The sequence below is a fragment of the Limanda limanda genome, chromosome 11 (assembly GCF_963576545.1).
Source record: "Limanda limanda chromosome 11, fLimLim1.1, whole genome shotgun sequence".
NCBI classification, from domain to species: Eukaryota; Metazoa; Chordata; class Actinopteri; order Pleuronectiformes; family Pleuronectidae; genus Limanda; species Limanda limanda.
The window spans coordinates 3539808-3611896 of NC_083646.1; positions in this window are offsets into that span (position 1 = coordinate 3539808).

Here is a 72089-nt window from a genome sequence, read left to right on the forward strand (position 1 = left end):
CTCATATATTAATGCAACTCAGCTTGTTTCATGATGATGATGTTTTGTTGAATTCGGCTTCTCTGTGGAAAAATGACAAAATAATAAAACAGCAGGAGGAATATAAAGTTTCCCAACAGAAATACAGTACGAGTGTGTTTGTGTGTGTGTCTGTCTGTGTGTATGTGTGTGTGTAACTTGCTCCTCTGCTGCCACACCATAAGTGACAGAGGCCACAACCCAGAGTTCCAGATCTCTACCAACAGCTGATGCAGTGTCGGGGGGGATGGAGGCTCCAGCTGGAGGAGGGAGAGGATGCAAGAGATACCCTTCAAAGCCGGAGCGATGAAACAGCCACGACGCCCCTCAACACTTTGTCTCCGCTCGTCTCATTATGTGCCGACTCTCCGCCGTGCAGATGGGAGGATCTGCAATGACCATCAGTCACTCCGGAGGCGAACAAGTGTGAATTTCCATGCTGCCCATCCGACGGTTTGTCTCTAAGTGTTCTTTGAAAGTCTTTGATTTTCTGCAGCCACTTTTCACCATCGAGCCGCTCTCTGTGAGGGCTGCGTTTTGAGAAAGCACACGGCTTTATCGCAGAGCTCCAGGGCGAGCGGCTCGGCAGCAGCCGGGTAAAAGACAGAGTAGGCGTCTTTGAGTGAAGAAGTTTAGCATAAGAAAAGCAAGGTTCCATAAAACAGGTTCCACACGGAGCCAAGCACCTCTCGTATGGGACCAAAAGAAACGTACATTTTAAATAAATGTTCTCTCAAAGATGCTTCCTGCTACGTTGGGTTGTCCAGGTTTGATTTGAATGAATCCTTATAAACAGATTCTACATTCTATCGCTGTTTGTCTTTTGTGTTTGTTTATTTGTTTATTTAGAAGGATCCCAATTAGCTCTACCCTAAGACAGAGCTACTTTTAGTGGGGTCCACATTTAAGACATACATACCAATATCAAACATTTAAAACATACGTTAAATTACAAATATCAAAAGTTAAAATACATTAAAATAATGATCATACAATTTTATATTACAGATATCAAAAATTAACTTAGTGGTTATGCAATGTTACCTTTGTCATGACATAAAACACTGATATATCCAATTCCATAGAAGCGAAAACTGCAAACGTGTAGTATGTAAGAGAATACTACACATTTATGTACAGTACATCACCATCTAGTGTCACAAGTATGAGAAATGTGTGGAGAAACATTCGACTCAAGTGATAAAGGAAACGATGAACAGAAAACAGACTTGGCCCAGATATCTTCACTGGAGGCCCCTGGATAGTGGTTGTTTCCCTCAGAGGCTAAATCATCATTAAACAATATCCAACTGGGTTGAATTAGTCATTTCAATACACTTAAATGGAGAAACATCATAAATGACCTTGATGCTGCCGCTCCATCCCCAGATCCCACAGACTCTGGCCCCTCATGACATCATCAGCACAAGATGGCAGCGTTTAGAAACGGCATATTTTAGTTTCTGGCACGCGGTAAGAGATGCAGACACAACGTCCATCTTCATCTGCAGCCGTTTGACCTTGAGAACTCAAATGTCCGACTTCAACAAATGAGAACTTTGGAGAGAAATCGGTCGGAGCAGGAGGTCGCTCCGAAAAGCGGAGATGCATTCTTGTCTTTGTCAGTCGTGTGAACCCCCGAGAGGCCGAGGGGGAACGTTCAGCGCCTGGAGCAAGTCTCACAAAGTCAAACAGAAGGACTGTGCAGGAAGATTCTCATTAAACTTCCAGGCTGAAGAGGGAGAAGCAGCTTGTGAGAGAGGGAAGCAGATCGGGAGGACGTGTCCATCTGATCACTCGATGGCCTCGATGCCTAGAAAGCGTTTGACTGAGTCGCACGGTAACAATCGATTAGCCGGCGCCGACCTGGAGAGCAGCGGCTGACAAAGGTCGACGCACGTATTCTTCCCCTGCTGAGAAAATTGGATTTGCATTTTGGGAAGACGATGGTTTCCTGTGTGTGTCTGTGTGTGTGTTATATCAGACCCTGAGCTCCGTTGCCTGAGTAACCGCCCGGTTGCACGGCAGCGTCTCGGTGGAATGTCACAGGATGACACCTCCTGTCTTTGCATTCACTCTTCACCGGACTGTAAAAGCACTTTAAAGTCATTCCATTAAACGGATCCTGAGCCAACAGAGTGTCACACAGACCTGCATTATCTCTATGATAATTCAAAACTGGTGGAGCAACGCAACGTGTCACTTTGAAAATCACAGAGTCTGCTCAGGAATACAGGAGTGAGGATTCATTTCCTTAAGACAATGATTTTTCTATTTTTTCTTTCGTTCCTCGGTGCAGGAAAAGTACGATGAAGTGATGCAAAGTAAAAAAAGTCCTGAATCCGAGCTGTGGAATGAGATCACGGCCGAGATAAGAAGATTCGTGCAATTACACACGAGGATTCGCCGTCTTTTTTAGGCTGTTGACCAAATCCCTCGGTGGTTTCTCAGTGAACATAATCCATGATTACCGCTCACCTAGGAGGCGGCGTCGGATTTATTTCTGTGGATTATAAAAACGAGAATCACGGAAACACAAGACACACAGTGGAAGAGCTTCTCATTAGCAGCCCCGGCTGTTTGCACGTGTGCATGGAGAATACGAATGAGGCGTGACGGTCTTAAGGTGAACGCAGCTCAGAGCGTTTGCAGCAGCTCAGAAGAGTTTAGTGGGGAAATGGAAAATGTGTATTGTCTTTGCGTTAGAGGCCATTTTTATTTTGGGTGGATAATTGCTGAGATTTGATGCTGAGACTCATCTCTGCAGAGACAGGAACGAAGAACCCGAGCAGCCTCAGCAGTCATGTTATCGCAGATGTGGACGACGAAAGACAAATTCATGAGGTCAAACTGCTTAATTTCCATTTCCCTCTCGAAGGAAAATGTACGAACAGAACAGAAGTAGAGACAATTGCTGTATTCTCGTGTTTTGCAGAACCACCTGGGAAGGTGATCGGATGAACTTCATCTATCACGATGTACTGAAGTCCGACAGTTACATCTCCTCCACCACCAAAAGGCTTCCGGGTCGTTCCTTCCTCTTCTTGCAGCGGAGAAACTCCAGGTCTGATATAACTGCTGCTTCCACGCTGACCTCTTCAGGAGCTGCAGCTGTTAAACCAGCTTTATGGATGTTTTAACAGGCTGCAGCAGATCGGTGTGTTTTAAAGACAGACACCGCGGAGAGCAGTTCTTCCATCGTGTCGCCTTCAGTGTCCACCAGTAGAACTGTAGCAAACAGGCTGAATCCACAGTGTCTCATTTAGTCAAAGTTTCTCTTCAGATTTTGAGTTCTCTCGTTCAGAAGTTAGAAACGACTCGGATCGTAAAAGTCTCTCCGACGATCTCCTGGGATCAGACTTATTTTTCTCGCGCACACAGTCTGATGGCGGCAGCGAGCGATAGCCATCTGGGTATTTATGTGTCTTCACCACACATTCATCTCCATCTTCCTTTCTTTATTCCATTATTTTTTCTCTGGGAGTTGCTGCAGACAGCAAACAGAGAATAGAGCTGTGGATAAACAGAGCAGAGAGAAAGAGCAAAAAACTGGAACTCTAAAGAGCCTGAGGCCGGCGGAGGAGCTGCTCAGCTGCCGACTGAAACCCGATGAACAGAGACGTTTTCTGAACCTGCACCCTAACTCAGGGTGAAGTTGAGTAGATGAGTATATCGATATTTGATTCTTTTCTCATTTCAGATGTCAGATGTGATGCCTTCAAGGTAAAAGCTTTGGTTTGTGGGCTGCTTCGGCTGCAGGAGTCGATCTAAGGAGAACTAAACTCAACAAATAGTCCAAATCATTGATTTTCAGTTGTATTTCATTCTACAAGTTGGATAAATAAACACAGAATTGCATTGAACGTAATTCAACATCGCAGGAAAATGTTTGAACAAAATCAGCTATTAAACAATTAGATCACATCCATCAACATTCATGTGCATCCGTTCACGAAAGACATTTTTCAGATGATTTATATTTCATGCACAAACCCAAACACTTAAGTTTAAAATATCGCACATTTCTTTCCTTTCCATTCTTAAATTTTCGTATTTGAGGTAAATTAAAGGTAATTGTGCTTTCGATGGAGCTGAAACATATTTTACCAGAGTTAATAACACAGCAGCTCCAGTGTGGAACCACGAGTCCGTCACCGACGGCCTCAAGCCCCAAAAACCCAATTTCCATGAGAAACTCTGCTTCCACCACTAATAGGAGACGGGATTGTGCACTTCCCACAGCCTCATCCTCACACTGATGCAGTCTGGGTAATTGCAGAAATTATATCAAGATGATGAAGGCGAGTGTTAATAAAAAAAGGTTATGGTGACATTGTGGTTGACTGGATTTATACACTAAACTGTGGAGATCACTTCCAGCTGGTGCTGAGGCCTCTCGTGAAGCTGCAGAACTCGAGCTGTCGAGCTGAGAGATGAAACCAGGACACGGGAGGTCGACTCCAGTCCAACGTCACAGACTCAGAAATAATAACCAAAGATTATACAGTAGGTTGAAATGTGCATGAAGCTGAACTCTACAGGTTTGGATGATAGTCCACGAAGCTCTTTTGTGATATAATGATATAACATTTCAGTTTCAAGCACCTGCTCTGATGAGATGGAAAACTTTAAATCACCAGATGAAAGAGACTTTACGTGTGAATATTTAAAAAATACTTGAAACTGACAAATGAGAAGATGAGGAAGTTGACAGAACGCTGGGAGACGGTTTGATCTCATGTCTTCACGCAGTTCTCCGTCATCCCAGAGTTCACAGAGGCCTCCAGCTGAATGAAGAGAGGCTGTGACCCGATGACGACCTGCTTCTTTATCAACGATGCCACGATGTTGCTCGTCTGCCGTTAACTTTACAGACATTGAGCCACCGAGCAGCCGAGGACAGAGATCAGCTGCTGCCACTTCGGAGCCGGATGCTCGACTGAAGGATCGGAAGAAATGTTTAAGTACGTTTGTCCAGTGAGCAACTTCCACTGGAATGACAGGAAGAACATTTTCATCTGGGAAAACAGGGTTTGGAGACAAATATGCTTCCCTCATCGGCTAAAACCTTTTGTTAATATTTAGCTCTGGAAGTTCTGATTTGTTATGAAACTTCAAATTCAGGCTGTTTCAAATCTTATCAATATTTAGCTCGGTTACGTAACGTGATTGATATGGTTCCAGTTTGCTAGTAAACATGCATTCATGCTTTTGATTGGCCTTCCTCTCTGAGCTGGACCTGTCTGTGCGTGTCTGTCTGTGTGTGTCTGTGTGTTCCTCAGTGTTTGTGTTCCTGTCTGTGTGTTCCTGTCTGTGTGTGTGTTCCTGTCTGTGTCTGTGTGTTCCTGCCTGTGTGTTCCTGTGTGTGTCTGTGTGTGTTCCTCAGTGTGTGTGTTCCTGTCTGTGTGTGTGTGTGTGTGTGTTCCTCAGTGTGTGTGTTCCTGTAACTCTCAGTTACTGCAGTACTCCCCCCCCCCCCTCCTCTGCACACCTGCTCTGAATCAGTCCACCAGCTCCTGGAGACACTTCAGCAGATAAAGAGCTCGACCACGACGTCTCTGCCTGTTAGTCGTTACGCTTCGGCTGAACTCAACCATCATTCTGGATTTGTCTTTGTTTCCCGTTTGTTTTACTCGATCATATCGTGTTGTTACTCAGCCCGGACGCAGCCATCATTACTCCTCAGTACTCCAGACCGAGTAAAGGCCGGCGCATGCTTCTGCGTTTTCACGGGCCCGGAAGCCTAAGAGCCCTTCCGGGCCCCTTAAGTACTAACGTTACCCTTCTTACGTGCTTACATGCGTCGCCCAATTTTTCGAACTAGACGGCAAAGCTCCGCAAGCGTCATGTAGCCGGCAAGGCTGTGATTGGTTCTGCTAACTACATAATTTCCGGAGTCGCATTTCCGGTTCATGCCCGATAATACCGGCAGAAACCACGGTAGATTTAGAAGAACGAATATGGACCAAATAGAAGAGCACTTGGCAGAAGAGATCCGAAACTATGACCACTAGTATAACCCGTCACTGACTGGTGGATTTGTCCGCCAGAAAAAGGCTCTGAGGAGCCGCCGTGGCGATGTAAATAAACGGCTCTTCTTCGTGCCACACACGAAGAAGAGCCGACTTCGACAAAAACATTACTCCCCCTAGTGGTCTGGCGGGGAATTGCATGGCAACACGCGCAACGCTTGGAAAACCATGAATGACAACGAGTCCTGCGTCACAACTGCGTGAAAAGCCGCAGACGCCGTTGCAGAAGCATGCGCCGGCCTTCACACTCAGTACTCTGCCACGCTCTCTCCCTGGATCCACCTGAATATCTCAGCCTGCTTACACTCTCTGTAATTAGCTTTAATTATAACGTCACTCTATTATAAATAAATTATGTTGTGTTGCACGACTTGTGTCCCAGTCTCTCCAGTATCTGTGATGTCACCGGTCTCTGCTGAGTTGATTTGTTAACGTCTTTAACCGTGGACGTCATGTGGAGACACCGTCTGTGCAGGTGAGTGAACCAGGCACAGTCATGGAGGAGAAGTGAACCAGGAACTGAGATTCAGATTCTTTCATGACAAAACAAAACTACTGATTTAAAGTTGATCAGAGGATTCACACTGTCCTTTAATGCCAGTGGGTGTAAACAATTATTCAATGAAATGAAACACGCAGCCTCGGTGTAGCGGCGCTGCTAATGAGCTAGCTGTACTCTAACTGATGGGAGCCGTGGGGAGGCCCAGCGGGGGGGCGGCGGCTGTCAAAGAGACGCGCAGTGCGGCGCCTCCACTGTGACCTCACACCGCACGGATGAAGTGGCTCCATCCATCTTGTTGGCTCCCAGTAAAGAAACAGGCTCATTTGGCCGCTGAGCCGGTGACAGATGGGAGCCGCCGCTAGCTAGAGGCCGAGGACCCCCGGACCCCTGGCTCTCGGATCTGTGGACGGAGCTCTGAGGGTTGGTGTGGGGGGGGCAGCGGCGTGGAGTCATGCGAGGAGAGGATGATGTCATCCGCTCTGGTCTGCTTCTCTCTGCTTGTGTTTAACAGAGATGTTAGATTCCTGGATTGTGAATGTGATAAACACAAATAGTGTGTCAACGTGTCAGAGAGATGAAACAGATTCTCTTCTCAATAGTAACAACTTCAAGTTATGTTGAATCTCAATACATAATGTCTCTTTGAATTAGGAACAAATAATGAATTCTGAATATTTAACCAAGCTTTGGTCCTTTTAGTCAATCTCTTTTTCAGTGTTCATCAAATAAAAACAAGATCAATGAACTATTCTTTGAGAAATCAATGAAAATTTTGAAAAACATTGTATCTCACCATGTTGAATGGCGTCATGTTCGAGCCCTGCATTAAACTTTTTATGGAAATCTCTTGTTTTTGCGTAAATCTGCAAACTAACAAGTAAACACAAAGAAAAGCAAAACAGTTTCTTGCCTGGTGGAGGAAATACATGAAGGAACAGAAGACTCTGGGTTCCATCAGACACCAAAGTGACGTCTTGTTGATGTAGCTGCAAATCCACGTTGATATTAAAAACGTGATGTGATCATCGATATCTTGACAGAGTGGAAAGTGATTGACCAACAAAAACCTGGTCTAGAAAGTGATTGACCAACAAAAACCTGGTCTATTTCACAATATCTAGGTTCTAATACCTTTTAACACAGGCAGGTGAACAACACACTGAGGATCTGCAGCTTCACAACGTCAAATCCGTCCTTTGCAGAGAAGCTTTCTCTCTAATCCGCCTTTATTATAGCAACCTGCCATCGTACCAGCACACTAGGAGACCAGCTGCCATCTTTTCCATCTTTATATTCAGCCTATGGATAAAACATGATATTAGCATGCTAACCCTGCTATTACATTTCAAGCCTGTGAGTCAATAGAGATAATGTTTTCCATTAAAAATAAAAGCATTTGAAAAGTGACTCACTGGAAGAGTTAAATCTATTTCATGTGTTTTAACAATGAACTTCAGCAACAGCCCCCCCCCCCACCCACCCATGATGCATTGTGTTGTTTGGACTCAACCTTTCGACGCTTCATGCTACATTAAGTGACAGTGGAGCCGCTGTGTGTGATGTATGAAAACCTTGCAAACCGTGTCTCCACCCCCGCCTGGCTCCCCGCAACATTACCCACAATGCTGCTGCGGAGGGGGGGTAAAAGAGAAGTGAGCGAATGCACTAATTAAAAAAACACAACGATGGGTAACGGCGTCGTCTCATACCCGACACATTGAAAAGTGTCACAAACTTCATCTGTGTAATTACAGCCCTCAGTTACACAACACAGGGAGTGTGTAACTAACCGCTCTGTGTGTGATTGTGTCGCCTTCCCTTCGCCGGAACAGATAATGAAAGGTTAGCGCTGACCAGCCGTGACCAAGCAGGCGAACCACAATCAGCCGACACTCCTCTGATTACACAGGTAGAATACGACCCGCTGCCATTTAACACCTCTGAGCATCTGGAGGAATGGCTGGAAACTAGTGATGACAAGCTGTCGGGTGAGAAATGGCTTTTAAATGCACTGCGCCACGGGTGCATTACAGCGAGCATCATTTTTTACTCTTGAAATTACATTATAGCTCCGTGGTGGATGTGGAGGACTTGATGAATGTCATCACAGGCGCTTGAAAAGCCTCCTTCTGCCAACACACACACACACACACACACACACACACACACACACACACCAGCGTGGGCGCGTCTAATAATGAGGTGTAATTCATCTTCTGATGAATATTGATCATTTACATTCATTTGTGGTCGAGCTCATGCAGAAAATATGTAAATGTGTTGACGGGAAACGGGAGAAGCTGTTAGGAACTCACACCGAGCGCACACAATGGCACGGAGAGGGGATCGACCCACCGGAACCGGATGTCTTATACGTCCAATCCGTCCAAAACACCAATATCTAAATTCATTATCACATAAAACAGAGAACAGAAGAAATCAGTCACATCGGAGAAGCTGGATTTATCACTTTTTCTTATTAAGTGACAGGAAAGAACATTTCAATATTTTTTGGGGATCCGGTCTATTCTTCTTCTGGTTTAATTTCAGATGAGAAGAAAGATCACCTCTATGGTATAAGACCAGAGCCAGAGGCCAATTAGGTTAGCTTAGCATAAAGAGTAGAAACAGCTGGTCAACCAAAATCTTTGCACCGCTAAATATAATAAACATGTTTTAAACTAAATAGATCATAGTCAAGAAGACAGTAAACTGTAAATAAAGACGAACGACATGTTTCCACTTCCTTCTACTATTCAGAAATACAAGCCAAACTATCCAGGATACAAACGCCTCCATCTTGCACATTTGAAGCCTGAGTCCAACCCTTTTCTTTTAAAATACAGAAACCTACTTTTAGAAATATGTATTTGACGTCTACTTTGACTTTTTATTGTTAACACGGACGAGGACAGTGTGATATGGTTGAAAGCAGCTTTTACAGTTAATAAACCATTGAGTTGTTTTGTCAATAAAATAAAAAGCCTTTAGCTTCAGTGGGAGGTGACGACCTCGAAACATGTTTTTCTGTTAAAGGATTTGAAAAGTAAAACTTCCACTGACCGTTGAAATGGATTTGTCTCAGTTTCCCCATATTTCCCTCCTCGGTGAGATTAGGAGTTAATAGCAGTGAACTACTTCAAAGTTATTCTTTAATATAATTCTTAGGGGCCGAGCACAGAAGACGTGTCAGTGTCTTGCATCCAGACATAGAGAGAATAAGCCGACAGATCGTGAAAGGAGCAGGATTTAAACATTTTTGGCCAAATTCAGCTTTGGGATTAAGACGAATAAATAAAGTTCGAGGAAGAGTTTCTCCTTCCTCTTCCTCCTTCCTGCCTTTTGTTGCTCTGCCTGCACACAACTAATGATAATCCACTTTTGAATCCTAGGTTCATGTTTTGGCACGGACCGCTGTCTCAACAAAAAGTTCACGCTGAGCCCAAGTGCATCATGGGCCGGGAGAGCGGCTGCGACTTAGTGTGTCATGCAGCTTATGAAAGTAAACTCTGACACCTGCCACAACAGCAGCTGTCGGCTCCGGCAGCGTCGGAGCTGAGGCAGCACACGACCACATCCAGAGGTTTCATCATCCCAGCAAGAAGTCACTGTCAGAGGAGACGGATCTGGAAACCAAAATACAGGATATACAGGATATATACTGGATATATACAATATATCCACAATGTACATGAAATACACAATATACAAAATATGCATAGTATACAGAAGATACATCACGTCAGCTGTACTACAAACTACTACTGCCTACAAACTGTATAGTACTGTAAATATCTGATTGTGTACAGAGAGATATACATCCCAGAGGTGAAGCCAACGCGTCTTGATCGCCTCCTGGTGGCCGACTGCAGCATTGATCATGAACCCCACCTTCTCCATGTTAGTGGATTGAAAAAATCAAGATGCACGGTATGGATTTTTAATAACCAATAACTACCTGCTTCTCTTGGCCTATAAAAATCCTCTCACATTTGTTTTAATTGAATAAGAACAAGAGTTATTTGGGGATTTCTTCACGACTTAACTGATCATTTGACAGGAAATATATATATATTCTGAAAATGTGTTTCAGGCCATATTTTTGTTGACCTTGAACTTCAACCGATCAAACCAAGATGGCGCTGGACTGAATGAACTCAAGGCTAAAACACTTCAGTCCACAAACCGGCACTTGACACATTGATTAGAATCCAATGCAGCCGCTGCAGGTTTCCTCTCATTCACAGATAATTTCCCTCTGGAGGTCAGAGTAAGCGGATGCTCGATTAAATCAAGTTCACTGTGAAAATACTCGCCTCAGATATTGAAAACATGGCAGCGCTCCATCATTAGCTGCCATTATTCCTGCTGCAGCTTCTCACTTCGGAGGATAGATCTCATTTAGGACGATGCTCCGTGTACCTTGTTGCTGGTTTAATGATCCTCTGCGTTCTATCGCACACACCACTAAGCTCCCAATGGCCAGTCTGTGCCACATTCTCCTGAAGGTCGCACAATGTGAATATAAATAGACACTCAGTCGGGGAATTACTGCTGACAACACGTTTCACGTCCACACACTATGCACACATTTGTTTCAGGAAGCCGAGGAGTGACCGTACAGGTGCGTGAACGTGTTGCTCACAGTATAGAGCAGAGGATGTTTTATATCCATCTCTTCACGGGCCACTAAACTACAATTGCTCAAATGCACCATGATTTAAAGCTTTATGGTGAAAAGGGTGCGGGTAGGCAGAGGTGTGTGCTACCTTTCATAAAAAGTAATTTGTGCAAACCAGAAAGCAGCCGTGGGGTCGACCACACGGAGTAACTAGGCCGGTGGAGAACCGAGCGATGAGGAAAAACACAATCTATCACAAAATATGCACATTCCACACGTTTCCAGAGGAGAAAAATGTAATTGAGTTTTGGATTTTTCAGACGAATTTACCCACAAACGAAGCCCATTGTCGAGCTGTGATCAGATCTGTGAACAACGACTGGATCCACCGGGCTGATAAACCAGAAGGTCGCCATGGAAACCACCTGCACGACAGCCAAGACCAGATCCAGGATCAGAACCACAATGCCTCTGGCTCCGTTAACGCGCCAACACCGAGATGAACTCCTCATGACAACATGATAATAAAGTCAGAAATCATTTAGAGCACACGGTTTGCTCGAGCACTGTTTTCGTTTTTCCGGTTGTGTGCGAGTTGTGTTGCTGCAGCAGAAGCGTCAACACACCATCTCACTGCGGATTAGCCATTTTAATTACTTCCACCTCTCTGCTATCACCATCTGCTTCGGGTCTGGACGGGCCTCCTCAAGCAACATGCTATTCAAAATCAGCTGCAGCCACGTTAGCATGATAAGCCACGCGGAGGTATTTCCCGGCCCCTGTAATCCAGTTTGCATTCAACAGATAAGAATATCACATCCCGCAGTAATCTCCCCATGTTCGGCAATGCTCCGACTAACGGTATTCAAACGGGGGTGTTGTTACAGAAAGGACCCAGCGAAATAAGAACAAAAGGTTTGGGAAATAATTACTTGTTGTCAGATTGTTGCTAATGCTTCTCGGATTTAATGAGATAACCCTAAATTCCAGCTTAAGTCGTTACGCTTTCATCTTCCTCGCTGCTGACGCTGCTGTTCCTGGAACCAGGCGCAGAAAAAAATGAGCTCTTTCTGGCCCGAGCTCTTATGCTCTTATGTTTGAGTCATATTTGTGCTATTGATCGTACAAGCAGTGCATACTCAACAAGATCAATCCGGTTTCTTGCTTAACACAGCAAATAGGCCGACAAACATGCCTGTTGATGAAATGATACTCGATACAAGGCGTTGCCACAGGCGATCAATGGGCCGCGTGGAGTGAATTTGCTTGATGATTTGCAGTTTCACCTTCCTGACAATAATTAGCTGAGGATATACCTTGTGTTTCATACAGTAGTTTGCCTCCTGGCGAGGATCCGCTCAATCCGCTGTAGCTTCCACTCTGAAGTGAATCAATAGTCCTGAAACTCAGTAATTGCCACTAGAATAGGGTCCTGAAAATCCATCATACAAACTGTTTACCTAATTAGATTGAATCAACTTGAATGGGTATTATGGCTGAAAGTCAGACAGTCTCTTTAGAACAAAGACAGATGACCTCTGACCTGGGAAGGAGCCCCGGCCCCCCCGACAGACAGGATTCTGGTCCGTGTGTGAGCAGAATGAGGACGGACGGCTCATTATTGGCTTTTCACTGTCAGTCTCTGCGGCTTCAATGACACCGAGGACTCTGTAATTCCCTTTCACTCGCTCCCTCAGCCTTTCTCGCTAAATCCAAGACGGACAAAAATAGAGAGCGAGGATTAGGGAGAGAGCGGCGGTGGCGGAGGGAAGAAAAAAGAAACGGCAGCGGGGGAACGGAGCCGAGATAAGGGACCCGACGGACGGAAATAACGACAAAAGAGGAAGCAGCACTTCGCCCGGAGTCGACGTGCTGAGGAGACGGGCCGGAGGAGCGACAAGAAAACTCTGTACACGACGTCGGAGTGAGAGGAACAAGCTCGTCGGTGTTGGAAGGGGGGGTGTTAATGAGGGTGGGCGAGCCTGGTGGTGGGAGAGAGAGATTAAAATCTGCACCTTCAATGACAGCGGGTGCATCGGTCCAGAGACGGCCTAATTTAAACTGTAGCCTCCTAATCCAGCAGGAGGAGAACGGGTCGAGCCCTCAGCTCCGGTGCAGCCAGCAAAGCTTAATGTGACTTAATAATGCAGCTCGGACTTCAGAGAGATGTCTCGTATGCAGCATCAATGGATAGAAACCAATTTGTCTCGAGAGCTGATGGCTATTTCCCTCCCTCTCCTCCTCCTTTCCTCCACAGTGGATGAGTGCAACTTGCCTGTTGTTATGAAGGTCGGCAGCAGGCAACAGGAAACCGACTTCCAGGCAGCGAGTCGGTCACGTTGCTTTGTTTCCAGAGGAGAGAGGAAGATGCAACAGTAGAATGAGCTTCGTCTGTTTTTTATCAGGATGCACTTTGCTGCTCGACGCTCGATATTTGATTCATTCCCGATGAATCGAGTGAACACATGCGATGTGAAATGAGCCGCTCATCGCTCATATTGATTAATCTACACAACGGAGCAGATTTTTTCCTCGTGCATTTGCATTTATGACACATTGCTGTTTTGGTTCAGTCTCAGTGCTCCCATCAAGCCTCACTTCCAGCAGCTGGTTCCTGCAAACAAGCTCAGATAAACCTGCTGAACGCTCCCTGCCCGGCAACAAGCGCTGGACGACCAGCGCACCAACAGCTGCTGGGGAAATACTCCGATATTTCTCTCAGGAGTTGGTGGAGGGTCTGGACTGCACATGAAGATGCACGATGCTTCTCCACCTCCTCCCTTCCTCCACAATAATCCATAAATGGTTGTTTACAGAGTATTAAACCGACCAGTTGCAAATTAGTCTCAGCTGTCAATCAATATGTTTCACCCTGTTTTTATATCATCAAATAACTAATTAAAACCAAATTTTTGGAACAATTAAGAACTGTCATATTCACTATTTTTATATAGAGTCTATGGTGGAGACCAAAGAAGAACTAAAGAAGAACAAATATAGAATTGAGTTGTATTATATCTGCCTGATGGACAAAGAGGCAACTGCTCACTAACGCATTAATAAGGGTTATTACGACACTTTAAAGATATAATATGTAACAATTCTTCATTAAAATGTCAAAAAACAACTAGACCTATGTTATATATATTGTTAACTTGTGAACTTACATTTTCATCCAATTAAATATGCTAATTAGCCAGGATGATGGGACTTGACCCAAGAAATTACATTTATTTTGGGACCTTAAACATCTTCAGGACTGAGAGTTTCTGCCTTAACTGTTAATGCAACACAATAAAAACAAATATCTATAGTGGACAGGTTATAACGTAATGCTGAACACATTTTTAAACAATTATTTACATCTTAAAGTTTTGAGTCCGGTGTGGTGGCTACTGAACATAGCAGGATTAGCTCTATTAAATGCTAACATCACGATTAACAGATCTATATTGTTTAACTCTCTCGTAAGGATCCAATCAATGTCCAGTGTCTTGCAGCTTTTCCACTGGTCTCCATCTGTCTGCTGCTGCAAACACAGAGGATCTGGTTTGCATGAAGAACCACAGTCACCATAATAACAGAACTAGAAGAAAACATGGGAACTGACTTCAACAGCAACACGGAGGGAACAGCCCAGCACCCCCCCCCCCCACCCACACTGTGTGAGTGACACATCACTGGGGAGCAGGATGAAAACTCCACCAGCACAATAAACACTTTGCTTATTAAGACGAAGACTAAACAGAACGTGTTGGCGTGTTTGTGGTGGGAAGCTCTGACAGCAGCGTGTTATTCCACTGCCATCTCGCCTCTAATATGGTGTCATGTTCTTGTTCTTTATGCATGAAGAGCAGAAGGTTTCTCATTTGTTTCCTCTCCGCCTGCTCCGTGCACCAGTGATGACACTAATGAACCCGAACACCGTCGACTGGTAAACACACTGATCCTGCGCTCGGAACACTGAGCTTTGCTGTAACTAGCTGCTGTTTGAGGAGCTCCGGGTTCGGGAGGAACCAGAGATCTGAGGGAATCAGAGAAGGAAGGATTCAAAGTCACACACGCGTTATGAAATAAAGAAATCAATGGTTACATCACTTCCTGGCTCGGTGTTTCATGCACAGGCCAAAGGGTGAACTGAAGAAAGAAACCGCCACGGTTCACTTTGACTTCTCAGAATAACCAATTAATGATTCTTGTTATGTAAAGAAATGACTGGTTATTATGCTTTTACATAATCATTAATTGTACTGTGGCATAAAAGAGCAGATTTAGGATTCTTCTTGTTTCATTTCACAAGTCAAAACATCTTGATCACCCTTGTATTTTCCATACTAAATGAATTTCAGTTGTGGTTTCAGTTGTGTAATCTTCAAACAATGTCCTGCCCTCACACGTGCTGCAGTGGAAATGCATGTTTGATTACAGACCATAAGAACAAGAGGAATAAGAAGAAATCATAAACCAATCCTTCTTCCGAACTCGGTGCCAGAGGAGTTGTGTTGTTGGTTTGAGTCGGACATTCGTTGCTATAGCAACCCCTACTGGCTCGTCTCCACGGACGTGTAACTGACGTGTTTATATCCAGGTTTTATTTCTCAGATCCGAGACCAAACAAATATTCACAGGCGTGACGGCCGGATCATGATTTCACGCCGGAGACCAGACATGACACCGCTGGTCCCGTGTGTATCTGACACGACTTAGTGAGTAAACGTTTGTCTGAACTCAGTAAAACCCAGTTTGCCTTTGTGTTTGCTTTACAGCATTAATTACTGAGTTGTGCTTTTAATATGGGCATGATGAATGTTTGTGCTATTTCACATCATCTCTGGTATGATATGACTCTCGTTTCTATCTAATTTGAAATAACTCTCGTGGAGTGTGTTGTTTTATCCAATGCTGTTGCTACAGTAACACAACTGCTTCCAGTACAAACTTCGCAAAGGTCAATTGCTTCCTTTAACCTTTATTCAAAGTGTGTTTAGCCGCGCACCTTCTCACAACGAGGGCAGAATAATTAGACAAAGGTTCCAGAAGATTTTATAACTCTGTGTTGGGTTTAGCTCTGAATACAGAGAGCTCTGTGGGAGCTTAACTTTCTAAAAGTTAATCTATTCCTGATATATACTCTTATAATGGCTGAGGTTGTTAGTAATGGATGCCGGCTTCACTCAGTATTAATTAATAGATGTCTCCACTTGTGACATTAGGATCTCGATGGCAAAATGAGCCGTTGAGTTATCAATCAGTGTTTAATGATGACAAAATAAATGTCATTGAAATGCCAAGAGATTTAATTGTTGCTGCTAATGTGGATAAATCTGAAATAATTCACACATTAACTGAAGCTTTTCATCTATTCTGCTGATGTTTTGCTCTGCTGCTGGTTTTATGTCGTTTTTTTTTCTTCCTATTCAAAGCTTCAAATGGAGCCTTTAAAAAGGAGCGCCGAGGAAATTACAACATTTGGCAGAACGCCCAAAGTCTTCAGAACGTGACAGACGCCAAACGTGGTTCTGCCGTTATGAACGAGTCGCTGGCGGATCCAGAATCCATCGCTGTTGTGTGTGAGCTCTGAAGAGATTGAGAAACACGTTCGGGTCGGAGCAGAACGGAAACACGGCCGAGGAAACCACTCAGGGTTACACACTTCAATCCAAACCCCTGTTCAGTGATGACAACAGCAGCCAATCAATGGATGTTTTTGAAACTTACACTTTGGTAGCACTAAAATGGCACTTACTTATAGCACTTTGTAGTTTTGCTTTATTTCGAAGAAATTGTACTGTCTTGATTCTTGTTGTTCTTGGTTTGTGCCCTCGGGGTTGAATGCACTTATTGTAAGTCGCTTTGGATAAAAGCATCAGCTAAATGAAATGTAATGTAATGTAATGTAATGATGTGTCGTGTAAAACGTACTTCAGATCTGCAGCCTATCATACGAGAGGCGAGGTAGGACCTGGACAAGTCGCTGGCCAATCACAGAGCTCACATTCACACTCACATTCACACTCACATTCACACCTAATTACTGGTGATATAAGTTTTATTAATGAACCTGAACTGAATGTCTTTGGACTGTTGGGGTTAATAACCCATTTTCGCCAAATTTCGCGACAACAACTGGATGGATTGCAATGAAATGCATAACTATGGTTATCACGTAACCTTTCTCTATCACCGTATCATAAACACTGAACATTTTACGAATGAGTTCACTATTATAATTGGCCAAACATGTAAATGAACAATATATCTTCCTGGTTGTAATTTTTTGGAATACAAAACACATTTGTGAGTTCAGTTGTATATAAATTTAATTATTCAGAATGAACACTAACTAATGATGTATCCGACGTCAGCTGCACTTTGCATTTACTGCTAATTAGACCATGAACATGTGAGCTTGTCTTCTACTGAACTTACTGTAGAGGTAACAGAGCCGTTAGCATGATAACAACATCTTTTTATACATTATTAATAATAAGGGAGTCAATATTTATCATTAGAGCCAAATCCCAAATGTCGGCTTCAACCACCAGTAGAAATATAAGAGGAACATGGGGGAGGGATTTTTCTTGTGATTTATAAGAACAAAAATACTTTTTCATAAAGTTTAACTGTGCTGAAGCTTTTAATTTGAACGCCCAACCAGACCTGAGTTTCTATAACCTTCAAAAAATAAATCTTAAGGACTTGATCTTGACCCTGAGCTGGTGCAGTAAACAAGGTGAACTCAGGTAGAAGCTGTTGTCCTTTAATTCTCTCATCAGATCGATACCAATCACAGGAGATGTAGATAACAGACGCTGGGAGAGAAGCGGCTTCTGGCTGAGTCAGTAACTGTGAACCAGGACCTGGTGCTCTCTTTCTACTGTTCCTCACCCTTGATTGGAAGATGTGAAAAGTTTGTTTGCAGTTTAACTTTTAGACTTTTCCTCTGTGACTCAGGCAGCAATCAGCTTCCTGGATTGAACCATTGGAGAAAAATGGCTGCAAGAAAATCTGGGTTTTACATCACAACCTTTGAGGATCAATCAAAAAAAATTCTTATGTAGAATTTGGGACGTGTCCATGACATATATACTGTATATATATACATATATATACATATTCATACATATATTAAACATGTTAGATTTATTTAACACCCTCTAATCCTCTAATCCTTCTTCAGTTGAGCAGAAGTTCAAACTCCTCATTTAATTAATCACTTTGCATTTGTTTTTATCAATAATCAAACAACACCGAGACAGAAGGAACTTATTATTGCAAGATTACATTTTTTTTTTACGGTGGGGAAATGCATGATTATTCTGATGTACGAGGTTCTCACTTCACTTAAGGTCTTCCCTCCTCCTCATAACCAGTCTCCACAGTGACAGCTCAATACATTCTCTAAGTAGAAGAGTCAATTATACATTATACATGAACAAAAATATCACATATTTTACAGACTCTCACTGGGTCTTTGTTTGGTTTTGACTTTTTCCAAACCAAAATGTGTATTTTGTGAGGAAGTGATTTTCTTTTCCTCCACTATCACAACACAAACTCTGTCTACAATTACAAAAACACCTGCACGCAATCACACACACCTTATTCCTGACATGCACAAGTTAGACAGAAAGAAAACACACAAACACACACGCTCACCGGCCCCCCCCACCCTGCAGTCCATTAAAAAACAATTAGGCCTCTCTGATTTGTCTGTTTACTTGCTGCCCTGCAGAGTCCAGCTGTTTCCCTCCAGCCTCGGCCGAGCGGCAGGAGAACCACACGCTGCTCCAGAGACACACAACACTCCTCCAGAGACACACAACAGAGACCAGGACAGAGAGGTGACTTCTCCGCAGCAGCTGAAGAGGAGGAGGACGGGATGAACCGAAGGTGGCATCTTGAGTGTGTAATGGCAGTGGAGCAGGCATTCATGTGTGCTGAGTCCCGTCGGGCGGATACTGTTGTTGTAAGCTCTCTAATTATGTTGCCAGGGCGTCTGACGGACAGGCGGCGAGGACGTGCAGCCTCCGGAGGAGCGGGGGGGAAGACACACACACAGAAGAAGGAAGAGCTACACAATCAGTGAATCATAGCAAAGCAACACATGCTTTGATTTTGGTTTGCAGCAATAGGGAGAACAGAAATGCAAAACACTCTTCAACAGGTGAACTTTACATTTATTTGTTGTATTTTCATGTTTCTATCTGGTATTTCTTGGCCCATCTGTGTTTCTGTTGAGGTTCTAACCTCCTAATTTCCCCTGTCAATCAAACGCAGTGAGGAGGATGTGATGTCGACGCTTCACTTGATTCAGACGCTTCGAGGCTGGAATCACAAAAGTAGGACATTATGCTAAAATACAGGGTTAGGGTAAGACCAGGATAGATTCCATTAAAAAGGGATTTTACCGTGTTAGGTGTAATTCAAGATTCAATACTTAACATTCATCCCAGTGTAGTTTACAGGATTTTCTGAGCTCTTGCACATTTAAATCAGTCGTCAGGACAACACACAGCCACACACACATCAAACGAGAGGTAACACAAAATCATCACAGTCAATTAAAACACTAATTATAGCCCCAACTGCCGCCGAGGCCCAACAGACCCGTTACATTCCATCAAGCTGCACCAACTTGTACACTCTAATTATCATGGTCCTGTTTTTTGTTTGTCTCGATCCATGATTTATTCCCTGGGAAATTGGTGTAAATATATTTTTAAAATGCGCATCGCAATGTTTGAGAAAGTAAAAGATTCTGGAACTCGCACCAAAATGTTCTCCGACCCACAATGCACCATTCCACCGGGTTTGATAGAAATATGTCTGATTGTATTTAATCCTATTCTGCTGACAAACAATGAAACGCCAATAAAACCTAATGTCAACTTTATTATCAATTCTGCTTTTTGAACAGGACTCAGACAGGATTGAAAAACCTCTGATCAAGAAACAGAGACACAAAGACAAGTAGACAAATAAACACACAACATATAAGCAACACAACAAACCCAACTCTCTCTCTGCTCGTCCCGACCACTGTAGGAAGATGATTCTGCTTCTGAAAGGTTTCCTCCAGTTAACGAGGAGTTCTGACCTCGTGTGTGAGGAGCCGGGAGATAATGAACCTTCTGATTTGGTGCTTTTCAATTTAAATTGGAATGAATTGAACTGGAGGAACGTGATGGATCGGATATGAGCCGTGCAAATACTTAAAAAGCAGCATTTACAGTAACAATGACAGCAGATGAAGTAACAACATAATGTGACCGCTGCATTTTTGCATGAAAAGGAGCTGAGTAAGAGGTCTTGTTGTTTGGAGGTGGGGGGCTGGGTTGGTTGGATATATATATATATAAATGTATTTATATGACTCAGACGTTAACGTTCTCAGGAAAAGGTCCCGGCCTCAGTCCAGGTCTGAACTGTAGAGGCTCTTTGCACCGTCAGCAGACAACACATTACTCCACCTTCTCCTCCATATATACAAATTTAAATGCATAGAAAAACTGAGCCAAATAAGAAAATCTATGTTATATCCTTTACGAAAAATACCACCTCCTGACTCCTGAAGTCTTCTTTGTGAGGAGGTCAACAGCTGGTGAAGGAACACGGACAACGACTGGAATGCAGCTATCGATTCATTTGACTTTTCCTTTTCTCACAGTGACATATCAAAGTGTCTGCTGAGTGAAAGGCCGTCTGTCTGGACCGTCTCAAAGCTTTAATGAATCCCTTTCATCTGTCCCGTCTTATATCCAAATTTAGCACAAATTCAAATTTAATTTAATTGGATTCCCAGGACATCTGCTGTGAATTCTGTGTTTCCATTAACTATTTTTATCCAAATGTCAGCAGTTTTATGAGCTGTAAACTAAATTATATGACTCTTCTCTGATGAAACACATTGATATTGGTTTTAAAATCACATTTGTGAATAAATGAACAGGGCTCATTATGCAACCTTGTGTTTCATACTGTCCTGGACCTTTAAGGATCAATCAATCAATGCTTATATAGAGTTCGGGACGTGTCTATGCCATATATACTGTATATATATACACAAAAATACATATATTAAACATGTTAGATTTATTTAACACCCTCTAATCCTTCTTCGTCTCTTCAGTTGAGCAGAAGTTCTAAATCCTCATTTAATAAATCACTTTGCATTTGTTTTTATCAATAATCAAACAACACCGAGAGAGAAAGAACTTATTATTGCAAGAATACATTTTTTTTACAGTGGTGAAATGCATGATTATTCTGATGTACGAGGTTCTCACTTCCCTTCAGGTCTTCACCCCTCCTCATAACCAGTCAGACAGACATCCATTCAATATTTAAAACCGCATCATGTAGAGTACAGTATTCTTTCAGGGAGCGACAGACAGAAAAGCTCTGGTGAACAGTGCAGAAGCTGTGTTATCATTAATATTATATCTGTTGGCATTTGGGAGCGAGAGGAAAGTGTTTTTAATGAATATTTTGTGAGCTCGTATTCGTAAAGTCTTGAAACTGTTTTAATAATGTTCGAGGAAAAAGGAGAAAAATATCACCGGGAGTCCGGCTCACGCTCGCTGTTTGGAAAATAGAAAATAAAAGTTAACATTTTCCATTCAGCACTTGCCATCGTCAGAATCAGAAAGGATTTATTGCCAAGTAGGTTTACACCGACCTGGAATTTTCTAGGGTAAATAGGTGCATACATTGAACATAAAGCATAAAAACTAGAGCTGTCAAACGATTAAAATATTTAATCGTGATTAATCGCATTTTGTCATAGTTAACTCGCGATTAATCGCAATTAATCGCAAATTTGTATCTATTCTGAATTTTCCTTCATTTATTATTTTTCCATAATTTTACTTTCGTTTTAATGCTCTTATCAACATGGAAAAGTGGATTGGCTTGCTTTATGCAAATGTTTTATATTATTGAAAAACAACATTGCCAAACAGGGCGGTACAAAATAAAATTATAAAGTGCACATTTCAGGTTAACAAGGACTCTCCCTATAGTGCAGTTAAACCATGGCTTAATATTTTCTTTTTTTCAAGTTTGCTGTGAACATAGCAGTCAGGCCTCTTATTTCAGAAACAATGAACCATAACAGTTAGGTTACCAATAAAAGGTAAGCCTACTACTTCTTTGCTTTAAGCTAGCTACTCAAACAGACAAGCAACAAATAACAAACAAACAAAATACACAGGCAGGTGTCGGCCTACTTTGAAATAAATGAAACACACAACTTTGTAGGGCTATTTGAGTCCTCCCCTTATTTGTGGAAAATGTATGAAATAAGAAGTACCCTATTTTTAAATAAATAAAAACATATAGCTGCAGCCTAATAGTGTAACGGACTGGGTTTATGTTTATGTTTGGTTTTGACGTATGCTCAGTAAAACACTGTTGAAGGAGCGCTCTGATGTCTGACGGTCATGAAGGGGTCTGGGTGGGACATGTGACTGTTTTAACCAATAGGATGGGGGGATCGGGGATCAATGAGGAAGTGAAGTGTTGATGTCTGCGAGTGACGGAGTAACAGCGAGAGGTGCACATGTTCGTGTAGAGGAAAATACCAGTTACTAAACCATGAAGAAGTTCCGTGTCCTGTGGGACGCTACAATAGCTTTAAAATATATATTTTAGGTGGCGAAATATTAAAACAAAAAGCGAGAGCAGGTCAGACTGGAGGCGAACACAGATACTGAAGCTGCAGCTGCAGCTCTGCTTTAACTTGAGTTAAAAAAATTGACGGTGTTAAAATGGGTTTGCGTTAACGCCGTTAATAACGCGTTAAACTGACAGCCCTAATAAAAACACAATAAGTACTTCCCATAAGGAGACGTGAACGCTCTCTGGATGCAGATAACCCCCCCCCCCCTTAGCAAGTGACTGGGTGGGGGTGGGTGGGGGGGTAATCCGGGCCAATCAATTACCCTTCACAGCCAAAGTCATCGAACGATGGCCCCGGCTCGGGCTTATTCCAGCAGTCCACGAATCAAGGGAAGCATTTAAGTGAAGCGCTCACATTGCACAAAGCGGTTTGACCCACTAATGGAGCGGCGTGCGGCGGCAAGTCCCACGTGACCTCGACGCTCTCTCTCCCGCGATGGACACAGGTGGTTTGAAAGTGGCTCAACACGTTGGGTTTGTGCTGCTTTGGCGCAATTTCTCTCAAAAAAGACAATTTGGCGGGAAGCGGTGGAGTCGATGAATAGCCACAAAGCCAGCATGTGGCGCCCGAGTGGATCATCACTGGCGTTTGCACTCACTTAGCGTTCAGGATTTACACATCAGTGTTTCTGACATTGTTGACGCCGCTCTTAAATCACACGGCGCTGATTGACTCGGTTCAGCTTGAGGCGGACGCATCGGGAGGTGGGGGGGCGGTGGCGGTGGCGTTGGCGGTGGCGGTGGCGCTCTCCCTGTGGAACAACCCCCGGTCTGGGTTTCATCATCAGGAACCGACACCAGCTGAAGAGACGGAGGAGGACGATCGCAGTCATTTCAATTTATTCCTTCAAATAATACAAGTACTAATCTAATAATGACAAGGAGCGGAAATTGCTTCTCAGTCACACGGACGCAAAACACACGTGTGCTTATGCGTACATGTGTAAGTATGTGTGTGTGTGTGTGTGTGTGTGTGTGTGTGTGTGTGTGTGTGTGTGTGTGTGTGTGTGTGTGTGTGTGTGTGTGTGTGTGCATGAATGTGTGGCAGTTCCTTTCACCGTGAGAACATGTGCGTTGATTTTGTCTGTAATATTAGTTACAGTTTACAATCGGCAAGAAAGATGATTGCGTGTGTGTGTGTGTGTGTGTGTGTGTGTCTGTGTGTGTGTCTGTGTGTGTGTCTGTGTGCGAATGGCCCCCGGAAAGTAATTCTTCTCACCATTATCATTGCGTGACAGGGTGAGCGGAGCTGAGAGGGGATTACTGTCTTAGTCATTCTCTACATCACTTACTTTAATAAAACTTCAGGCCTGTGATTACATTTCATATGCAGATGCAGTATCTGCTGTGTGAATAGACAATGAGCAGCAAGACAAGGTCAGCGCCGGTGTCACTCCTCCTCCTGTGCAGAGGGGGGGGGAGGCACGCTGGAGGAGGAGCTCAGGACCGTTAATGAAGCCAAAAATAGGAAAAGGACGCTGGGAAAACGTCTGATTACAAGAAGAACTCTCCTCAGATTATTAAAAGATACAGTTGGTCATGTTTGGGCCACTTGAAGTAAGCAATTAAACTTGATATATCAACAGATTTATAATCTTTATCCACAGACTATAAAAAGCTTCACTATCTAGTTTGACCAATCACGTTTGAGCAGACGTTGCCCGGAACACGTTGACTGAAAGATATTAGTTTATCTGTATTCATCTGCAGAGAGATGTTCACAGAGATTAGCAAACATGTCATCTGGTCGTAAAGCAGCTACAGGAAGTATCACTGTTTGTGTATAATGTGGAGAAACGTTCGACTCGTGTGATAGACGACGTCGGTTTATGAAGAAACGACGACAGAGTCTTGGATGGAACCCTAAAATACATAACATTCATTTACCAATGTTTAGAAAAACAAGTATAAACACCACGTACAGATCTGACAACATGGAAATAAATACGCTGATGGACGCTTCATATTCACACCACTAGCAGGCGCTAGGACAGACGTAGGATCAATATTTTACTATATTGAATACCATAACTGCAATTGTGCCACGTAAACATTCTTTTTAAAATGTTTGTGTTGGATAGCTCTCTTTTGTTAAAAGGAAAAATGTACTTTTGAAGAAAAAATTATTTGTATCCACTCAATCAATCAATCAAATTTTATTTGTATAGCCCACATTCACAAATCACAATTCGTCTCATAGGGCTTTAACATGGTGTGACATCCTCTGTCCTTAACCCTCAACAAGAGTCAGGAAAAACTACTAAAATCCCTTTAAACAGGTAAAAATATGTAGAAACCTCAGAGAGACACATGTGAGGATCCGTCTCCCAGGTTTTCATATCAACTGCTGCTAAGACAGACGTACGATCTATATTTTACTTTACTATTAATTGTGCCTCGTAAAATTCTTCTAAAGATGTTCATGTTGGACATCTCTCTTTTGTTAAAAGGAAAAATGTACTGTTGTAGAAAACTTATTTCTATCTACTCAAGTAAAAAGGAGTTTCTCTTGTCGCATCTGCACTTTTCAAATGAAATATGTTTCACACAACAGATTTCAAACTGTTGTAACTGACAACTTTAGCTGGAAATCAAATATTTCCCTTGAATAAAGTCGAATCAAAGTACCAAAGTGCAGAAAAATTTGAATTCTGTTCAATAAGAAACATCTCAGAAATGTGTGATTCCTTTCAGCCCGTGTCAGACCGAGCAGCAGAAACACTCCGGTGAACTCCTGGTACCTGGAGGAGAAACATTACTAGAATAAATGTATTCAGTCACTTCCAAACTCTGCTCACAAACACAATCACAACCTGCCAGGACTTTCCTCCGTCTCATCACTCACTTCTCTCCGTTCATTCTGTGCAATTCTCAAAAATAGTACAATCGTGTGAAGCCGACCCGCCGGCGTCTTTCCTCCTGACACGACTCCCGTGTGTGTGACCGGGTGTGTGTGTTTGTGTTACATGCATGTCAGGCCTGGATCAGGTTGGGCAGACTGTGTGTGTGTGTGTGTGCATGTGTCATCCCCCCCGACACACCTCATGGGAAGAGGCGAAGAACTACAGCAGGGCTGACAGTGCATGACTAAATGCCCCCCCGTGAACCTGCCTGAAAGGAGCTGACTGCTCCAATGAGGCAGGGTGAACGAGACAAAGCAGACGTGGGCGAGCGAGAGAAGAGCAAAGGAAGAGGCCGGGCTGGATGTGTCAATCTGCTCTGCTGTGGGAGGGGAGGGGCTTTGTGTTTTGGACTGGGATGGGAAACTGGGCATTGACCGGGCCACAGCGGGACACTGGAAACCGGAACTATTGTTCCTCGGTTTGGATTCAAGGGCGTTTGGTTTCTTTGGAGAGATGGGAAGTTTGGTGACAATGAGCTTGATGGATGTCTGCACCTCTGGCCTCGAACATCTGTGGAGGATTCTTCTTTCAGCCCTTTTGGGTTTTTGTGGAGAACTGGTGAAAAGGTTTGATTCTTCGTGTGATGGGCCCATTCTTCACCAGAGCTTTTCTCACAAGCTGAAGTCTTTCTCTACGTCGTCGCCTCCTGAGATTTTTTTTTTTTTCCCCTGAGCTCCGAAAATCAGCACGACAACCGAGAAGTTAAAATAAGAGCGAGCGTTTTCAGACGTCACCTTCACCGCTTCATGCAAAGTCAAGTGGACAAACCCTCATTGAACCAATCAATTGCCCACTTTCTTGTCAAAATTGGGTAATTATCTTAAAGCCCGGTGGAAAAAATCAATCTCACTGATGAATCTGATTGGACCAGCCGCTCTCCAGCTGATTACAAAAGGAGGCTTGATTGAGGAAGAGAAGCTGGGGAGCGCCTGCTGCCATCTTGGAAAAATAAAGAACATTGGCCCATTTTTCTTGGTTCAATTTATTAAACGGCACTTTAAGAGGAACATATTTTTCTTGTGCTTAACTGTGGAAACCTGAAGCTGTGGAAGCACTTAGCTGCTGAGGAGAGTAACAGGGTGCATTGTGGGTAGACTGGCTGCATGCAGAGATTCAGACGACTTATAGAGTCAGAATGTGGGAAACAGAAAAACTTTGGGATGTTTGACTCACATTCACATTAACATCGTAAACAACACAGAGCTAATGATGCTACACAGTAAAAGTAGACAACTTCTATTTGTAATTAGGGTTGCAAAATTCCGGGAATATTCAAAGTTGGAAACTTGCCATGGGAATTAACGGGAATTAACGGGAATATACGGGAATATACGGGAATATACGGGAATTAACAAGAATAAACTGGAAATGTGGGTAATTTATACTAACTGTATTTACCTTGTCATAAACAGACATAAATATAAACATTTTGTTGTGTCAAAGGCTGATTTGAGCCCTGAGGAAACTTTGGGCACTTGACTATATGCTTCTGCATCGTTGTGTCATTCTTAACATAGGTCTTTGCACAGTATTTGATAATGTACACAGCCTTTCCTTCTACATTGGATGGGGTGAAATGTCTCCACACATGAGAGAGTGCACGTGGCATTGTTCTGTAGAATAAGATGAGAAAAAAGTTTGTAAAAAAACACTAATGCAATGCCAGAGATATAAATAGTTAGCCAAACAATTGGAATCGTCTGTGAAAATTAAGAGAATTATCTTAATTTTTGAGTTTTGTTTTTTTTTCCAAAATTCTCAAAATTCCCGAGCTTAACTTCCTATGGAAAGTTTACGGAAAGTTTCTGGAAATTTACCGGAAACTTTCCGCCCCTTTGCAACCCTATTTGTAATACAACATATCAGCAACTTTTTAACTTTTTTTTAACTTTTTAATGTATCTCCTCAAAGAGCTGCTCCTACTCTGTCACTGATTGGCTGATCCATCTTAGCCTCACCATAACCTAACCAACAGGAAGATGAAACCAACACTAGCCAATCACAGGGAGAATTAGGGCGGGTCTTTGGGAAAATGCCAATTCATGGATCTGCCGATTAGTGTCTCATTACCACCTGGTGGCTGGCTGTGGTATAGGTCACAAATCCTGCCTCCTCTATGTTAGTGGATTGGACTTGCTGAGAATTACTCACTGTTGGTGGATGCTTGAAATAACAAGCTGCATCGCCCCCTGCTGGCAGTACAATACTATAACCCAGCTGTTTATTATTTTAACTTTAATTACAATTGTAGCCGTCAGAAACAGTTGCCAGCTGAAAAATTTGGTTAATTCTCCAGTTACCCGCCCGCGTTGAGATCATCAGAGGGAAAATGTGGCGAGTTTTTTTCTACAAAAAAACAAAAGTGCGATTAAACTTCATCTATAATTGAGTTTTAATTATTAAGATTTAAGTTTGCTGCCGGGCTTTGTTTACCACGGAGGTTGAGTTTATTGCGACGTGTGGGTTCATATTTTATTGTATTTCCTCAGCTGGCACCAAATAATACAATTTGATTTTTTTCCTCCCTGAGTCCTGTCATTTGGATCATGCTTCAAACTGACACAGTGCAATCTCAATCTCATTAGCGGAGAAGCAGAGGCAGGAGTATTCGGCTGCACGCTCGGCTGGCAGCGGACATCGCTTTGACTCTAAACTTCTCCGGGTTTCATGAGCATATTTCGGTTTATTCATCATTTTGAAGCAAACAACCAATTATGCAAATGGTACTTAAAAGCAACCCATTCAGCAGATTTTTAAATGGCCTTTTCCTTGTCTGCTTTCAGCTTCTGTTGTGCTCTCTGTGTATTTTTGATAAATCAAGTGAAGCCACAGGCCATGCATCACCCGGTGACGTCTGTCAGCAGGAAATGAATGGTTACGTGGAGCTTTTGTGTGGCGCTCCCTCCGAGGGCGGCGACCACGGGGGGGGGAGCAGAGGTGAGCAACAAAGAAAAATCTGATTTAGAATCCCCTCCGAGAAATTCATCCGCGATATTAACATCTGATATCTGAACCATGGCTGCCCCGGTGTCCATCAGGACAAAGTAGCTTTTACATTTACCCAGGACTTGCCACGGAGTCTGGACGGGTAAAGGCTCTTATATACTACTACGTGTCCGTTTCTCGGAGAGGTCTCAGCGGGGGGCAAAGACTCTTTTTGATTTTTACTTCTCCGACGACTATCCGTCTAAAAACAATTCCCCGCCAAACCCATAGGTGGCGCAACGGAAGACGAGCTCAGAGAAGCCTACCCCATTTGGGAAGAAGAAGTCCACGTGTCTCTGTTGACATGTTAGCTTGCGTCCCACACACTGAACCATGGTAACTAACAGAACTAAATAAAGTGACACCCAGCGTGTCAAGATGCTGATGTAATCGTTTCTTAGCGCAGCGGTTCCCCGGTCTTGTTTCCGAACTGTGTTGCTGATTCCACAGCTTGAATCTGCTTGAGGCTACATGTAGCTAGAAGCTACCCGGAGCTAGCTCCCCCCAGCTTCCACACACAGTCAGCAGGGACTCCCGGCACTAACTACTATCCAGTGTTTGCTTCTAACCTGACGGTATTATAGAAACAGTGTCATGATAGAAGTGGAATTAAAGTCGTGACGGCGAGTTCTTGCACTGTTACCACCGCAGTTAGCATGGTGGCTAGCCTAGCCCGCTAGCCTAGCCTGCTAGCGCCGTTTTGAAAGCACACATGCCCTCAGTGCTCTGACGAGCCACCGTCAGCCGGACAACTCCGCTGGCTTAACACACACGTCACATTAATCGTAGAATCATAGTTGTGTTCGTGTTTGTTGCTACAAGGAAACAGGAAGTTTGAGGTCCGGAAATACGGAAATGACGTCATACGGAAATGATGTCGTTCGCGGACCAATCACAGCCAAGAGCTGTCCGTGGGGTCTCCAACATAAAGACGGATAGTTAGAAAAATCAGACGTGTACGAAAAGCTGTCCGAAGCATTCGGAGAGGGCGTTTCACGACGGATAGGGCGGTCTTATCTGTCCGTAATAGAAAAAACGGAGAGGCATAAATTGGCCTTAAGTAAAGCAAAGGGGAGGGGGGGGGAATCAATAGAAAACTCTGGGGTCTGTCGCAAATGAGGGGAAGGAGATTCATGGAGCAGTCCACTAAAAATAGATAAAAGCCAACAGAGGAGATGGAAGCCGGGCAGCTCGGGGCCAGAGTCGCCTCAGCATCTTTTACGGCCTCCTTAGGCTTTTAAATCCGTGACCATACAGAGCAGGCCGACGCCCCCAGCCGCCTCAAGCCACCGCCAGCCGCCTCGAGCCGCCGTCAGCCTCCGTCCCCCGCCTGTGGCGCTCCGCTCCCGTCCCTCCCCTCCGTCTTATCGGTCATTTCCACGCCCGTCCTTTGAAGGTCACACCGTCTTTACGTCCCACTGCGCCTCCCTTCCCTCCCTCCGCCCGTCTCTAATCCAAGTGTCAACACGGGCCTTGGAGCGCTTGTCAAACACAGAGATGGAGCAGGAACATCTGGCGAACGACACGTCCACACGGACGGATTCAACACGCGCAGATGGATCCTCTGACAGTCCTTTCAACAGGAAGTGACCAGGAACATGTGCCTGTCAGCACGCTGTGACGATGGAGCACCAGATTGTGACGGTGAAACAGTTTGAGTCCAAGAAGTGAAACAAACATATTCATCTTACCGAGACATATATTCTACAACTGAGAGGCTCCGTTAAGGGAATAAAGTAAATCTTTAATTTATAGGCATAAGTCATCATTCTGTTTGTATTGTAGAGTTTCAGTTTACAGTTGATTTTCTTTTAAATATTCAGTGTAAAAAGAAAGTAGTATATTTACTTTGTCACTGCGCTTTTCAGAATATTATTCATACATCCGTGCTTCACTTAATTCGGTTTATTTTTGGATAAGTTTCAACTTTACTCCACAATGAATAGCAGAGAATATCTGCACCTTTTGTCCTCTACATGTTTACAATGTTACATGTTAATCTACAGAACAGATTTCCAGAAAAAGTGGTGGAAGACTTTACAACTCTTTAAGACAGTTTTCTCCCACTTTTTTAATATTTCAAAATATAATATGTTTTTGGCCATTTTCACATACTTCCCAGAAAATAACTAATGAATCTTGATTAATAAATAAAACAAATCTTAACCTAACCTGACTACAAACCCTAAAATCAAGTCGCTGAAGCGTTTTCCTATTACCCAAAGACTCAAATCAAGTTCAGAACACACCCAGAGTCTCACATTAATAATTCAGACTCGGCCCTTCATGTTCTAATTTATCCTGCCGCACTTTCATAATGAACCAGAAGATTTTTTTACACTTCTCATAATCAGAGATCTCTAACTCTGTGTTTTATACTGATGCTGCATTGAACAGCTGTGATCTGCACAATGCGTCCATAAAGTTGTTACCATCCTCAGAGCTTCAGCGGCAGTTGTGTGTGTACCTGCTGGTGGAATCAATATAGTTCTTGTCTTTCACTCTTTCTTCTGTGAATCTGTTGCACATGAGGGCATCTGCTCCGCCAGAGATTAGATGAATTCTGTTGGAAACACCAACACAACAATATCAAGAAGTTAACACTCGGATAAGGTCTTGATTTGCTTCAGTTTCTTTAGAGTTTCATATTTGTTTATTTGGATTTGACCAAGTGGTTGATGAGATAGATGTGAGATACTTTAAACGATACAACTACACAACTATACAATCATACAATCATACAAACAGAGAAGTGGCCTCATGTGAGTCACTGCCAAGTTTCAGCGACAGAGTTTCATGCATAAATAAAACACGAGCGCTAATGATCAGTTTCACCACCACTGCAACGTGCAATTACCATCATAATGATTTGCCATTTATTTGCTTTCACAGCGACGTGAGAGATTCGCTTTAATTAATAATTTGCTCGTGAGGAATTAATTGGAGGATGCGGCTGTCGCAGCTGCGCCGGTGTCGTCTGACTTTGAACGGAGGGAACAATTAAGTGATCATCGCCGCGGCTGCCGTATTGAAATGTGCCCCCCCGCTTTGACGACCAACAGGAAGGAGGAGGGCGGGCGCTCGGGAGGCAGAAGTGACAGTGAGGGACAAATGGAGGGTGTTTGGTTCAAACCACTGTCTCTGGCTGCTGTCGTTGGAAAAGGTAATTACACTTTTTAAACATACAAGCATTTACATGCTCTTTAGCTCCATTTGCATTAGAACGAAGCTGCTGGCTTCATGGAGTCTGTGATTCACGAGCAACGACCTCTCACTCTGAGTGTTTTTCACAAACACATCAACACCAGACGGTTAATGTCTCTGCAGCCACATTCTAGATTGTGTCACTTCATGGTTTGTTGAATCAAACATCGAGCTTTTTCACCCAAAATACCTCAAAATGAAAAACTTTCATCATTTTTTTACGACAGAAAGAAGATTAGGAACACGATTTCCAGGAGAGGAAGAGAAATGAATTGCCCATTGAAAACAAACAGCGGCTGAAATGGTTTGATTTGTGGCGGATTAGCGTCGTCAGGGGAACGTCCTTCATCACCGGAACGTGGCAGATCATCTTCTCTGGAAGTTTTAACAGATTCAGACGGGATTAAAATCACTGTCCACAATTATAAATTAGCGGATGTCCCCAGGTGATGTCTGTGCTGTGTTGACAGTGCTTCTCATGCACACACACACACACACACACACACACACACACACACACACACACACACACACACACACACACACACACACACACACACGTGCTCACATCACGGCCAATATCAGTTTGCCAATATTCTAATGAAAGATGATTTTGGGCTTGATTAACCTTCTGAACTCAGATTTTCTGCTTTAATTTCTCTGTAACCTACTTTTAATGGTGCAGATAAAAATTACTCTCAAATGCATCGCTAAAATATTGTATTAAACCCAAAGTTTCATAATCATACGAACTTTCTCTACCCTCACCTTAAAAAGTTTATTTTTTTTACACATCTAGAGGCTAAAAAGCAACATTAGCATTCATTTCCAATATGTTATATTCTCCAGCCCTGGAACAGAATCTGCTGATAAACGCTCCTCTACATGTTCACAGGATTATCGGAGTGTCGGACAGGAAGTGGAGAGGGAGTTTATCGGAGCCTCTGGAAACATCTGCCGGCTGCAGCTGGAAAACATCGCTGATGAGAGATCGGGTCTGAAATTAGCATCGCTCTCCAAACCTCAGTAGAAATATACGTTGGCCAATATTATAAATGAGGCCACGTGGGTTGATGAGCGAGTTCTACTTCACAACAAACCTTAGAATCAGAATCGGGGTTTATTGCCAAGAAACGGAGGTGTGTCGTCTATGTTTTAAATACACATCTTTTTCTCCTTCCTGTCCACTTACTTCACCTCGGGCTCGGACTGATCATTAATATTGCACGACAGCGTTGACCTCTCGCTGCAGATCACTGATTGGATACAGTAAATACGTCGGAAGCCGCACATAGCTGTGTGTCATGTGACGCCAACGGGAGGAAAATCAACACAAACCCAATCAGAATTGTATTAAAAGCAAACAGAAAGCAGGCGGATTGTGTCCACCTGCTGCCGAGGGGCGGTCACTGACCCCGGAGCAGCCGAACACCGAGGTAATAACCAGGCCGGCTCCCGGGAGGTCTCCCCTCTGTCCTTTAATCCGTGTGAGACGAGCCGCGCTGGTCCAGAGGAGATGAATAACCACGGCCCTCGGCCCTGAGACTCTCTCACCGGGGTCACATGTCAAGATCACACACCAGCAGCCCCCCCCCCCGTTTATTACATGAGCAACCCTGGACAGAATGAGAATAGAGAAAGGTGTGGAGCTGCAGGATTCAGAGGTTCAGAGGTGGACACGCTCCCCTGGACAGAGCTGGATCCATCCCAGTGGTTGCAGAGTTCCTGCTGCAGATTGTTTCTTTTCTGTTGGTGGCTCGACACCGATGGAGACTTGGGGGATTATGCACCTATTTAAATTGTGTAATCCGTAAAGAGGACAACAAACACCTGAGGCGCCTCTGCCTCTGAGTCCACACACACACACGAGCACAGTGGACACAAAGCCGACAGGATGGTGGGGACTTTTAAAAAGCTGCTTTCTTCATTTACATCTCTTTCAAGTGTTTTTCTCCCAAGGTCAGACGTGGACCTGCAGAGGAAAAGGCTCCAAGTTCTCTCCTCTGAACAAGCTGTCAGATTAAGAGACTGGAGAACAGGTTCCGTCTGTGGAACATCTTTTCATAAAGCTATTGTTTGCAGTTCTTTTATGTGCTTGAGTGAATTAACACAAGCAGAGATTTGATGGGGATAATAATTCCTCTTCCTGCGACCACAGAGCCTGTGAATCTGAGGCTGTGCTCTGTGAGATATGAGCCCATGTTTCTTTTTAGAGTCGGAGTTAATAGCGCACAAGTTCACCAAGCTGCAATTTGCCACAGGAAGTAAATGTTTTATCTGCTCGTAGAGATTGGAAGTTAACGGGAGAAGAAGGGTCGCTCCTCAAATATTCAGGGATGTGAGACCGGGACCGAACTTCCTCTCTACCACTCTGATGAACTTCTTAGAAACAAGCGGATTCTCCAAACTCCTTTTTGCACCCTGTGTCTGCACGAAACGGCAAAGCACAACAGTGAGAAATGTTGTTAATGATTGGAAGTAGATAAAGGGGTTCTTAAAGAACAGTCCTCAGAGTAGCTCTTGACATATTTACAATAGATTAGCCTCAAATATAATGTGATGTCCTTCCGCAAAACTGCCGAACCAAAATTTCCACGTGTCCATATAGGCCGACACGTCTTTTCTTGAACGCTTTGACCGTGAATGACAAATATGATCAAAACAAGGCGTTTTTCTCTCCATCAGCAAACAGACTTAGACTCTTTCTTCTTTCCGTCCAGTTGAGCCGACACCACATTGAGTAGAAATCGTACGAAACAGTGTGAGGACGTAAATCATGACATTTCACGATGCATGTGCTGCTTAACATTGAGTTTCCCTCATTTAAGAGTTTGGACCCGACACAAACCTCTTAAAGCATCTTTGCAATTCCTCTATAAAAAGTCCCATCGGTGCCTCTTTACACCCGACGTCCTTGTGATTTTCCTGATGTTTCCTCTGCAGCCGCTCGGTCGATGGATCACGGAGACGCCGGCGTCCGAGCGGCCTCAGACACAATCAGGGGAGTGCACTCTTCTTCTCTTCCCTGACGATTTGCTGGAGGTTGAAGGAGCTGTCTGTGCACTCCACTCAGCATCAAATTAAGGTAAAAGTAAACGGCCGGGGCACTGATTCAATTTTGACAGAAAACGTGGAGACACATTCATTGAATTTCAAAATGTCTTCGACCTCTGAGCGTCCCTGAACACGTTCAATATAGTCTCACATTAGCGAGCAGAACAATGGGCGGAGTCACTCAGCTGGAAGTGAATACACAAACATTCAGGAAGTAGAAGGACACTCGGAGAACACACCGCTCCAACGAGGCTGATTGGCCGGTTCATCACCATCTTACATGTGCTGAGAGCCGATGAATCAAAGAGTTCACCTGTTTATAGATAAATCTGGGTTTTATTTCATAAAGATCTCCATTACTTCTTGAAATTTACCAAAATGTTGATAAGCTCCTCCTCTCTCAATGTTCAGATATCCATGAAACTGCCCCATTAATTGGATCTGCTCCAAAAGTTACTGTTTTTTTCCTTGAAACAACCTTTCCACAGCGTTTCAGGAAGATTGGTGCAGGAGTTTTTGTGTAATCCTGCTGACAAACAGGATTTAGAAACTCCTCGGCAAAAGTATATTCAAGGGCATGAAGACAAAATCTTTGGAAGGAACAAATTCTGCAAAAACCCAGAGCGCGTTCAGCATTTTGCAGTAACTAGCTCGAACATTCTGTTACTAGCAGCTACTGTTTTGTTTAATGGGGGTTACAGGTGTACCGGGAATCGACCTGGAGACAGTGTACGAAGCAAAATGGCAAAAAGCAGGATCTCAAAACTTTAACACCATAAAAACTAGGAAAACAAAGAAGCTGGAACACTAAGTAACAGACGAACGGACAAAGACAAAGTTAACAAGACATAAATTAAACTAAGACTATGAAGGACAAGAAATCACCAAAGGGAAAACTGACAAATACAGTAGGTAAAGTAAGAGAAGTTTCAAAATAAAACAAGAAAACAGAGAACTCAATGTGCAAAAAAGACAAATACAAGAAAAGTTAAATTTTTGTGTAAAAAATACTATGAAATCGTTTGTTTTTTTCATAAATTTGGCTCAGAGTAAAAAATAAATGAACAACTAACAAATTGACACGTAATTAAAACTGTGGAAATGTATTTTTCACTTCATCCACACGGGTAAAAATAAACCATGCAAACGTTATATTTGTGCAGATTCGATAACATTTGTCTCAGGTTTCCTGCTCCTCGGTGGAGAACACACATAATTCCTCCATGACACACAGTGAGATTTCTAATTACACACAGCAGATGGTGTTGTGGCAAATCGGTGCCGAACCACAGCTGATTCGCCATTTTTTTTCTTTTTTGGAAGAACATGCACAGACATTCATGGTGAGAAGATGGAGAGCACAAACCCCGTCGCTGTCCCTAGAGGCCGGAGTGCTCTTTACACCCAGAAGTCACAATTAGCTCGATTACTGGAGTTTTAGAAAACTTTTCTCTCACCAGGAAACATTTTGAGACTTTTTTAAATGAAAGGATTCAGCCTCTGTGATTGTGAGAGTGCGGATTATAAATTTGCCTAAAGACACATCTGGAGCGGGGGTTCACTCTGTGGTTCAATTTCTGTGCTAAGTGTTTCAAGCATGAGCAGCTGTGAACAGCTGGAAATCAGATGTCATCACCTGTTCCTTTTGAACCAAAATACATATTCTGAGAGATTTTCTTCCACTTTTACTTTGCCAAAGAAACTGAATTTACATCTTCTCACCCAAGTAGCTATAAAAGAGACATTTGATGCTTTTTCACTGTTTCCTTAAGTTTGTAATGTTGCTTTTGTGAAAGTGAAACATTATTTCGAATGAATTTGACAAGACACGCAATCTGTTTGATTATATTGTTGTCTGAATTCTGTACAAAGTCACTAACGACCTTATCTTTCTTCGTTTTTACAGTGTAGAACCTTAAACACGTTACTCCTGCTGCTTATCAGATGTTTCCGGGTTGTAATTGCTCGCTCTGGACGTATTCGCTTGCTAGCCTCCTCTATTTCCATATCAAAAGAAGACAAGAGCTAAAACCCTGTGTTTGAGACAGAGGCTGAAAAGAGGAGCTGCAGCAATGGACAGTCTGAGGAAAGTGATTCTGAACATTAGAAAACAGTCAAAACACTAATTCAAATGATCAACATGAACATGAGCAGAGTTTATACGAAGTGAAAACTGGTTTTTGAAGCTGCAGTGTAACCCGATGATGTAAATACTCCACAAGTCCGTCCCGTGCATCATTTTACGCACAATTACCCCAAATTCTAACTGTCAAATTTAATGTATTTGGCATTTTCCATAAAGTTCTGTGAGTTTGACCGGTGCTCGGCTGCCCAGCAGGAGTTTACAGTGACTGTCAGTGGAGTTTATGAATCTTAAACAACCCGTGGAGTGAATTCAACCCGTGTCAGCTCTGGATGTAAACATGCCGGGATTCTGCTGTCGCACTCAAGCTGCTCTGGGTAACACTGCCAAGCTAATGCAGCAAATGTAATTGGATGCATAGTAAATCTTGTTTCCTGCACTGAGGAAATACGTTTGTAGGAAGTGCAGAATCCTTTAGCAACAGCCGAGCCCCTCTCTCTAATCAGATGCTACTCTAAAGAACCGAGACCGCTCTCTACCTCCTGCTCTCAAACCACAAGAAGCTAAATGAATTTAAAAAAGACTTGAACAAGGAACGAGTGAAGCATGTAGAGCAGGTGGAGAAAAAAGGGTAAAATCAAGACCTCCATCTAAACGCCTGGAGAAAGGAAGTGAGCCGTGCGGGGGGGGGTCGTTGACGGATGGAAGTCAGCAGATTGCTGCAGCCTCGGCCGATTCATCCAGGAATGTTGTGACATCTATTTCTAATGGCGTCTGTGTTCCAGGAGAATCAAAGCTAACGCCGTCTGACAGAAACATATGTCTCCGTTGTGCCTGTATGACTCCGACTGCTGTGGGGGGGGGGGGGGGGGGGCGTCGCTCTGATCTCATGTAAAACTGCTTCCTCCACAACGCAGGCAGAGACGGGTTGAAACGCCGTGATGCCACTTTATTACCTGAAATTGCAGCTTTTTAAAATGACTCTGGTGGTTGAGTGAGTGTGAACATGGAGAATGTTTCCTCTTTGATTCTCACTCTTCACCTCTGAGCGCCTGGTCTCTGCAGCTCTGGTGGTGAGTGTGTTCCATCTCCTGTGAGAAGTGGAACTGACTGAAGCCGCTGAACCGGAGAAAATGTCAGAAAAATAGTGTCTTGACATTTTGTTGAGTTTATCTTTCACATATCAAGAAGCAGCAGAAGACATGACGTTTAAACTCTGCTGTGGAAAGATCAGTGTTGTTGTTTAAAAGTCGTCCATGCCGGCGTCGGCCTCATCACCAGAAGATCTGGAATCTCCTCGTCTTCGTCTTCTACGTGTACGGCTCCTCTTCTTCATCGAAACGTTTAAAATATGAAGAGTTCTACACAGAGTTTGATGGATTTGTTACAGCAACAGCAGCTCTTGTGGTTCAGGAAGCAGAGGATCATGGGTAATGTCCAGCGTTCAGTGCGACGCCATTGTGAACACGTGTGGCTGCAGAGGGCGCTGCTGCTCAGTAAAAGTTATATAACGCAACTTTAACATAAAAAACATTCTCTCACTTTACAGCTTATTTTCTGCAGCAATAAATTCAAACTGCAACTTTCTAAATTAGCTCGGTGATGCTGCGAGTGAAATCAAATGATCTGCTGGGAGATGGGTTTATGGAACATGGAAATGAGGGATAAGGCTCATTGTTTTTTCTTAATTTTCACAACATTAAATTTAATGGCAGTTACGTGGAATGATCAAAACATATCAATTATTGAGGCGATTTCAGCCTCAGATTTCCAGTAATAGTGAAGGGAAGGAGACAGTGGGGAAGAAACAGAAAGTCCAGGGACGCTGTACTTTATGTTCGAGGTCCTGATTCTGTTTATCTATTAATTACTTTGCAGGAGAGAAACATTTTCTCCTCAATCTTATTTTCACTTTCTGTTATCAAGGACAATGTTGACTGTACACAGAGCAGCAGAAGGAATAGAATTTTAATTTGCACGAGCAGTTAAATCAAGTACATCATTTTTTAAAGGGGAAAAGCATTGTATATTAATTTAAACCATCCTTTATTTGGCAGTAAATGTTCTATACTAATGTATGAATATATCAGAAGTATATACGGTAGATTAATAAATAAGGAATTCAGTATTTTCAGGGAACAGGCTGTTCCACGCTGCTGTTCTTCTCACTTAGCTGTGAAGTTGATGCTCCTGTCTTCCTATTAGGATTTAAACGAAAAGGCCATTCATCATTCTCGTGTAGCTTTCAATTGTAAAATGTCACATTTGTGATTTAAGGTCACAATTGTTTTTTCCACACCCTTGAAGGAAGTGACATTTGAAAAGCAGCGGAGGCGAAGTGAGGAGGAAGGAGAGCGACACCAGGTGTAAATGATCCGAGCTTCACTCAGAGGACGAGCTGTCGGATTCTTCCTCTGATGTTTCTGGAAATAAATGACCAAGAATTTGTCCTAAAACAACACAACACACACACAGGAGCCCCAATTCTGTCTTCAGTTGAATACTGGAGTCTGTAACAGGCATATCTCAGGTGTGTGTGTGTGTGTGTGTGTGTGTGTGTGTGTGTGTGTGTGTGTGTCACATTCACGTCCAGTTAAACATTAATAACTAAAGTCATCTGACAAAAGAAAGAAAAAGAAACAGTGCTTGTCGCCCTCATAGGACTGGAAGAGACAGAAGAGATTGTGGGATGGAGCCGATAAACTCTCTGGACCAATCACGATACAGCCTCAGGTGTCAATCACAAGATTTCAACCCCGTTTTTTAAATCATCAAACAAGTAATTAAAACCTTGAGGAGGCGGGCTTATGACATATAGTTCTAATCTAAGACTTCTGTCTATACACAGACTTTGAGTGAGAGATGTGCACAGATTCCACAGATTCTACAACGCTGCCACAGATCAGTTGTTGTTTTGTTTTCAAACCCATCGACCTCAGAAATCGAAGGAGGGGACGTGAGGACATTTATCAGAATCTGTGAAGCCTTGAAATGGATTAACACAACATGTTTAAATCACAAAAACACGTTTGTTGAGCAGCAGAACGACTGGAAAACATAAAATAACGGGCGACTGCAAAGATGTGAAAGAGCAAATTGATGCAGATTTGCAGATGTGGCCGAGTTCCTCCCGTCTGATTGGTCCTTGTCTTCGAGCAGAGGTCACGTGACACCGCCCGGTTCTGACAGCTGCAAGATTTTATTCTACTTCTTATTTATTATTTGTTACACACTGGAAAAAAATCACGTAGTAACAATAACTAGCTGTGGAAAATACGTGGGGTTGGAGTCGTATATAAACCAATTATAATTTTACAATTAAAACTATAGCTTTTAACAAATATTAATGTTGTTACTTGCAACTCTACAGATTAACGTACATATTTTGAATTTTTATATGGTCCCCATTCTTTATATTTGTTTTTCAATATCATATAAATATTGGGAAAAGGTGCCGATGTTGTTTAAACTCTCTAAACACATAAATACAAAACATGTCGTTAACATCATCCATGATTTTTCCTCATTCTGACTTTAAAGCAGATGAACGAACCAAAGTCAGAAGAACGACTTCTCAACTCAGGAGAGGAGACCTGAGGAGCCCAGAGAGAATTTTGGGGAAATCTAGAAAAAAAATACATCTCGCAATGTTAAAGAAAGAGACAAATTCTAATTTAATCACAGAGCATCCTGCCACTAAGTTTCATGGACATATTTTTTTGTTGTTTTTGTGTAATCAGCTGAAAACCTGTTTCCTGGAGGTTTCATTCCAGAATGTATTTCCTTGGACCAAAACACAAACAACAAATCTGCTGAAACGCAATCACACCTTGTGTTTTGAATATTTAGAAAGCGCACAGAGGTCGAGTCTGTCAGGCGACCTCCAGCCTGAGATTTCTTACCCTTCATTTAATCACACAGAGAAACCAAATTGAAATAATCTCCAGAAACAGCCTGATGCATCGGAGCGTGCCGTGACTCCTGTGACCGACACGTCTGTGTTCACCAGATAAAGCTCTCGCAGAAAAACGCCACCAAGTGCTGTCAGTGTAATTTATTGTCTTTGTGGAAATTCAACTAAAAACACCGGAGCGATTCCTCTCACTCACTTCTTATTACGCTGCGTCACAATAAAGTTAAATCTCAGCGTAATCAACTTTACTGTCCTCTGCATTAACAGGAGGTCACTCTCGGTCCCGGGAAATGAAGATCTATCTGTGCTCCCATTCAGGAATTAATTTGTTTTATCTGGTTTTCTCTCGCACATCTTTTTCCAAGGCTCCAATTTGATTTAAGTGCAGACGGTGAAAACTGTTTTATCGATGCTGGTCTTTTTATTCCTGCTTCAAAATCCCATTGAAGGAATAAAAGTTCTTTTCAGGTCATATTTTGTTAAAGACTAAACGAAAGCCGAGCTGCTGTTCCAAACATTTTTAATCTAATTTCCCCCCCCTCTTCCTTTTACAGTTCTCATTATTGTTGTTTAATGCATTTGAGATCTGGCTCCGCACCTTTTGCTCTGAAAAGCTCTTTATTCATTCACAGAAGAGCCCCCCCCCCCCGCCTGCCTGACTCAGCAAGGTGGCGTAATAACACTGCTTCAAGCCAGATAGAGTTCAAAGGGTCTTAATGTCACCTGTCACTCAAACGACCGGGAAGGGGGGGGGCGACATGAAGGAAGAACAGCACGGCAGCGGAAAGCCCGCGAGGGACAGCGGCTCGTCGAGGTGAGACGGGAGCGTTTGATTCCGTCGCTCGTCAGACGCTCACCGAGGATCCGTCTGAGTTTTATATATAAACCACGTTGAGTCTCGTTAAATCTCTGTCATCACGAAGTGTCACGAAAAAACAAAATATATAAACCAGGCTGACGGAGAAGAGGGTTGAACGTGTTGACGTGCTAATGTTAAAATGCTACTCATTCAAATTCTAACAACTCGATGAATCTCTGTTTGTCTGTATGTGTCTCTAATATGGTTGCAAAGGGGCGGAAAGTTTCCGGTAAATTTCAGGAAAATTTCCAGAAACTTTCCATGGGAAGTTAAGCTTGGGAATATTGGGAATTTTGTAAAAAAAAAATAAAAAATCCAAAATTAAACGCTGAGCAATAAAAATATCATTCAAAACCCTATTTTAAAGAAGAGATAGTGTGCAGGTCTATTCAGGTCAGTTTCAATGATATTACTGGGAAAATATATTAGCATGCTGATTGAGGATTGTTCATCAATCAATCAATCAATCAAGTTTTATTTGTATAGCCCACATTCACAAATAACAATTCGTCTCATGGGGCTTTAACATTGTGTGACATCCTCTGTCCTTAACCCTCAACAAGAGTAAGGAAAAACTACTAAAAACCCTTTTCACAGGTAAAAATATGTAGAAACCTCAGAGAGAGCCACATGTGAGGGATCCCTCTCTCAGGACGGACAGAAGTGCAATAGATGTCAGGTGTAAGAAAACATCATCAGGATTTTTAGCAGCATTCATTAGGCTAAACATTTTTCAATACTATGTGTCAGGCAGTCCCGCTGCAATCACAGTCTCTGGCCAGCAGCAAGACCACGATCCAGCATCAGGATGGGATCCACTATAATCCACAGTCATTGTCCACCGCCGCCAGTTAGAATCCATTATCAGCTGCCGCCTCGGTCGTGGTCCCTCATCATCCGATGCCAACGCGACAAAGGATCCTCCATTACAACGACGATCAGCTGGCACGATACAGAATCCACCGAACTGGATCCACCATTGCGACCTCCGACACGCGATCCACAATCATAATCCATGGTGCGGCCACAGCTGTGGCCCTGCATCCGCGGGCGCTAAGGCACAGAAACTCCGGGAAAAGGGGTCAAGTTAGTAACATGTACTGATCAGATAAGAATTATCTTGATGTGATAAATATGGAGAAAAGGAAGGAGAAGCAGGAAAGAGAAGCTCCGTGTGTCTTGTGTCATAAATTCCCTGTGCGTCTTAGCATCATCAGGGGTTTTTGCCATTTAATCAAATTTGGAACATCGCACAAATTAGCTCTAACTATAAGCTTTATAAAAAAGGAAGGTTTTGAGTCTACTTCTAAACGAACAGAGCGTGTCTGCCTCCCTAACTGAAAGTGAGAGATTATTCCACAGCAGTGGGGCTTGATGGCTAAAAGCTCTGGCTCCTACTCTACTTTTAGAGACTTTAGGGACAACAAGTAAACCTGAGTTCTGGGATCGGAGTGCTCTAGTAGGTTGATATGGAACTAACATCTCTTTAAGGTAAAGAGGTGCCATATCATTAAGGGCCTTGAAGGTGAGGAGGAGAATTTTAAATTCTATTCTAGATTTAACAGGAAGCCAGTGTAGCGATGCTAATACTGGAGAAATGTGCTCTCTTTTCTTAGTTCTCGTCAGGACACGTGCTGCGGCATTTTGGACCAGCTGCAGAGTCTTTAACGACTTGCTGCTGGAGCCTGATAATAATGAATTACAATAGTCCAGTCTCGATGTAACAAAGGCGTGGACTAGTTTTTCTGCATCTTTTTGCGAAAGGACATGTCTGATTTTTGAGATATTACGCAAGTGGAAAAACGCGGTCCTAGAAATTACTTTTAAGTGACTATTAAAGGACAAATCAGGATCGAAGATCACTCCCAAGTTCCTGACTGTGTCATTGGAAGCAAGGGCAATGTCATCTAGCGCAGCTATATCATTAGATAATGTTTCTCTAAGGTGTTTAGGGCCGAGTATTATAACCTCTGTTTTATCTGAGTTTAATAAGAGAAAATTGCGGGTCATCCAGGTTTTTATGTCCTTGAGACATGCTCGAAGTTTAGTTAATTGATTACTTTGATCAGGTTTTATTGACAAATATAACTGGGTGTCATCCGCATAACAGTGAAAATTTACCGAGTGTGTCCTGATAATGTTTCCTAGTGGAAGCATATATAATGAGAATAAAATTGGGCCGAGCACAGACCCCTGTGGGACACCATGGTTAACTTTGGTGCGCACCGATGACTCATCATTGATTTGAACGAATTGGGAGCGATCAGCAAAATAAGATTTAAACCAGTTTAAGGCCGTTCCTTCAATGTTAATTAACTGTTTTAGTCTCTCTAATAAAATTTGATGGTCAATTGTGTCGAATGCTGCACTGAGATCTAACAGAACGAGGACAGACACAAGTCCCTGATCTGAAGCTATTAGAAGGTCATTAGTGACTTTTGCCAGGGCTGTCTCTGTGCTATGATTGGTTCTAAACCCAGACTGAAAGTCTTCATATATATTATTTTCCTGGAGAAACTCACACAGCTGATTGGCTACAACTTTTTCTAAGATTTTAGATAGGAAGGGGAGATTAGATATTGGCCTGTAATTTGCTAAAATTACAGGCCAATATTCATCTGTTCATCTAGCCTATTTCCATTCATTTATCCATCAATTGTAAAATATGCTTACAGACGATTCCAATAGTTTGGCTAACTATTTATATCTCTGGCATTGCATTAGTGTTTTTTTACAAACTTTTTTCTCATCTTATTCTACAGAACAATGCCACGTGCACTCTCTCATGTGTGGAGACATTTCACCCCATCCAATGTAGAAGGAAAGGCTGTGTACATTTGCAAATACTGTGCAAAGACCTATGTTAAGAATGACACAACGATGCAGAAGCATATAGTCAAGTGCCCAAAGTTTCCTCAGGGCTCAAATCAGCCTATGACAAAACAAAATGTTTATATTTATGTCTGTATATGACAAGGTAAATACAGTTAGTATAAATTACCCACAACATTTCCAGTTTATTCCTGTTAATTCCCGTATATTCCCTTATATTCCCGTTGATTCCCGTTAATTCCCATGGAAAGTTTCAAACTTTGAATATTCCCGGAATTTTGCAACCCTAGTCTCTAATATCTCGACTTTCCATCATATCAGCTTGAAAACTCGACACATGAATTGTTCAACGAGGTGCTGCATTGAATTTGATATTGTTTGATTTGATATGTTAAATTCAAGTGAATGTTGGTTGTACAAAATAAAAGTCTTAAATAAAGGCCACTCCAGTCTTTACTTTCAAATCGAGAATGACTTTTCTAATATTCACCAAACATAACAATTTTTTCTTTATCCAAATACCTTAAGTTTCCTGAACATGACGATACAAACATTCATTTTGTTTCAGTTGATGTGTTGAGTGAATATTTCAGGGGAAAAACACAAGCCAAGTTTTTAGATACGTGAATCATGAAGCACATGTTTCTATATAGACACATTTATGAAAGACATTTCCTCATAACATTGATCCAAAGCAGCAAAATGCTTTTAAAACTACATTTGCTGTTGCCCATATTTAAATGTAGTGTTGTGTGTTTGTGTGATTTGTATTGAGGCAGAAAATAATCTGCAGCTGTATTTTAAATCCCACTGAGGCACGAAACTTTTTCAGGACACAAAACAAAATCAGTCAAAGAGGCAAAACAACACCGAGACATCACATGATACTAAAAAATGATGAACGCCGTTTCAGTGCGTTTTTCCTTCTCAGGCGTCGGGAACGCGTGGCGGCGAATGAAAGCAGCGACGCCGAGTGAGAAGAACAAAAAACATATTTCACTGCAGTGTTTACGACGAGGTTTCTCATACGCTGTGAGATCACTGAACCGATGAACTCAAAAGCCGGAGATGGAAGTTGGGAGTTTTGTGCGCGGCCGACATTCTTCTTCTTAAAGACGTTCCATTATGTGAAGTATAGGATCTGCATCACAGAGCCTTTGTCTGTGGCTCGGCTCCTGAGGATCCATCACTCCTCCCCGTCGCAGCCGGATAAATCAGGGCATCTAATCAGCGAATAAATATTCATGAGTCCGGCTCCGAGTGCTTTTGAAGGTGTAACTCTTCACGATAGCTTTGGCGCAGAGCCTCCGGCGAGCCACAAATCCTCCCGCCGCCGAGTGGCCGAGTTGAGAGGTGGGGCGCCGAATTCAGCCTCTTATCATCGGGAGTTAGTTTCTCTCATGGAAGCGCCCTGAAAGTCTGTTCTTTAAGAAAATCCTCCGAGCCGGCCTCTCCCCCATTCACTCTCCCAGATTGAAATATGAGGTGTCAAAACACCAACAATTACGGAAAATCATAAATTTGTGACCAATTTGGAGAGGGGAATGAGGTTGTCAGCTCCCTGAGATGTATGCGTTTTCAATTTGGCGTCTCTTAATGCCTGCCAGCTTCTCTCTGGCCGTGCCGTTAAACTGCCATTTCTCCTTGTACTAATTGAACACTCCCGCCCCCCCGTGCTCGGCCCACACCATCATGCATTGCTCATCTATCATTGTTTGTTGGGAGCCAGTGTGCTTGTCCTTTCCACTGACTTTGAGAGAGCACTTCATCTTATTTGTTTGTTCCCTGACACGGGCATGATGCACTCGACCAGGCCGGCCATTTAGAAGCTGGGTGCCGTTCAACAACAGCCTCCTTTATCATCCCGTGTTACCCGGTGTAGTGGCTCTGCAAAGGACCTGCACACGACGGCCATTAGTCATTTCTAAACTGAAACTATTCACCACTGACATCTAATTTACTTAATAGATAAGCTACAGACACAGAGCTCAGAGTGGCACAGACCTGTAATTTGTAAAAAGGGCTGGAAACGGCCGCTCGGCTCGGCAGCTCCCGGTGTTTCAGGGATTTTAAGAAAGCGATTCATCTGCAGCCGACGTCAGGTGAGAGGATGTTAGTCAGAAGTGAGTCAGAGCTGCGATGGAAGCAGACAGGTGATGAGCAGCTCATCAGAACGTTATGTTTCTCATGTTCCCTGAAGGTACAACCATAATGTAACAGTACAACCCCTGAGGCTCGTGGTAAAAATAATAATAAAGGTTATCTGAAATCTTTACGTGAAGGTGATGAACAGACTCAAAGTGTGGGAAACAAAAAGGGGGAAATGTTTAGATTAATATTCTACAAGTTCAAAACATACAAGAGTTTTCAACTTAACTTACAAGTTAACAAACTTTATATTGAGCTCATAGAGATTTCACACTTATTTAGTCTGAACCTAAACATCAGGTGTGAAAACACTTTATTTGCTGATGCTGCTAGTGATACCATAAATGATGTTACCATGGCAACAAGATAAAGAGCTTCATTTATTTCCTCCATTCAAACAGAAAGACTTTTCATCTTCACTAATAAGATCAAATGAAACTATGGAACAAACACAGGGAGCTTGTTCATTCTCTCAGGAAAAGCAATCAATCGAGAATCTTAACTAACAATCCTGACATTTCCCTACATTCTGTCATCATTAAATAACTAATGAACTCCTAATATTATAATTTCTATTATGAATCTATCAAAAATACATCTTTAAACAATAATTCCACTGGTTTCTAGGACGCTGTTTTACTTCTAAATAGTAAAAATTAATAAGACTTGTTTTCTACGTGATGCTGCACGTAAATCAGATTATTTGTGGATAAAAAACCATCTGTTGTCATAATGGAGACGACGAGAGCCGTGATTGGTCGGATTCAGCTTCTCCTGTATCTTCTCCTTTGTTGAAAAACCTTATCTGTTCATTCTCAGCAGCAGAAATCGGGCAAAGTGATCTCCGCTGTGACTCGTCTCCTCACCAGCTCCATCACTGCTCGGTTTCAGACTCTATATAAATAAACAGCAGCTAAATATTGAAGTTACCTGGTTTGACTCCGGTTCAGTGAATGCGTCACACTTCAGGTGCCAGTAAACAGCCGTCACTCCGATTTCTTCTCACTCTTCTAACTTGGTCGGCATGAAATATTAATAATAACTGTGTTTTCATTTATTCTCTTGAACTGTGTGTGTTTCTTGGACTGAACTCAGATCAGTTCATCACTCCTCCAGAATCTTCTGACTGGATCTGAAACAGGTGAAATGTTTGTGTTTGACAATAAGAAAAGAACAGATTAGAAACCTGTCGCTTGTTTAATGGAGCGTTTAATTCTCAGCTATTTCCAGTCAGGTTCCATAATGGAAATGACGAGAGAGTATAAACACTTATTGAGGGGAATAAACTGTAATTAAAGCATAATTATAAACAATGCATCAGTTTGAAATGACATAGAAACAACACGGAGGTAAAAATCACTTCCACACCACAGATTGATTTGACAGGAGGTGAATCGGCTAAAAAGTTCCTAACTAGAAGTTAGTTTTAAACTAAAAATACAACCCAGCCTGTTGCCTCTTCATGCAGATTGTTTCTACCTTGAACATGAGGAGGTTGTGGGTTCAAATCCCAAATCCACTGACACTTACAGTCAAGTCAAAGCTGCTCCTCATCGACGCTGAGGGAAGGTGATTCACAGGAAACGGTTTCCTGTCTGTTCTCCACAGATTCATTTTACCCTGAAACTCCAGCGAAGCACCTGGTGATAAACGTGCATTATTCTCTACAAATGGTGATTCAGCTGATATGCAGGGTCGGGGGGGGGGAGTATGACTGGCGTCTCATCGTGGCGTTTAGAGCTTCTGCTGCAGCTTTAAATCTGCCCGCCGGGCGCCCGGCGTTATGAAGTGTCAGAACATTAAGGTCAGCGTTTCGATCAGGGATTCTGTTTCAGGGTTAGAGCGGCGAGAAAATTCATTCTTTCTTCACTCGCTCGCCAAGTGTGTCCATGAGTCTGTGATTGTATTCATTGTGCTGCCCGTGTTGGACGATGCTGCTTCCACGCCGGTGGTTTGTTCTCTGCCCTCCAGGAGACGCCGTGGAGGCGGAGCCGGCACTAATCAAAACCACAGGGCAGCTCTCTGCGGGAGCCGGCGGTTTCCTCCGAGGAACAGACGCCCGGCACGGAGCCGAGGTGACCTCGGATGAAACCGGCTCGACCCCGACCACGTCTACTCGCTCGGGGGGGGGAACGCTGCCTCAGCCGGGCGGAGACGCCACGCAGGGAGAAGACAGAAGCTTCAAGGACGAGACGCTGAAAGAACATGAAAGTCAGAGGAAGTGTTGCTGTGGGATTTCAGCTTCTTGTGGGAAGTGAAACTGATCTGATGTTAGTTTCAATAACAATCTTGTAGTTTTGTGGAGGAACAGACTGAAGAGATATCGACAACTCAATCATTTATTCCAATGAGACATGTTCAGGCTCCGAAGAACAGACCTTCAGGAGGCACTTCAGCTTTTCATTGAACTGAGGTAATAAAGATGAAAGTCACATTAAAACGAGTAAAGCTGGAATATTCCTAGTCTGTATGAGGAATGTCAGAAGGTTTAATTGAGAATTCACTGGACATTATGGTCGTAAGTACAGCGAAACGAAAAGAGGACGAGGATAAACAGAAATATTAAAGACGGTTAAAACAGTGAGATATAAATAAATGTAAAATCGATGGCACGGAGCTCTTGAAATCGAGCCAAAGGCCGAAAGGAGAAGTTCTCCTCTCAGAAACGATCGGGCCGATGATCCACGCTGTTGGGAAATACAGCTGCAGGCTTTTTAATCTGTCGGGTTGATGCTGCTGCTTGACCTTGAAAACACCAACAGCTGCTTTAAGTTAAAGAAAACGCACAGTCGCTCCTGTGCTCGAGCATCTTCACTCAATCGATCACATTCAATTTGTAAAGCCAGTTATCACGTATCACAATTTGTCTTGTAAAAATTTCTCTGTCTTCAACAAAATAGAAATTATTCATACGTGAGAGAAAGTCAGAGATGAAGGAACAGTACTGACAATTGTAATAATGGAGGTGTTGCCAATAGTGGTTGAGTATGTGAGTAGACATATTGTATATATATAAGCAGAGTAATAGTAACCCACAATCAGCGTATTGATCCACCAATCACAGGCCTTCTTCGTGCTGATTGGACTTCACCTCTGACACACACACCTCTGGGAGAAAAGCTTCTACACACAGAAACATCTTCCAGATACACAACACTGTGCAAAACGTTGTGAGGTAACAGGAAACAGATCCAGCAGCTCTGCCTCCTGCTCCTCACTCACAGGACAGAAATCACGACCTGTGAGTTAGAACCTTTCTTTAAAAAAAGACTCAAGGTGTTAAAGGCCTGATATTTCTTATTCTAACCACACGTCAGCCTCCAGTGAAACTATAATCCTGCAGGAAACAGCTGTAAATCTCCTCACTCTGCCTGGTTTTATGTAATAATCAGTTTTGTATTCAGCGACTCATCCTGTAAAGTGTTGTCGGACCGAAGCCCCCTGGTGGTCGACGGCCGTCTGCTCGGATTCTGGGTAACAGACACAACAGACACAACAGACACAACAGACACAACAGACACAACAGACACAACAGGTGTGAGTCTGTGTTTGACGAGAATAAAAAGTATGTTGTGTTTCTCAGGCAGGTTTTCATCACTGGAGCAGCTCTTCAAAATTCCAGTGAATTCATCGAATTGCTTATTGTATTTCAATGAATTCTCTGCTTTTATATATTCTGTTATTTTCATATCTGAAGCCTGTTCATTTGAGTCCTGACAGCAGTGTTCCCAATAAATAATTATGGATCTCGATGAAAAATATCAGGCCTGTTCAAGGGACTGATGTCTGTTCAATTTGGTGCAGATCCAATAAAAGAAAAACTGAGCTGATTCTAATGTAGTGGTGAGTTTATTCTCAGCAAAAAACAAGTGAATTCATAAAAGACTCATATTTATATTTATATGAAGGTTCAATAGTTTTATGTCCAAACCAACGTGACGGATTTGGTGCAGATCTGAAGGAACTGTTGGGCCGAGTCGTGTTTAGAGCTCAAACACATTTATATTCTCCAGTCACTGATGAATAATGAGCCTTGAACTTCCTTGTTTTCTTAAAGCAGCTGACTGAACATATTATTAAGAAGACTAATGGATTAACACAAACCATTGGACTACAAGAGAAACGATAAAGACACCGAGTCTTTTCTTCTCAATATCCCGGGACACATTCTTTTCCACTTGATTCAAAGAAAACAAGACTTTTAAACAACGTTAGTTCGAAGATGAACATTTTCTCACCGATATTAACATTTTATCGCTCGTCTGAGAACAACTTCCTGCTGCTCAACATGCAAATGGACTTTACGACTCGACAATGACCGCCTGAACGCACCATTAAGTTTTAGTTGCGTCTCCATTCCGGTGCTGCGTTTGAATTCTGAGCAGGTTTGAAGGAGAAAGCTCACATAAGAATAAACTCCCTGAGGAAACATCAGTGAGCAGAGGATGTGCAGAATGGAAAGATGGAGATTCTGCGTAAATTGGAGCCTGAGGAGTCGTGATCATGCTGTGGAGCAATTCTAAGTCAGTCTAATAATGTAAACATCAATTTGATAAGAACTACTATTATTGACTTTTTAGTTTGTTCATGTCCGGAAGGCTAACATGGAGGAGGTGGTGGTTTATTGTCTCTACTGCAGCCAGCCACTAGGGGCAATAGAGGCGGCCTTGTGACGTCCATACATGGTCACATACACTAAGAGTAAGAAGTTATAATAACTCAGTGTGTGTTTTAAATAGGGCTGGGCAAGTTAACTCGTTTTAATCGAGTTAACTCAAGTGATGAGTTAACTCGATTGTTTATCCGCCAATTATTTTCTTTTTTCCTGTTCTGCAGCAGTCAGCAACAGACTTTCACAAAATAAAAGCCTGACTTTCACAATAAAACAATAAATAATCAAACCTGAGTTAATGCGAGATAAAATAATTAATCGTGTTAACTCATCACTTGAGTTAACTCGATTGAAACGAGTTAACTTGCCCAGCCCTAGTTTTAAACATAAACTTATATAGAAACGATTGTGTTTCTCGGTTTCATCCCGACAGCAGATTTACAATGTGAGTCACAAACCGATGAGCAGAGGAAACACTCAGAAAACAAAGGAGAAGAAGAGTCTTTTGTCCCGGTCTCATTAAAGAGAAACGCAGATCCATCACCACAGTCAGAGTTTTAAATCAGAGACGCTCTCACAGTCGAGAGGCTTTGTCTCAGCGTCGCTCACCTGATGAATTAAACGTCCGTGTCTGACAGCGACCACGACACGACACGGTTTGTGGCTCCCTGCGGCGCCTGACTCCGCCCGGCTGGGATCTGCACGGGAACATCATGTGATACGCTTCATAGCTTCATAGCCCCGGTGTTTGAGAGCGTCATCTGTGAAAGCTTGGGTTGTGCGGTGCTGTTGTCACGCCGCGATACGAGACGCTGCTTAATGTCTAATGTCAACACGCCAGTCCCTCCGGCTCCGGGACGCCGCTCTGCAGGACGCCGTGGAATCTGGTGACATTCCAGTGGGACGTCTGTGAGGAAAATAAAACAAATACAGAAGGTAGGTCACCAGAATGAGCCGGTGGGAGGAACGATAACGCAGAGTTTTCACGGTTAGTTTGGCTGCTGTGGAAGCAGAAGACAACCGGAGAGCGGAGCATGATGGGGGATCTCCAGCTCGCTCCCTGCACACCACGGGGGGGGGGCGTCTGTGGAACGTATTAACAAACGAATCAGAGCGATACGACTGTGAATGAAATGTGAGGAACCACTTGAGGTCTGCTAACGAGGCGGGAACACACGAGTCGGGAAACTTTGCTGAAGAGACGGTGAAGAGAAGCAGGAAGTCGATGTAATAAAAGAAAAGACACAAAAAAGCAACAGAGATATTATAAATAACTACAAAGCTCATACACGGAACTTTGTGCTGCACCAAAGTTTAATCATACAAACACAAAAACACGTTTGTTAATATTCTCACACACATTCGCTGCCACTTCGCCCCAAATCCTCGTTAGGATCGTTATTAATATCGGAGTCGGCCGTCGCCTGGTGGCAGCTCGGATGCTCCGGGGAAGTGTCGAGCTTATTAATGTGATTACCAGCAGGTGTGCGGATCCAAATTAGTGCGAATTATTTTTCCAAACGACTTTTCCGACTCGCAGAAGAAGAAGAAGAAGAAGAAGAAGAAAGGTTAGGGGATGATATTTCCAGAGCTTAATGTGTGAGGAGGAGAACACACAGTGACACAGTTTATCACTTCAGATCCACACGACACCACGAGGAGGAGAGTAAATGTTCCTCACTGGATCTTTTTAATCTGAATCAGTCTCTTCTGTCTCCAGACGTCTTCACACCTTCAGGATCAAATCTGACTGGGATCAGCAGCACGAGGTGGAATCAGACTCAGGAGTGAGGACTGAACGTCTTCATTAACCAGAGGTGATGTCACATGTCTGAGGTGTGTGTGGTTGTAATGTAAATCGTGTAAAATGTGACGTAAGAGGAAGAGGAGGCGGAGCATTTCATGAAGGCCGATCTGAGTCAGGTAGAGATCAGACTGAACTGGATGATGATTGATTCCTTTGCGGGTAGTTTGTTCATGTCCGGAAGGCTAACATGGAGGAGGTGGTGGTTTATTGTCTCTACTGCAGCCAGCCACTAGGGGCAATAGAGGCGGCCTTGTGACGTCCATACATGGTCACATACACTAAGAGTAAGAAGTTATAATAACTCAGTGTGTGTTTTAAATAGGGCTGGGCAAGTTAACTCGTTTTAATCGAGTTAACTCAAGTGATGAGTTAACTCGATTGTTTATCCGCCAATTATTTTCTTTTTTCCTGTTCTGCAGCAGTCAGCAACAGACTTTCACAAAATAAAAGCCTGACTTTCACAATAAAACAATAAATAATCAAACCTGAGTTAATGCGAGATAAAATAATTAATCGTGTTAACTCATCACTTGAGTTAACTCGATTGAAACGAGTTAACTTGCCCAGCCCTAGTTTTAAACATAAACTTATATAGAAACGATTGTGTTTCTCGGTTTCATCCCGACAGCAGATTTACAATGTGAGTCACAAACCGATGAGCAGAGGAAACACTCAGAAAACAAAGGAGAAGAAGAGTCTTTTGTCCCGGTCTCATTAAAGAGAAACGCAGATCCATCACCACAGTCAGAGTTTTAAAACACAGTGACACAGTTTATCACTTCAGATCCACACGACACCACGAGGAGGAGAGTAAATGTTCCTCACTGGATCTTTTTAATCTGAATCAGTCTCTTCTGTCTCCAGACGTCTTCACACCTTCAGGATCAAATCTGACTGGGATCAGCAGCACGAGGTGGAATCAGACTCAGGAGTGAGGACTGAACGTCTTCATTAACCAGAGGTGATGTCACATGTCTGAGGTGTGTGTGGTTGTAATGTAAATCGTGTAAAATGTGACGTAAGAGGAAGAGGAGGCGGAGCATTTCATGAAGGCCGATCTGAGTCAGGTAGAGATCAGACTGAACTGGATGATGATTGATTCCTTTGCGGGTAATTACACGTACAGTGCATGGGGCAGCTGTGTCCCAGGGGGTAGAAGGGGTCGTCCACTTATCTGAAGGTCGGTGGTCCGCAGGTCGAAATGTCCTCGGTCGAGTGACACCAGAACCATCGATGTGTGTTCAGCTGGACTCACATAAACCGTGCTGCAAACGTCTTATCAGCAACAATCACTGATTCACTGGAGATTAAAAAAAACACCAGGATCATCAGCTGACTTCAAATTCACATAATAACACGATTTGAGTATTTTGTTAGAAAACGATTTAATTGGCAGGTTTCTCGGTTACATCATGACGTCGAGTTCTATCTCCTTTCTCGCCGTAAAAAGAGCGAGGAACATGACGCAACAAAACCACAACTACAAGTACTACTACTACTACTGCTACTACTACTACTACTAGAACTACTACTTCTACTACTACTACTCATTAGGGTTGGGTACCGAGAACCGGTTCCAATACAACCGGTACCTACCCGGACCGAAATGCAACGGAGATTTCGGTGCCTCATTTCGGTGCCTGAGCCAATCGAAGCCTGAGGTCTCCGCTCGTCCCGCCTCCTCACACTTCCGCTCCTTCCTTCACGGGAAGCGGCGGCTCCCGCGGGCGCGGCTGCCGGTGGACAGACTCTTGTCCCCGCGCTGCCCGCGCCCCGGGTGCGTCAGGGCTCCCGTGCAGGTGTGTGTGTGTGTGTGTGGGGGGGTCTCCCCGTGAGACCTCTCCCCGGCGCTGGCCCCCCCCCCCCTCGCCGGGCGCATTTCCTCCTTGGCGGTGCTCCGGGACCAGCTCCGGGACCGGAACGAAGACCACGCCGAGAAATGTTTCATAAAAGCGACCGCATTTTAGGGGGACGAAGGCGGGCCCCTAAAATGCGGGGACGAAGGCAGGCCGGGAGACACGGGGGTCTCTGAGTGATGGAAAAGCGACCCTCAGTCTTCATTTGGCTCAGGCACCGAAGTCAGAGTCACGAGTCAGAGTGTGTGTGTTTTGTATTTATTTATTTAAGTATAGTGTAAACTTTTGTTAACAGTTCGTATGTTATTCATAGTTTTAAGTTCAAAAGGGTTTTGTATTTATTTATATTTATAATCTACTTTATACAGTTAATATATTTGGCAATAAAAAAGCCTTTCTTAGTCAAGTATCGTTTTGTGCACTTTTTTGAAAAAGTATCGGTTCAGGCACCGTTTAGGAACCGGTATCGTTTTAAAAGTATCGGTTAGGAACCGGTATCGTTTTAAAAGTATCGGTTAGGAACCGGTATCGTTTTAAAAGTATCGGTTAGGAACCGGTATCGGATAAAAACCAAACGATACCCATCCCTACTACTCATACGCCTCATACTGCCTCGTGTATCCTGCTTCCAGTTGGTGCTGTGATTGTGCTCATCCTCAGAAGTTAAAGCTACACACGAGTGGCAGTATAACGAAAAATACTTGCTGTTGTCACATTACCGTTGATTTAAAGTCGTCACACACCATCAACATGATGTCAGAGGTAACAAAGGCTAAATTCATCCGATGTTAGCGTGATTTTTATTTAAAGAACACAAATCTGGAGAATGTTTACGATCCGAGTTCTGTGGTTGTGCCCTCTAGTGGAATACTCCTGTAATATACTCACACATACACACACATATATATATATATACTCATTAGCATCTACATGTCCTTTTGTATTGAATGTACACTCATGAATAAACATTATATAGTATATATATGCATATTTGGATCTAACACCAGTGATAAAGGTTTAATTCTGAGAATCCAATTTTAAAGAGATTAGCAGAGGAGGACGAAATAATTCATTTCTACTGTGACATGAAATAATGAGTGTGAAATTGAACCGGAATGTAATTATAATTTTTCGAGCCACATCATTCAGTCGATTGCCACATTCATATAAGTGACATGTAACTGACACGAGAGATGAACCATGAGTCATGTCCTGGTTTCCTCTGAGGAGACGGAGGTGTTGTTTTCTATATGATTCGTGCAAATCTTTATTATAAACTGTCAAAACAGCATCGAAGCAGCTGCTGTCGCTGCAGCAGTTCCCCCCCGAGGACCTGAAACAGTCGTCACAACACAATTCCCTGTGTGTGTGTGTGTGTGTGTGTGTGTGTGTGTGTTTGTGTAATTCATCATCACTGTCTTACACTGTGCGTCGCCCGGAGTGTGTAGGAGACACACACATCACCTCAGGTGTTACTTTCCCGTCGCCGGTTACAACCGGGGGTGCAAGACGCTTTGTTTAGACGTCGGGTGGTAAACGTGTGACGGCAGCGCACAACCTCCAGAGACGCTGCAGCTCCTACACAAAGTAACACAACACCGACTGACACACGTCCTGATTACACTGCAGACATCCTGACTTCCTGAGGACAGTCATCACTATTTACTAGGGCTGGGCAAGTTAACTCGTTTTAATCGAGTTAACTCAAGTGATGAGTTAACTCGATTAATTATTTTATCTCGCATTAACTCAGGTTTGATTATTTATTGTTTTATTGTGAAAGTCAGGCTTTTATTTTGTGAAAGTCTGTTGCTGACTGCTGCAGAACAGGAAAAAAGAAAATAATTGGCGGATAAACAATCGAGTTAACTCATCACTTGAGTTAACTCGATTAAAACGAGTTAACTTGCCCAGCCCTACTATTTACATATTAATGTTCTTATAAAATGAAAAAACACAAAAACAGACTTATTTATGATGTGGTGTTTACACATGGATTCCCGGGTATTGTGGCTTTTACGGTGATGTCTCCTGTGTGTGCAGGTAAAAATGCATAAAGTCTTATTATTTCACATTAAATTTGACATCTGTCTGTTTTGAGATTTGTGTAAAAACAAAGACTTCCTGCAGACTTGATATCAGAATCTGCTTCTTTCACAAGTCTGCTATTCTCTTATTTAAATGTGAATTATTGAAAACCATTTTCTCCCTAGAAAAGTGTGAATTATGCATTTGAGGTTGGTCAATGACAAAGTTCTCACTTGCAGTATATTAACACCCTGTTCATATTAATGTGGATATTTAGCTAAACTCCGTGTTAGAGCCTTTAAAAGTGCAGATACTGTATCTATAACAACATCTCTAGATTCTCTCAGTTTATCATCACGTCTGCCTCACAGGATGTTGTTGTGGTTTTTTTATGCTGTTGAAAAGGTTAACTCATTATCAGGGCGAGTGTAAAAATATTGATGCTGGACATGAAAAATCCATGAATCACACTCTGTCATATTCCCTTTGTGGCACGGCACATTTATCAGGTGGTTTTTTTTTCCCCTGCTGACGGAACGGCCACGCGACGCCACATCAATCCACCGCCATCACCTCGGTGGCTGCAAGAAATCTCAGAGAGGAAACGAGTGGTGGCAGGTGAGAGCCGCCCGCTCGCTGCCACACAATCTCTCTCTCTCTCTCTCTCTCTCTCTCTCTCTCCCGGTGAACGCACCGCTGCCGACGCACCCCCGACAGGCAGCGGGCGACCTTGACGAAAAAACCGGCAAGGTGTCGAGTTAAGGGAAGAGGGGACGGGTCGAGGCGCCGACACACCGGCCTGTCAGACCGTCCAATCAATGGCGTGAAGGGCGTCAAGGAAAGACAGCGATAGAATAACCAGGGAGGAGAAGACAGACAGACAGGACAGAGGAAGGTGGGATGGGAGGGGGGGCGGTGAGGATGGATGGCGGCAGGAAAGGTGTCTCCAGGAGATGGCGACCATGCAGGGTCAACAGGACGCCGCTCGGCCCCCTCGCCGCTCGGCCTGTCAGCTCCGCAGTAATGAAGTTAAATGAGGCCACGGACTCCGAGGAAGGTTCTGGAGACGGGTGATCACCGGGGGTCCGGAGGAGAGGGAGCGACAAAGGAGGAGGTCCGCAGGTGATTGACAGAGAGAGCAGGAGACGCAGTGCGGGCCCAGTCAATCAATAACTGCTCCCCCCCCCCCCACCCACCCCCGCACCGGCCTCATCAGCGTCCCCCTCTCCCACCTGACAGGGGTCTCCTTCCATGTGTCATCCCCCTGAAAGGAAAAGTGACCTTCTTTCCCTTTAATGGGATTCTGTAATAATGGGCAGATCTGGGAGCAACAAAGGAGAGAGAGAGAGAGAGAGCAGCCTTTTCATTCTTTAATGGAGCCGCCGCCGCCGAGGAGCCGGCAAGACACGGGCTCGCCAGCGTTCATTATTCATACTGTACGGCTGCGGCTCGGGGGGGCAAGGTGACGGAGACAAGGTGACGGAGACAAGGTGACGGAGACAATGACGGTGAAATGTAGCTTTTGTCCGGACAAATATTTAAACAGAGCGTTAGATTGACGAGAGGAGCGAGACCGGTAAAGTGAGTTTTAATTTCCAGGGGGGCGTGTTCAGGACAGACCGGCGACCAATCAGAGCAGAGCAGTGGAAAACATTAAACTCTTCTTATAGAAAAAGTTGATTTGACGTCATCTCCACATCAGCGGCAGCCATCTTTGTTGTCGACAAAGCTGCTTCACTGTCTTCACTGATTGAATAACATTATAACTTTATTTCCCCTTTTTAATAAATTCTTTTGTAATTAAAGTATCTGTAGTCTGTGATTATTTGTGCATAAGTGTGTGAATACAGCTGGATTATGATTGCCTGTGCTCGAACTTAGAAGCCTTCACTGTTCATTAAGTAATCGTTAATATTAAAATATTGACATTATTAATTTGACATTTATCATTATGAGACTGATAATTATAGCTTGATTTGTTAGTCCCTGGAAACCAGGGTGGTGCCCCTCTACGATAAGTTATGGCCTTATCATATTTAATTATTTTTAATAAATAATCTTTTATTATTTTAATAATCATATTTCATGATTATTAATAATTAGCTAACGTCAAGTCTACTCCTTTTGCACTACATCTTCTTATGCTGCTCTGAAGGTTTGAGATGGATCCTTTATATCCACTCATTCCGAACCATATGAATATCTCTTCAGGTGGAAGCCAGACTCTGCGTGGTTCAGCTAAATATGTTTAATTACCTGCGAGCGTCTTGAGTTGAGTCGTGACTGTCACAACACCGGCTCTCTCTCTTTTAGCGTCTAATTACATTTTAATCGAGAACAAGGTCCAATTTGCAGCAACAACAAGAGAGAGAGAAGGTTTCCTCAGGCTGTTCAGTGACAGGTGGACAACACGCAGGTTATTGTGCATCAGGACGACACAAATATGAAACAATAATTTCCATTTTCCTGAGTTCTGTGTGCGTTTCCTCCATTATCCCTGATTCCCCATCCATCCATCCAGAGGTGACGCGGGGACTCACTTCACTTGTTCCATTAACTTTATTGCTAATAATACATTTCATCATGGCCTGTTATTGGAAAGAATATTGCAATCTGCTCATGATAGCTCACGTCCAAACTTGTTAATTAAGTAAATGAATGGCGAAGCCCCGAAATAAATAAATAAAGGACACAAATTAGCATAGCGTAATTGAATGTCACTCTTGGTTATTCTGCTCTTTGAACTGATGGATGGGCGCCTTCCACTCGCCCAGCTCTAACGGGAAAGAGAGAGAGTGACCTCGAGTACACACGTGCACGAAAAGCACAACACTGGGGCTCGGGAGTCGCACACCGGTTATCTCCGTGCACTCGTCTGGGTATTGACAGCGACACTCAGCGTCACACGAGGACTCAAACGACTCGTATCTGATGAGCCGCTGGCGCCTAATCGCACGTCAACAGGAAGCTGGGCGATCAATCACTGGAACGTCGGGATGGATTTATTCCACGAGGCCAACGGTCACACACAAATAGAATCAACACAATAAAGGGGAAACACAACGTGATGTGTCGTCAGTGGATGACAGGGACGCGTTGATCCCTCAGTCCTGTGATCCTGAACCGGCTGTTTGAAGCTTTTCTCTATGAAACTGTGAAAGTGAGCAAGATAAAGAACCTGTTTATTTAAAGGTCAGAGAAGCTCGAGTCAGGACAAAGAACCTGAACAGGCCCCAGACACAGAGACAGGGATTTCTGGAATTATTAGACATAGACAAAGCCATATTATGGGGAATTTAAATATGAATATTAAAACTATATGAACAAAGCTGACTGAAGTTTTCAGGTTCTGATATTTTATATATTTACTGAGCAAGTAAGTAAGTGAACAACTTGTCAGAACTAAACGGGATGCTTTTGCACATCTGATTCATGTAAGTTTTATTTTACAATTGTTTTACCTTAGAAAATATTTGATATCTTGTGAAAAGATAACTGCACATAACATTTGAACATTATTTCCCTCTACTGGTGGGAAAGATAAATATGTCCAATATTATTAGCTAGCTGTTAACATATTCTCTTTTAGCTAGCTAATGTTAGCTAATGTAAGCTAGGTAAATTCTAGCTAACGATAGCTAGGTCAACATGATTTAGTTCTGACAAGTAGTTCTGACAAGTGTGGCATGTGAAAAGTTGTCCACAGTAAACATGTTCCTAACTACAAACATTTACAAATCAAAGTTTCCCATCAAATTCACACTTGCATACATGGGTCATTTTTGACCCATGTGTGTAAATGTGATGAAGTAATACAAAAACTATTTTAGTTCAAAAATTAAGACAGAGAAAATGAAAATAATGATTTGTGGTAATCAAAAACAAGATATTTTAATGAATACTTTGAAATATTAAATGATTAAATGAATATATTTTAAAAGATATAGCAAAGAAGCACAGCCATGCATGAAATAACATGTGAAATTAATACGGGTCATTTTTGACCCATGGAAGGGTAGTGATACAAAAATGATTTTTATTGAAAAAGTAAAAAAGGACAAATGTAAGTAAGAATTTGTTATGATCAAAAACAAGTTAATTGAGGAATTCCTGAAATTCTGTATGATGAAATAAATTCATTGCAAAGATATTTACAATAAAACCTCCGGGAGGAGGAGGAGAATCCGGACAAGGTTGTGCTGTGGGGTGTTTTGGACTAAATATGAGCATACTGTCTATTAATAGGCCGCCGTGCCAATCTTTAAATAATAATAATGGAAGATTTATGTGATTTATTGTAAGCTTTGAACTTTTATTTTTTATGTTTTACAAGTTAGATCTATGTTGAGAAATGAATTGCTGACTGTAAGTCCCACCTGTGTTGATGTGGGCATTTGCCTGTGCTGTGCAGTATAGCCTAAAATAATTGTAAATTATTGTCATAAAATTTATACCATGGATATTAATTGAAAATACACCTGTGTGTCGAGTTTTGTGAAGATCGGTCAATGTGAACACGTTCCAGGGGTCTCGGGGGCACCGTTGAGCCATTTTGCGATGCCCATTGAAAATTCCTTCAGAATATGTAAATTTTCACTACTTTCTAACTTTCTGCAAATTTTGGTAAGAAGTTCAGCATGTTAAAGCCCTCAAAAAGCCAATTCATTTGCCTGAATAATAATAATAATAATAACTAAAATTTTTAGGGCTGCAAAGCAGCACTGGGTGGGCCCGAGCACATCCATTTTGAAGCGTTGCATGCTTTTTGTCTGAAAAAACAAAAATAACCAGTTCTGAGAGAGAAAGAGACGTGACCTTTGCAAGACATAAAGTTTCCTTTGATCTAGGAAGACTGAAATCAAAGGATTCATGGTCCATGTATGTCCGCGTTACAGAACATCGTGTTTTAATGGCGTGTAATCAAATTTTGACGCCACGCCACGGTCACACCGTGTGATTAAAAAAAAATCCGTCAGTCAGTTTTTATCTCCATCTTGTTGTGATGACACTCATCTCAATTTGAAGTTGATCCGATGAAAACCCTGGTACAAGTGTATCAAAGAAAAAATGTGGAATATGGCCAAAATGGCCACTAAATACAAAATATCAGGCTTCCTGTTTTGTTTTTACAATTGCACCCAGAGACTTTTTTGTTTGTTTGGTCATGATACACCTGTATATCGATTTTTGTGAAGATAGGTCAATGGGAACACCTTCCGGGGGTCTCGGGGGGTCTCGGGGGGCACCGTTGAGCCATTTTGCGACGCCCATTGAAAATTCCTTCAGAATACGTAAATTTTCACCACTTTCTGACTTTCTGCAAATTTTGGTAAGAAGTTGAGCATGTTAAAGCCCTCAAAAAGCCAATTCATTTGCCTGAATAATAATAATAATAATAATAATAATAATAATAATAATAATAATAATAATAATCCTTACAATTTCAATAGGGTCTCACCAGACACCTTTGATGTCTGTGCTCGGGCCCTAATTAAAACTCCATCGGAAAATAGTTCAGTTCAAAAATTGAGAAAGATCAAATGAAAATAATGGTTTGTGGTCATCAAAAACAAGATATTTAATGAATACTTTGAATATTAAATGATGAAATAAATTGATTTCCAAAAATATAGCGAAGAAACACCCAGCCGTGCATGAAATACCATTGTAGGTCAATACGGGTCATTTTTGACCCATGTTGTGCCTTAGAGGGGGTTTGATTAGCTTGTGTATCAAAGGGTTAACTGAGCAAGAGACTGGTACGAGAAAATAAAAGACAAGATCATTTCACATCTTAGCACCTTATTGAAACCCAAGACATTTCCAGGTACTCCTCGTGTCTTAAGTGGTCTGAAAGCTTTGACTGTTGTTATTAAATAAATAAAAAAGACAAACTGCTGAAATCATCTGTTGACTTTAAGCTGCATTAATTGATTTGTGGCCACCAGGGGGCTTAAAGAACCCATCAGAGCGGCAGCTGACAGACGGACGTCAGTCCCAGCGGGTGTGGGGGGGGGGGGGGGTGGTGGCGCCGCTCCATTAAAGCTGCTGCAGCGGGTGAGTGAAATGTCAGAAAGAAAACTAATATGTTCTTTTCACAGTGTCAGCCCGTTTTTTTTTTATTGCGCTGCACATTACTGAGCTCCCTGTGCTCTGTGAGTCCTCTCCACTTCTCCACACCTGCACCTTCAATTTGAGCAGAAAAAAACAAACTTAAACCTGCTTATTTTTTTTTATATTTCCTGCTGTAGCTGATAGAAACAACCGCATCTACGTCTGCAGAGTTTAATCTGTGAAGCTGCTCTCCCACGGAACTCTGGAGATTCTCCACAGTTTCTCAGAAGGAGGAATACGTGTGAACTCAAAAGGCCGAAATGGTCTGGAATCAAATCCACGGCCTCCGATGTGAGAACACAGCAGGAGATAAATACAGATTTTCTTGGAATGAGATTTATTTCTCCTCTTACAGACTTTATGTGAATGTTAGGGACTGAAAATTAGTTTTAGAAAAAGTTAAACGATGCCGTCACCTGAAATGAAGTCGACTGGGTGTGAAACAAACTTCCGGACACGTGAGCTCTGAGAGAATCGTAGCTTTCCTTCCTCCTGCTGAGATTCCTTTTCAGAACATCAGAATCAACGGAGCAGATTCCTCTCCGTCTGACCTGGAGACGATGGCCTCGTGTTAAAGGCACAAAAGACTCTTTGCTGGGACCTAATTAGGAGAAGAAACAACTCAGGAGTCTTTTCTGTTCCCTCTTAACTCCTGGAGGAGTCTGGACCGAGGTGATAAAACCACAGCGAGACAAAAAGGAAACGGTTCTTCGGAGCCGGCTGCAGCAGAGATGCTGGTTTCCTAAAATAGGAAAAAGTTTAAAAGGTGCTGTGGCCTCCTCTGATGGAGCCGACGTGTCAGAGCCGTGTTCAGCTGCTCGTCTGGAGGTGTTGATGAACGAAGACCAAACGTCAGTCGAACTTCAGAGAGTCACGGCTTCTTTCTCTCCTGCTGATTTGACTTTTTACACCTCAGCTGCTTTTCTATCAATCTTCAAAAACCACAAACTGAAATCACTTTAAACCAGAATGACGCTCGTTAGAGCTCGTTCCTCAGCCGAGGCCCAACACTCTCATTAAGTTCCATCAAGCTGCACCAAATTCCAATTATATTTAATTACATTTTGTTTTATTAGTATGGCACCAAATCATAATATACATTTTACACACTCCCAGAAATCAAGCTCCTAATGGAGCCTGAATATTTTCACCGAGATCCAAGAATTATTCTCTTAATGTTAAAGGAAGTTTTAAAGTAATCCCTGGAAATGCATTAAAACCTTCCAGTTGGTTCTGTGGAACAAACCATCTGCTTGGTCAGGGGTTGGATTAGTAGTGTTAGTAACCTTTCACTAACCACAAACACACAAACACACACGCACACACACGTGGAACTAGTACATAAATGGATGTGTGTGTAACTTGACCCGAGCCAGTATGTATATTTTTTACTTGTCCCTTGACCTTTCACCTCAGTTCCAGAGTCAGCTGATGGATGAACCCACTGTCTAGTTAGCGTCCTTCTCCAGACTCGACCAGACTCAAGGTCACGATCCTGCAGGTCTCAGCAGGAACTGGGGGGGGGGGATACCACCAGCCAGTGATTCATCATCCCTCCACCATCACAGACTGCACCTGTGGCCGAGGATCCAGAGCCGGAGGAAGTGGAACTGGAGGAAGGTCTCAGCAGGTTATTGATCCAACACGAGTCAGAACAGCTCCAGTCTCCACTGGAACAGATTCTGTGGAACTGTTCTCCAGAGAGGAACCTTATTCCTCCAACACTTCATATTTCCGTAAGACCTCGATATCTCAGCTCCACCACATTAAAAGCACAAGATGGCAGCACTTTTTAGCATAATCTTTTTACAATTCTTACTGTATATATTGTTGTTTTGTTTTTATGTACAGTGGCAATTTCCAATATATGCACTGTTCAGTTTACTAAGAGGTTAACTTAGTTTTACCTCAGTTGACAAGTCACCAGATTTACAAGATCTTTTACACACAACGACACACACACACACACACACACACAGCTGTTTTCCTTGTTAATGAATATTTGTGTGGACTCTACAGGTTGAACCCCCCCGGTCACCACCTATTCCAGACAATCTCTGCACCTTAGCACCTGTACGTGCCCATAACTCTCTTACTGTATATATTGTTTTGTTTTATATTGGTTTATATGGTCTGATTGTTATTTATGTACAGTGCACCAACCCCACCCAGGCAATTTCCTGTATGTGCAAATATACATGGCAATTAAAGAAGAGGTGAAGAGGAAGAGGAGCTGCTTCATGTTCCATCTGGTTATTGCCACAATATGAATGCAAAAGAAAGAGCTGCTGAAGAAGTGTAATCAATCCCCCCCCCCCTCACCTCTAACATCTCCCTGGTAAACACTGTGGTGACGGAGCTACAGGTGCTCTCCTGTCACTTCCAATTTGACGCCGGCGATCGGAATGCCGAGCGGCGCTGAGCAGGTGTCAGGACATCATTAGCAGTGGGTCAAACTGTGTTATGCTCAGACAGCACAATCATTACGGCCAAATAGGCTGGCTCGTCCACGGCACACAGGAAAAAATAGGAGTCGGAGGAAGGTAAACAAGGCTTCACTCAAATTTGCAGAGAGGTGCCATGCAGGTGAGGGTTTCCTGCTCCAGGAATCAAACAGTAGGAAGCTTCATGTTCTCCTCAGACAGCAGCTTGGATGTTCAGCTCCATGTTCTCCTGTGAGCTGAGGAGCAGGTTTGATTTCCTTCCAGGTGCTTCATCCGAGTCTCTGAATGTTTCCAGGTGAACGTGCCGACTGATGCTGGCTCACTTTAACCCTGGAAACAAACAGCAGGATAATTACTGCACAGCTGCCGGAGCTGCAACACACAAACAACAAAGAAACAATGAGTCACCAGCAACACACAACACAGACTGTACAGGAGCAGCTCGCAGTGTTTCTACACATCGAAGGACACAAAATAATAAAAGGTATAAACATGAAAAGCAGAGGACATCCTGTTTGTTTCCCACTTCCTTGCTCTCGTGTGACATTTGATGAATAATTTGTGTGTTTTATTACCAGCAAAACAAAAAGGTGTGAGGTTTTATGCAGGATTTTTGCATCAATGCTTATACAAATATATACAAATAGACAATTTGAAGCTTTAGAGGCTGTTTTACTCCTTGATTTGAAGATTTCGACCAAAACACAGATTCTATCCTTTTCAAACCGTCCATCTGTTGAAGCTTTGGATCACATCCCCCCTCAGACCTCTCAGTGTTTCTACACCTCGAATGAACGGATTCACACAAAATAATAAAGGTATTAACATGAAAAGCAGAGGACATCCTGTTTGTTTTCCACTTCCTTGCTCTCGTGTAACATTTCCTGAATAATTTGTGTGTTTTTATTACCAGCAAAACAAAAAGGTGTGTGGTTTTATACAGGATTTTTGCATCAATGCTAATACAAATATATTTGAATACACAATTTGAGGCTGTTACTCCTCCAGGATTTGAGAAGCTTGAAGATGTTTGAGCCTGGTATGAGCAGAATGAGTCTCAAATTCTCAAATATTTCACTTCACACCCTCTCAGACCTTTCCATTGACTTTCCATTGACTTTAAGTTTAATTGTAAAAAAGTTCCATGAGATTCCGTGCTCTGGAATGTGGATTATTCCTAAACTGACGTAGAATAATCTCAAAGCCGCGATCAGTCTCTGAATTCATTAGCGAGCTTCTCTTGATGTTAAGTGATCTGGTGTTTTGCCTTCAGGCGCTTTCCATTAACCTTCAGCTCTTTTTAAAACACACCCATTAAGGATAAAACAAATTCTCCTCAATGAAACTTCCTATAACAAATCTATTAGTGGCCGATCCTGGATATTTCTTTAGGCGCGCTCCGAGCTAAACGCTTTCCAGAGCGACTGCTTCTCATTACACTCGTAAACATTTGAGACAGGATGACCTGTTAGCTCCGAACGCCTGTAAACCGCTGTAGGGCTAAATAATGCTCTCTATTAAATCTGAGACCAGTACAAAGCTGCAGCCGGATGAAAACCTTGTGGCCTCGGACAAATCTAATTTTCCGGATAGTAGTGAAACAATCGTCCCGCTCCTCTCCGACTGATGATCCATGTCTCAGAGTTCGTCAGGAGTTTTAATTGTGTTTCATGAAACCTTGGAAGCAGGGAGAGAAGCAGCGGGATGTTTAGAGATGGATTAATGCTCCGACCAGTCGAGGTTAACAGCCTGTCGCTGGGCGTCCTTATCTGATGGATCCGAGGATCGATGGCACAAACACGTCTGCTCAACAAACAATCTGCCACACCATCGCTGGAGACCACAATGAAATAAAATCATTATCCAGCCGCTCTCTGGGATCTTTTCTTCTTCTGCACCTCACACAGATCGAAGAGACACTTCCACCGACCGGTTTACCTCCACTGATGTTCTGCTTCAAAAACATCTTACACCAGAGAGTGAGAGTCGCTTTCAGAGCAGAGACTGAAACGTGATGAACGGGATGGAAGAACGGCACAGGTCGTTTTCACAGGTAAGAAAACCCAGAGGCAGAATCTGAGTGCAAGAGGAATCTGGTTTATTACAGCATCTGTATTTATAACCCTGGACAAACCTCTTGTTACCAATGATGACGTGTGTGTGCATGTTTTTCCTTAAAGGGAGTTTTCTCACATCCTCATATTGTGTGTCTGTGTGTGTTTCTTGGAAGTCATGTGTATATTTAGACTTTTTCTTCTGGCTAGGAATTGATAAATGTTTGGCTCGACATTAGAGCCAAGTCAACAAGTTATACATCATCGTTCATCCAGAGAAAGATCGATTCAGAGGAACATGTAGTAAATGTTAGAGGGAGAGAGCGAGAGAGAGAGAGAGAGAGAGAGAGAGAGAGAGAGAGAGAGATCCAGTGTTTGCTTTCATAAATGTGCTTAAGAAATCCCACTCTGTAATCCTTTGTTTTCACAACTGAAAAAGTTTCTCTACAGAATTTTAAAATTGGAGCAGAAACTTCCTCACCGTCGTGTTACATGTTGTGTTACATGTTGTGTTACATGTTGTGTTCCATGTTGTGTGAGACGACTTGTCAGCACACGAGCAGCCGCTGCATCGTCTCCTTTCACAACCCAACACCTCATCAATTCTTTCATCACAAGAGAAGAAGGCTGAGACGCTCGAGTGGCGTCTGAAAGTCACTTCATCAGGAATCAACTCGTAATTCAGTTTCATCCCGAGCGAGTCCAGCTGCGGGCGTCCGAGCTCTGTCCTCTCATATCGTTCATTAGTCGTCTTGATTGAGCTGGAAATGATTTGTTTCATTACGTCTCCTCCTGCTAAATGTTGAAGTGAAGTGCACCCTCATCCAGAGCATCAACAGTACAGAACCGAGAGAGTGTGTGTGTGTGTCTGTGAAGTTGTGTGTGTAACATCTCAGCTGAGCAGCGTGATCACGGCTTTGTTTTCTCCACATTAATCTCACAGTAATTGTGTTCACATCAGTTTGTGAGTCGCTCGGCGTCTCCGGGGAAATCAAGCGCGAGCCGAGCTGCAGCCGAGACGCCGTGTTGTTCAAGTGAGACTTTCACAGGGAAAAAAAAACAGATCTCTAATATTGAATATTTCAAAACACACTTTTTACAACGGGATGGAGTTATAGTAAAAACACATTTTGCTGTCACGGCAAACAAAGGAGTAAAAATAAGAAACCAAGTTGAACTTCTCAGGCTCAAACAGGATTCGACAATGGAAACATTAATATATTAAAGCAACACTAAGCTGCAGACTTAATAATGATCCTTAATGATGCATTCAAGAACATTCCTGTGTGTTCTGCAGCTGGATCTCAAATCTCACATAATGAACAGAAGAGATCAACCTCTGCAGGATCAGTTTAAATCAGCCGTGAAACACGAGCACAGCAACAACTACAGGATGAAAAACTAAAGAAGAAACATTTTAATGAAATAAGTCAGAATCAGCGGCTGAAAGATCTGAAATCAACCCAGAATCCTTTGCTGTTATTTGGAAAACGAACTGTAATGATTCATCACTTTAATCCTCATTGTAATTTTACAAAATTCAGTTGTAAACAAAGTGCAGCAGCTGTTTCTCTTCCTGTAGCTTCATCATTTCACTGCGAACACAACTTTCAAGTTGGATTTAATTATGTATAAACTCCGATACACATTTCCCTGCTCTGATATAAAAGTGAAGCATATTTTTGTGTTCTTCTTGTCACAACAAGTGGAATCTCTGAGCTGAGGCAGATATGAGATATGAGTCCTGAGAAGGTTCCGGTGGAAACAGATGGAAACAGAAACCATTAGTGATTCTTCTCGTGCTCCGTGTCCAGCTGCACCCGGACAAGTGAAGGAGTCCGGCTCCAAAAGGAAAAGGTCACCTGGGAGTGCGAGGCAGTGGGACGCCTTAAAGGTTACTTCCATCCAGCGCCATCAAATATTAATGACACCGGCGCCCCTGACAGGCCCCCCTTGCACACAAACACGTCCATTTAGCAAAGGAGGTTGTTTTTGAAGACGCCACACGCACTGTGATGTAACACCTTGTCTTCCTGCGTCCTCGTGATCCCGTTGGATCCTCGCTCCGGCCGCTCGTGTCTGCGGCGTTCCAGCCGAGCCGCGTCCGGCCTGTCGAGCCGCGGTGAAGCAGCGCCGGCTCTGCTCCTGGATTTCCTTTTTAAAAGGTCACCTGCAGCTGGAGTGTGACTTCTTGCCCTTATATTTCCAGTATTTTGTATTAACTTATCGATCCGGTTATGTCAACAGGGGAGGCAGTAAAGGTTACAGCAGCGCCTGTGCACCTCCACCTTATTAACTATGCAGCTCATAGGAAGACATTAAGCCCGGGCAGTAAAAAAAGAGCCAAAACTAATATGCAACTGGGACAATATGCCCATAAAGCCGCCGCGTGCTTTCTTTCCCTGTAACGCAATATTGGCAGCGCTCCTACGAGAAATAATCTGAAATCAAATAACCAAACATGGATATTTTTCCCTCGGAGGAGGCGAGAGCAGAGCACAGCGCCGTAAAAGGATCAAAATGTGGATTAATCTTTCCTCCAGATTTGCTCGTGACCTCTCGTGACCTCTCGTAACCCGAGACGGAGACGTTTTCTCTCTGAGGGTTTTTACAGTAGAGCAGCGAGGCGGGTACAGGTGTTGGCCAGATGTTGGAGCAGAAAGCTGGAAGCTGCCTCCACTGTTCTGTCTATTTGCTACTGATGTCATTGTTTTTGGCTTCGGCAATCTGTGCTTTATTTATTAATTTCTCTTTTCCCCAGGCACAAAAACACAAAAATCAATCACAGCAAGACATGAAGTGAATTTGCACAAGAAATTGACGGCAGCTGTATCTCCAGTGATCAGTGGAACCAGCTTCTTCTCACACAGACAATCACCGAGCACACACACACACACACACACACACACACACACACACACACACACACACACACACACACACACACACACACACACACACACACACACACACACACACACACACGCATCTCATCTCACATCCCTCCATCATTGTTTCTCCATCCTTTCACTCAAACTAGAGGAACATCTTTAGCTTCTTTTGCCACAAATGTGCATCGTGCTGAAATGTAAATCCGGAGCAGCTCAGTCTGCTGCTGGAGGCTCTCTGTGTCTGTGTCAACACTTTTATTTAATTTTCTTTTCCTGCTGAACTCTCTGCCAGCGCTCACAGATCGACTGCATCTTGTTTGGTCTTTTTGAATCTGTGAAACATCTAAATATTGTACGGGCTGTGAGTTTTCTCTCTGGTACATCTTCTTCTTTTTACTTGTTTGAAGGAAGCGCACGTCAAACTGTGCAACTCACTGGATCCTCTTTCTCCCGCTGCACTTTGGTTTTAGGTCCAAAGAAAAAAAAGCGATTAATAAACAACCGCTTGTTTGGAGTCGGTGGAGCCGCTGAGGTTTGTGACGGACGTGCTCGTGTTCTTTGAGCCCGAAGGTCAGAGAAGAAACAAACAAAGAATCCACTTCCCAGATATTGAGAATGAAAAGTGCCTCAGTGCTGCTTTCGTATGAATCCTGTCGACCTGACAGCCGGGCACACGTCCACTTCCTCCCCCAGCTTTCTTCTTCTGGTGCTTAATAATAGATGGTGGTCAGACACAATGGTAGAGGGGGGCATCCGAGGCCTCCGGGTACAAAGCTGCTGCAGCTCCACTTCCTGCACACGCACCAGGAAAACACTCCTTCCTGCCCTGCGGCCCCAAGCACCGATTTCCTGTTTGCCACCGTTTGTGCTGCGGCGTGGCGTTAGCGAGTCGGAGGTTCACCCAGTCACAACCGGGGGGGAGGGGGGCGAGGGGGGGAGGGGGGAAACTCTGCAACTCATTTCCATGTGCGGAGGATGAAGCGAGAAAAAATAACCACAAGGAATTGCTTTATGTAATCTTTTATGTCTGAGTCTGCATCCTCAATTTATGAGGCTGTAAACAGTATGCGCATATTTCATCACTGCAGGGCGAGAGAGAGAGAGAGAGAGTGTGTGTGTGTGTGTGTGTGTGTGTGTGTGTGTGTGTGTGTGTGTGTGTGTGTGTGTGTGTGTGTGTGTGTGTGTGTGTGTGTGTGTGTGTGTGGAGGAGGAGGGCTGTGTTGATGTATGGCCATGTGTGTGTGTGGTGGTTTGTAATATCGCTACGATATTAGACTGTGAATAATACATATAATCCACATTTTCAGTGAAAAAACTGAAATTGATGATGAGCCGAGCGGCCTCCGAGTCGAGAGGTTTCATCATCGGTGAAGTTGGGAGGCGACACAACGAGAAAAACAAAGTTGCTGTCGAGCCGTGCAGCGGACAAGTAAAAAGAATTTAGCTC